Genomic DNA, 72,089 nt, shown 5'->3' on the forward strand with positions numbered 1-72,089 from the left:
TTGGTGGTCAATAAGACAAGCTGAGTTTATTAACTGTTGTTTTATCCATCATTACTTTGACTTATGGATTGTCAAATTAAATACAGCCTATATAAAGCATATGTAAATATTACTTGGATTATAAATTTAATCTAGGCCATATTACTAAAATTATAACTTTAATCTATGTCTATGTAAAACACTCCTATTCACTGTTATAATAGATTAAAAAAGAAAACAGTACTGAAGCAAATTATGTGGTTTGTTCATTCTGACACAAGGTCACAATAAGAGAAAGCTGATGCACAAGAACCTTACAATGCTCAGATTTAAAGGTCTTTCCCTCAATTCACACAGATTCAGAAAACCACTGTCAATGTATTTCGCTCATACCATATTTTTGGTGGTGTGGTGAAATGTTCTAAATAATACACGACTTACAGTAACATCATTACAATCGAGCTACATCATTCTTTAGCCTATTTATTATATTATAATAGCCTATATTATATTATATTATATTTTAGCCTATATAAGCCATATTACGTTTCATCTTTAGGTCATATTTACCACATTTGGCCACACCCCCAAAAATATGGTAGCCTACGAGAAAAAAAGCTGACAATGTAACATTCACGTAGCACAGTGACATGTATGGCCTCAGGTATATTAATAAAATATATTAACATATCCACCATAGTGGACAGTATGTGTTCACTTTTCTGTGGGATATACAAAATAAGTACACTATATACACTAAGTATTTTTATTATTCGACCACCAAATTGCGATTGTGGTGTTACATACAAATATAGATTTTCACTGGGTGTATGTTTACTTCTAGAAAATATTTTAATTAGAGGTGTGCAATAAATCTGACTCAGCAGCACGTCCCCAGTGTTAGGCTACGTCGTGGCAGAGGCCGTATCCAAGTCCGTAACTACAAACCTCATCATCATCATCATCATCATCATCATCCTCAACAACATGGCGCCAGCGTATAGCTGGACTGCATACAGACGCCACGGCACTTCTTCAACAAGTTAACGTTACTTCACTCACTAAACGCAGCGTCGCGAAGATTTTTGTAGCTTTTCTTTTTACTTTTCTTACTATCCAGTTCGTTTGTTCTCTTTGACAAGCGAAGATCAGCCCTTTTGATCATCGTGGTCTCAAAAACTCACCTGCTTAGCAAAAAGAACAGACAGTAGCCTACTGGACTCACTACTGTATTTCTAGAAGTGAAAGGAAAGTGAGCACTGACATTACGCAGACGGGAAAAGTACCCTTTCCCAGAAAAATAAGCCATGTAACTGTGCTCGAAAGGATTTTCTTCAGGGGACATGCATCTAAACATGAGCGAAAACAACTGTCCACTTGAAGAAAGGGATAGAGACAGACTTCCTCCTATACTAAACCATGTAAGTATTTTTCTGCATTTCATATAGGCTATTGCAGACTGGTTGTAATTTACAAATATACAATATCAAAAATATACGTTATCATGAATGCAGCATGTTTCATCTTTAAAATACAATAAATGTAACTTTTTTCCCTTTTTTAATGCATCACTGCTTTTGAATTGGACTAATTATTTAGACAGGGTCCTTCGAGAAATTAGGCTACTGCTGAGGCAACACTTTTTGTAGTGTAAAAAGTCAGCAAAACTAAATGTTGATGGAATATTTAGCTAAACATACTGCATATGTGCAGTGTATTTTCTCTTACTGAATTTGTATTTTCTTAGTGTTAGCACATATAATACATCATCAGACATAATGTTTCGTTTCTGCAAAACAACACTGATGCTTCTGGTTACCAATGAGTGACAATCTCAATTAACAAGTTTTTGTTTACTTCCACTATTCTTTAAATCTTTTTTAAAATGTATTTTGTATTTTTTTTTAAACTGATACTTCTTTTTATTCAAAAATATAAGAATAAGAGGGAGGGGCATATTATTAGTACTATTTCTTTTTCTTTTTATGTTACTCTGTCAGTTTTGTAAAGTATAGAACATATAGTTTATTGTAGTTTTTCAGTGCCAAATGTGCACAAATACAGGTGTATTGCAGCACAGTTTATTTTCTAGAAATATAGGAATATAACGTGGATCGTTTCATCAGCAGAGCTTGGATCGTGGACCGAAGCTCCCTTTCCCATCTTACGGAAGTTTCATCTCCACCCTGAATCACAAAAGAGAGTCAGGCCATAGTTTTTCTTCTCCGTTCCTGCTACCTGCAGTTAAACAAGGTCAGACTCCTTCCAGTGATGCCACTTTTTGGCTAATTCTTGTTAGATAACTTAATTATCAAATACATCCACAGTCTGTGCTTTAGGTCTAGGTTACTATGGCTTAAAAATAATATGCATGAGTGATTAAAAGGTAGTTCCCTTTTACAACACGGCAAAAAACTCATTGCATTTCAAAGCTGTCGATTCGGCTGCTCTGAATTAATAACCACTTCACTGTTTTAAGCAGATGTTTTCCTTTCTTTGTCTTGGAGATCAAAGATGTTGTCTATGTGATGCATTCATCTTCAAGTCTCTGACAAGGCACAAGTGTATTCACGTCTAACATGTCTTTAGCACAGATGAGCTGGGAACTCGCTATGAAGACACTACATGGGCTGGAGGCTTGACGCAGTGCTAAAGCTTGTTAAATATCTCACTTTACCTTGTAAATTCACTGTCCGAACCCATGAAAACATCAGTTGTTCCTGAGAATGAAAGGACTAGGGTGCCTTTAAAAGGAATAACAATATGTGCTGATGGTAATTGCATGTCACCGGGTAGTAATTGGGATGCTGAGAGTCATTGTTTTGATAGTTGTTTCTGATAAGATAATGACAAATAATTGTTAGCTAGAGAGTGATTACAAAAATCCCTTTAGAGGGCATGATGAACGGCCCACCTTGCTCATATTGCGAGCTGCCATCTAATTAATTTTGTATGTGTTTGTTTTCAGTGAGAGAGCTTCCCCCAATATTTCCAGATGTGAGACATAAGCATCGTATCTCTATAGATGTTCTCCCTCCAGAGGTGAAAGCTCGTTTTGTTTCAGAACCCATTATTCCCATTCGAACCAAAACCGCCAAAGAGTTTCAGTACGTATTTCTCCTTCCCTAAGTAACACGCAGTATTCACAGATCAGTTACTGTATGTTTAACCATGTCTTTATATGGCTGTAGGGACGATGTTGAAAGGGCAACTATCTCAGGGGATTGGAAGCAAGTCCATGATTTCTACTTGACCACATTCGACTCCTTTTTGGAACTCAATGGTGCCTTTAAGGTGTGTTGAAGCTCCCAATACAGTGTGTTGTTCTGGTTTCTAGTGTTGTTTTTTTGGTCACACTTTATACTAGGTGTCTTTAACTACAATGACCAAAATAACTATACAATGTAATTATTGTGTTTATGTTGCAATGCAAAACACATTTGCTGCTATACTGTGGGATACACGGGTAAGGTTATGGACAGGTTTCATGGTATGGTTAGGGTTAAGGTTAGAGTAAGATGTAAGGAAAGGGTCAACAGTGTAATTATAGATGTAATTGGGTCAAAGACGAGACGTCCCCATTTTGGTGTCCGCATCAAATTAAATTTACAAAAAGATTTTACATTAAAAAAAAAAACATAGTAAATGCAAGTAAAGAGTCTACTTACATGTTTCAAATAACTTTAGTGAAAATAAAATTACAAAATATGAGTAAAATAATGCTCCAAAGTGTAAAATTGTCATTCAGCGTAATGGTCCGGACTTTGATTTTACTATTACATTTTTAAATAAACATATAAAATACCATGTTAAAAAAAAATATTTGCTTCCTTGGCATGTTCACATAAGTGTTGGCTGTTTTATATTAAAAGGACTATGTATTATTTTTTTCCTTAAGTATTGAAATAATTAGGGGACTTTTTTCCCGAATATGCAGTTTGTCAGAGGTCATTCAGTGTAACAGGATCAGGAAGCAATTTTTAAATTAAATAAACAACCAATACTCATCAAGCAGTCAGTGACATCATCAAAGGGCACCCTGGAGATCTTGTGGTGCTGCAGCAAGTTAAGTTTATTGCTCTTAAATATGTGATAATTTCACCTTTTCATAGTTGTTACTTGAGTAACAAAAACACTTGTCATTCAGTGAAATGGCAAAAAAACACTTTTATTGTTAGAGTTTTTGAAAAATAAGTAGATGTTGTAAATAATTATGATTAACCTTTCTGGTCAAGTTCACTGTTTGATATAGGTGGCTAGTTGTTAGCCTGCAATATTAGCTTAAGTAGAAGTTTCATCATTCAGGGTAATATTTTGTCATTCTGTGTAATGCAAATTGTCTGTTACACCACAGTGTCATCCATTACACTGAATGACAGTGTCACTGTTTAGATAGCATTTTTACCGTTTTATTTATATTTCAGATAAATGAGGGATGTTTAACACTAAAAGAAAATATTAATCTTTATAAATATTCTTGTTTTAATGTCTTTTTGTCTTTTTTTTGTGTTACTCATTTATTTTAGATGCCCACAAACAAAGAGGGAGTTAGTAGGCACCGGCAGATAGTTAATTCAGACCCAGTAGCTAGGGCAGCGCTTTTAGCAAGGAGACGAGAAAGGTATTGAGGATTGCAATGTCAAAATAATAGGGCTGGGTTAAAAAGATAGATTCCTCGATTTTAATCGATTCTCATTTTGGAGAACCAGTACTGATTTGTAAATTGATCTTTCTGTCTATGGTGTTTTCAGTTGATTTTAATCAATATCAAATTGATTTGAAATCTAATCAAATCGTGAAATTTGTGTCAAAGCCTAGGCCTAAAGTGTGAAGGCAATAGTGTCTGAACCTGAGCCATTAACCCTGAGCAAGTCAAAACTCACTACAGCACACTGGGAGAAAGTTATCGACTAGGCAGGTCTCTCTCTCTCTCTCTCTCTGTGTGTGTGTGTGTGTGTGTGTGTGTGTGTGTGTGTGTGTGTGTGTGTGTGTGTGTGTGTGTGTGTGTGTGTGTGTGTGTGTGTGTCTGTCTGTCTGTCTGTTCTCGATGAAATGAGAGACATTGATTATATTACCACCAGTTTGTTTCACAATTGTTAAAGGGATAGTTCACCCAAAACTGAAATTACCACATGATTTACTCACCCTCATGCAATCCTAGGTGTATGTAACTTTCTTCTTTCAGACAAATACACTCGGAGTTATATTAAAAAATGTCCTGGCTCTCCCAAGCTTTATAATGGCAGTGAATGGCTGTTTATGTTTTAAAAGTACATCTGTCCATCATAAAAGTGCTCCAGATGGCTCTGCGGGGGTTAATAAAGGCCTTCTAAAGTGAAGTGATGCGTTCGTGTAAGAAAAATATCCATATCAACTTTATCGACTAAAATAACTAGCTTCCGACAGATGGCTGTACGCATCGATTTACGGCGGAAGAGTAACACTTGACCTGACGCACATCGTAATGACGAACGGGGCAGTGCAGAGGATAGAGCAAAACAAAACACTGGTCAAGAATAAGAGTCTAATACTAGAATTTTTAAAGAGAAATGTGGGAGGAGCTTGAGGTTGTTTCCCAGCCCTGTTTGTTTGAACCACGAGATCCGTCAAAGCTTACACTACTCCTACATCTACGTCATACATCGTCAAGGGTTACTCTTTTAATTTAAGTCGAAAGTAAGTAGGTCTGTCGGAAGCAGTCGATAAAGTTTTAAATATGGATATTTTTCTTACACGAACACACGGATATACTTCTTACACGAAGTAATATTTTTCTTACTTCGCTTCAGAAGGCCTTTATTAACCCCCGCAGAGTCATGTGAAGCACTTTAATCATGAATAGATGCACTTTTATGATGGATGAATGCTTTTTTATGGACTTCAAATCATAAACAGCCATTCACTGCCATTATAAAGCTTGGAAGAGCCAGGACATTTTTTAATATAACTCTGATTGTATTCGTCTGAAAGAAGAGTGTCATATACACCTAGGATGACTTGAGGAGAGTAAATCATGGGCTAATTTTCAGTTTTGGGTGAACTATCCCTTTAAGGTGTGTGTCCTTCAAGTTACAAGTTCTCAATGAAATGAGATATTGATTATACAGTATTACCACCAGTTCAGTTCATTTTTACATGAATATGATATTCATTGTGGAATCAAATGGTTATTCTTCTCAGCATCTGCTTCTGTGATTTGCTCAGGAATTTAATGATACAGAATAATATTCAAAATATTGCAATAATGGGAACAATGACAATATTTTCTCCATCTTTGTCAAAATGTCATTCAGAGTAACAAACCATGGTCATTCGGTGTAACAGATATATTTATGCAAAAATTAAACAATATACTTATTCTGAGCTGTACTTTTTAAAATATGTAAAAAAATATGTGCTCCTACTAAATTTTATTAGATTTTAATTGATTTTCAATTCCTTACAAAAACTTCTTGCTGACAAATGGGTAACACCTAATGGTTTAAAGGATATTGGCGAAGGATAAAGATTTAAAATGACATATAATTAGTGTTTTGGGTTCTGCACTGAGATCTTTAAATAGAGTCCTATAATATGTAAACAAATTATAGTTTTTCTAAATGTCTGAAGATTTTTTTGCATAAAAATATTGTTACACTGAATGACATTTTAGTGGGTGTCTTCTGTAAAATCACAGTAAAAATGTATGGTAGTATTTTTTTTTCCTCAGAAAAATATAAATTTAAACAGGACATATTCTAATGTATGTGAAAAAGACTGAACTTAAAGAAGTTTTACACTTTTATTTTTTTTATGCTTGAAACCCCCTTTTCGTCTTTGACCCAATTACAGAAATTAATTACAGCTGTTAGTTGTAATTACATGGTATTTTTTTTAAAGTACAATTTAAAAACATATATGTACACAATAAGTGCATTGTGTCCAATGATTAATTCAACTGTTAGTACATAGTAGTTAAAGACCTTTTTAACTAGGTTGCTGTTGATTGTATTCATATTGCTCGAAATATCCATTGAGCATAAGTTTACTTTGCCAAAGGGCCCAAATTAATCACAGCCCTCTATCAATTATCTGTTAATTTAGTATGTGTAAAATTTAACAACAATCATTTAATATATACAAATTTTAAACAAATTAGACTTTTGAATAAGTCATTTTATGAATGAAACATCCTTTTAATTATTGCAAAAGTTTTTAATAAGAACTTTTGGAAATCTGTGGAAAACATAACCGTGAAAGTCAGGAAAGGAGGAAAATGTCTCGGGTTATGACTATAACCCTTGTTCCCTGAGAAGGGAACGAGACACTGCGTCGAGAACTCGACACTTTGGGGACGCTCCCTTAGCGTGCGCCTCTGAAGTAAGAATGAAACTATTCCAATCCTGAATGGCGTTGCGTCCTGACGTAACATGTGATTGCATAACCGGAAGTATAAAGGTGACGCTGAAATACACACATACCAGCCTCGCGATGAAGCAAGACGCTCTAAGGCCTCGAGGGGCGTGGCAGAGCGACGCAGTGTCTCGTTCCCTTCTCAGGGAACAAGGGTTATAGACATAACCCGAGACGTTCCCTTTCGAGGGAACTCAACACTGCGTCGAGAACTCGACACTTTGGGGAACGAATGCCCACTAGGCCACGCACTGAAAAGGCCTGTCCCGGAGTGAAACTGATTCAGGCACTCAACTAGGACGAAAGTACGTGTGCGCCAGGTGTACTAGGGAGGTGTAGACTGTAAAACCTAATAAATGTGTGCGGGGTAGCCCAGCCGGCTGCCTCACAGATCTCCTGGAGGGGCACTCCCGAAAGGAGGGCCCTAGAGGAAGGCACGCCTCTAGTCGAATGAGCCCTAACAGCTAAAGGTGAAGGCAAGTCGCGCACCTTGTAAACTGAGGTAATAGCCTGAACAATCCAATTACTAATAGTTTGCTTGGATGCCGGGAGCCCCTTCTTAGGTGACCCAAATCACACCAATAATTAGTCCGACCTCCTCCAAGAAGAGGACCTCTCGAGGTACACGCTCAAAACTCTGACGGGGCAGAGCAAATTAAGCTTCTCTTCTTCTGCCGACACATGAGGTGGAGGATGGAATGCCTGAAGGACCGTGGACCGAGCCGTATTCGTAGAAACCTTAGGCACGTAGCCCGGACTCTGGTGCAAAAAGGCTTGGAGATCTCCCACCCTCTTAAGAGAGGTAATAGCTAAGAGAAATACCATTTTTAGCGTAAGATCCCTAGGCGAAGCCGACTGCAGAGGTTCAAAGGGGGCCAGGGATAACCCTTCGAGAACCACCGCCAGGTCCCAGGCAGGAACCCTGGACCTGGTTGTCGGTCTCATCCTCCAAGTACCACGGAGAAAACGTATGACCAACTGGTGCCTCCCCAGAGGCCCATCACTTAATGGTGCGTGGAAAGCCGCAATAGCAGCCACGTACACTTTAAGCGTGGAAGGGGAGAGACCCACAGAGAAACGATCTTGCAAAAACTCCAGAACTGAAGCCAACGGGCAGTTTACTGGATCTAACTCCTGTTCTCTACACCAAGTGACAAACACATTCCACTTGAGGCCATATAATCTCCTAGTAGACGGAGCCCTAGAGCTAAGTATGGTTTCAACCACCTCAGCTGATAGACCAGCATTTAGGTACTGAACCCCCTCAGAGGCCAGACCCACAGTTTCCACAGATCCGGGTGAGGGTGGAAGATTGTGCCCTCCGCCTGAGACAACAGATCCCTCCTTAGAGGAATCTGCCATGGTGGAGCTATCAAGAGTGATATCATGTCTGAAAAACACACTCGGGTCGGCCACATTGGGGCAACCAGAAGTAGAATGTGCCCTCCAGACGGACCCTCTCCAGGACTTCCGGAAGCAGAGTGATCGGGGGAAATGCGTACAGACGAAGCCTCGGCCAGGCCTGTACCATAGCATCCAACCCCAGTGGGGCTGGATGTGCGAGGGAGAACCAAAGTGGGCAGTGGGACGTCTCTCGAGACGCAAATAGATCCACTTCCATTGGTCCAGACCTCTCCCATATAAACTTCACCACATCTGGATGAAGTCTCCATTCCCCGGGCCTCAGCCCCTGCCTCGACAGGATGTCTGCTCCCTGATTCTGAACCCCCGGAATATACATTGCTCTGATAGACAGTATTTTCCCCTGGGACCAAAGAATAATCTGATGCGCCAGTCTGCACAGAGGGCGCGAACTGAGTCCCCCTTGTCGGTTCAGATAAGCTACCACTGATGTATTGTCTGATCGTACTAAGACGTGGTAACCTCTGATGTCTGGAAGGAAGCTCCTCAAAGCCCTGAACACAAAGCCATCATCTCTAGACAGTTTATGTGCCAAGAATGATGATGGTCCTGCCACAGACCCCTGGGAAAGTGGCCGTCCATGACCGCGCCCCAGCCAGTGAGGGAGGTGTCTGTCGAAACGGCTTTCCGGCGACATGACGCTCCCAATACTGGCCCTTGGGACAGGAACCAAGGTTTCTTCCATATTTGTAGAGAACGAAGGCATCTGCGCGTTACTCTGATCATACGAAATGGATTCCCCTTGGGAGAAAACCCCTTGGCTTTTAGCCACCACTGAAGGGGCCTCATATGTAGAAGGCCCAAAGGTAAAATGTTGGATGCCGCTGCAATGAGGCCCAGCATTCTTTGAAATTGCTTCACAGTGATGGCCTGACCTAGCTTTACTCCTGAAACCATATTTAGGATGGACTGGACACGTGCGGGAGACATGTGTGCCCGCATCGTAATCGAATTCCATACCACACCCAGAAACGTAGTTTCCTGAGCTGGTTCCAACACGCTCTTTTTCGCGTTGAGTCTCAACCCCAAACTCTGAATGTGGCCAAGGACGACATCTCGATGCCGAACTGCCATTTCCCGAGACTGAGCCAATATAAGCCAGTCGTCGATATAATTCAGTATACGAATGCCCTGGAGTCTGAGAGGAGCCAGAACTGCATCCATACACTTCGTGAACGTGTGGGGAGAGAGTGCTAGGCCGAACGGAAGAACCCGATATTAATATACTTCGCCCCCGAAAGCAAACCTTAGGTACCTCCTGTGACATGGAAGGACGGAGACATGAAAATAGCCGTCTTTTAGGTCTATTGTGACAAACCAGTCCTCGGACCTGATTTGGTTCACAATGATGGATATCGTCAACATCTTGAACCTGAACCTCCTCAGAGACTGATTCAAGTACCTCAAGTCCAAAATCGGCCTGAGCCTGCCATCCTTCCTTGGAAATATAAAGTATCGGCTGTAAAACCCTGATTCTCTGTCTGGTAGGGGAACACATTCTATGGCCCCTTTGACCAGTAGAGCCTGTAATTCTTGTTCCATAACCCGAGCCTGTTCTGGAACCACTGTAGTTGGTAACACCCCTGCAAACCTGGGAGGTTGGTGACCGAACTGCAGTCTGTACCCTTTTTCTATTATATTCAGGACCCATATAGAAATATTTGGCAGAAGGCGCCACCACTCCAAAAAATGTACTAAGGGAACCAGCCTCTCGAGGCTGGCCTCGGGTGTTTCTCGAGCACTGTTTTCGACCTTCTGAAGCAGCGAACTGGCTGGAAGCGGAAGAGAATAATTTTTCGACCATAGGTGGTGCTCTTTTGCAAGCTCTTGGGGCGAGCGCCACGGTGTGCGTTCACTGGAAATTGATGCAACCCGAAGCGTCAGTGACGGCGGGATAACATATTTTTCCGAAGGGCTCCGCTGGGAAAACAACCTCGGTTGCCTCACAGCGGGGGGGACAGCCCTTAGAGGTCCTATTACTCTGGCTAGGACCTCTTTCCTGAAGCCCTCTTAGCCTGAATGACGGCCCTCAAGTCGCCCTTCTGGCCAGCGGATTTAGAATGAGAGCGTTTTCTCTGTTGCCAAGCTCCCGTAGGAGGGGCTCGAGAGGAAACGCTCTCCTTTTGCTCCAGGCGATGAGAGGAACTGGCTGACGGCTGAGGCTGGCCACTTGGACCAGCCCTCCCAGATCTAGAACGGCGGGGGAGGTACTGCTGAAAAGCTGCCGACTGTTTTTTCGCCTCCTGAAACTTGTCGACGACATTAGATACTGCGTCGCCGAACAGGCCAGAAGGCGATATCGGAGCATCTAACAAAAAGGAACGATCTTTATCTTTCATGCCCGACAAATTTAACCACAAATGCCTCTCCGTAGCCACCAAAGCTGACATGGAGCGGCCAATAGCACGGGCCGTCTCCTTAAGCCTAGTTCACACTACATGATTTAAGCCCGATTTGCAAATCGTTGAGCTCGCCGACAGGTCAGGGTGTTATCGCGTGCAAATCGCGGGGGATTAGCGTGCGATGAACGCTCGCCAATCTGTTAGTATGAAAGAGCCAACAACGCATCAAAGACGCTCGCAGGCGCCTCGCGGACGCGTCGCCGAGCCTAGAAAAATATCTAGCATGCTAAATATCCAGAGCTGTCGCACGACTCAACCTCACTGATGTCATGAACAACAGCCAATCAGAGCAAGGCATGGGTTGAGGTCACCGGGTAAATACACGATTTTTGCCGTCAGCCAAACATAAACATGCACATCTCCGAAAGAAACATGCTGTACTCACCTCCAACTCTCTCTGTAGCACAGACAATCCCTGCTGTTCGCGTATGCGGATCCACTCGGCCATACTCTCTTATTTTTACTTTTTTGCGTTTTTTTCTCAGAGCAAATCATCGCGCAAACAGTTTGCAGCACTAGTTTCTGTCTGACGTCCATATTCGCGGCCGTGTTTGTGTTCTTCTTCGGCGCGCGTGCGGTTTCGCCTCATTTCCGGTACGCGTGATTTTTCGTGACAAAACGTGGTTTGTAGACAAGTTGGAATCGTTAGGTGACAGAGTTGTTGTCAACTCGTGTAGTGCGTTACCTCCTGTTGCGGATCAATCACGTTGTGTCGTGTGGTGTGAACAGCTCAACAACTTGAACACTCCTGATTTCACAGAGAGCAAGTCATGTAGTGTGAACCCCACAGTTCAGCCCGACGTTTTAAAATCATGTAGTGTGAACTAGGCATTAGTGGCACGGAGAGATAAATCTGCGGCTCTTCTTAGCTCAGCAATATCAGCAGGTGTTGGTCCCTCCCCCTCATCTAGATCTTTGAGAATATCGGCTTGGTACGCCTGCAGAATAGCCATCGAGTGCAGCTCGACCAGCCGCCATATACGCCCTGCCCACCAATGCAGATGTTTCCCTACATGGTTTGCTGGGCAGCGCCGGGGCTTTAAGCGAGGATGCCGCTTCGGGAGAAAGGTAGCTCGCTAAAGCTTCCTCCACACACGGCATCCTGCCATACCCCGCCTCTCTCGCACCCACAACATTACTATAATCACGTGATGTATTATGTGAGATGCGAGACGAGTTGGGCTTTTCCCAGGATCTAACTATCTCTTTATGGAGATCTGGGAAAAAAGGCTAGCCCCGCCGCTGAGGTTGTAAACGGTGGTGCAGGAATCTCTCGTCTAATTTACTCTGACGAGATTCCTCCTGCTTATCTTGTGGCCAGCTGATGTTGAGTCTGGCCACAGCACGCGTTACAACCTCCACCAGTTCCTCATAAGCGGGAACATGAGCTGGCGAGTGAGACTCATGTTCCGCGCTCCCGATGCTGAGCACATCCACTTCCTCGGAAGCAGACAGCTCAAGCACCGGGCACTCGTCACGGGCAGAAGAAGCTGCAGCGGGGCTTCTGCACCATGAGTGAGCGTTATAGAATCCGCAGATGACGAACGAGAAAGTGCCTCGGCAGTCTCGTTCTCATCTGCTAGATCCTTCTGCGATCCCCACGATCTAAGCCTCCGCGCCGCCTCAACAGACGCAGGACCTGAACCGCAAGGATCGCGAGCTTGGCCATCTTTAGAAAAAATAGCCAAGCGGGAGCGCAACACTCTTAGTGGGAGTGCTTCACAGTGTTCACAGGGCTCACAAGCAGCTCCCTCGAGAGCTGCCTGTGCGTGCTGCACTCCCAAACAATTTACACATAACGGATGCGTGTCTCTACCCGTAATAAATCTAGGACAGGGGTGCACACATCTCGTAAACTGTTCACTCGCCATACTTTCAAGGACAGACAACAGTAAATAGGACAGACAGTTTCAACCTAGAGCGCTTGCTGAAGAGGTGAATGTTTATATGAGGTGAATGTTTTACCAACCATTTTATATGGGAAGTATATATAAAATGTAAGTGGATAAAAAGTGTGCTTAATGTATTTATGTTGTAATGTTCTCCTTAGAAAGAAGCAAATGCTCTCTTCAACACTATTGAAGACTCAGGAATAAACATCAAATTTGTCAATATTGTTTATGATTCCTTGCTCCACACGGTACGTAAAGAAACTTTCCAATACAAAAACTGACTGAACTTCTCTTATAATTGAATTACACAGTAAGCCAGAGCACAGTGCTCTTTCTGTTGTTTTGAATTTGATTTGAATTAAATTGGTTTAATCTGGCTAATTTGCAGCCTGCGGACACACAGAAATCAGTCCTGAAGGGAATTATTAATAGCTTATTAAGAGAATGGAAAGGGTGAGTAGTGCATTGTGTTCTCTCACTGAAGCACTAAAAGAGGACATGAAGTCTTTGCAGAAAATTGTGATTAAAAAAGAATCACTGTCAGCTTTGTTTCTGTATTTTTAGGCCCCGCACAAAGGATGACCTTAGAGCATATTTTGTTCTTGTGCAGGTAATGCCATTGTTTTTACATACTTGTGTTTTCTTTTTGTTCAAAAAGAAATACATGATTTTTTTATGTTCTGTTCATCTCTTAAGAAAGCAGTGCTTTCTTTTACTAAAACGTCTTGGCTCGATGAGTTGATCTTCAGTTTTAGTGAAAGTACTTTGAAAGTTCTTTAAAGTTATCAGAATTTAAGTTAGAATAGAGTCAAGATACAGTACTGTTAAAAAAGTAGCTTCAAAACTAGCTACTAACATAAAGTAGCTTACTACATTGAGCTAACTACATTGGAGATATTTATTAGGACAAAATTCTAAATGTATAACAATAAGATAATATTGTTTCTTGTTATGATAAGAGCAGTATTTATACTCTAATATTTATTGTCATATTACAGTGGCAGAAAAATACAACTAATTATATTTCAGCACCAGAATTGATATAAATTTGAAAACATTGATATCAGCATGTAACTAGTGTTGTCAAATGTACCGACTTGGTACCGAAGTTGGTATTTTAACAATACTACATGTAATTAAATATTGTGCAACAAAAAAAGATGTGGGGATTACACTTTTAAGTGATTCATTTATTTAATCTGCGAATCTTAGTCGATTTATGTATGTATTTGTTTAATTATGTGAACCGAATGAACAAACTGATTTATCATAATGAATCATTCTCCTAACACTAACTAAAATACGAGAGAGAAAAGATAGTTTAGCAGAGTGTGTCTGATTACTGCCTCAACTTGCATAAAAAGCTTCTTGCAGAATAAAATGTGATTAACAAATATAGTGTTGAGTTTAGATCTTCATTAGAAAATAAGATGTTCATTAGAGCTACTGTCGCGCTACCGAAAATGTAGTTATGTTAGCGTCTTTTAGTTACTTTTTAGTCTTTTAGATACTGCTGGTCTCTTCTTACTAGTGACCAAACCCATGGCATTAATTCAAAATTGCCTTCATTACACGGAACTAGAGCCCGACCGATATATCGGCGAGCCGATATTATCGGCCGATTTTAGGCATTTTCTTAACTATCGGTATCGGCATTTATAATGGCCGATAAATGAATATTTTAAAAAATGCGGGTACGGTGATTCATGTAAGGGTGGCGCTGCCAATAAAGCACCTAAAAGCTGTCACAAGAACTGGCAAAAATAATGATTATGAATACAAAAAATATAGCAAGGAGACATTTTAATTGTTTATTAATAAACAAGTGTTTTCAGTCAGTGTCAGCCAAAGATGAAGTTGACGATGCTGACTCGCGATCTTCAGTGAGCACGCGCCAGAGAGAAATGCACATTTCATACGATTACATGAGTCTGTCTGTCTTTCGTTTTGAATTGTTCTGTTTAAAAGTAGACATTTCAATATAGATATATTTCAATTCTCAGGTCTATACGCTGAGTTTCGGTTCATGAGACGAGCTCCAGTTCACCCGCAGGCGCCTCCGTGTCGAGATTATCTATCGTCTGCTAAATTTACTTCTTATAAATTAAATCCAGGCAAATGGCTGATGAAACATTGATTAAAATTAAGATACAATTAATACAAAACGAAATTCACTTTGAAACGAAAGGTTTTGTGCTTTCTGTTTGATGTCTATGTGAAAGTTTCAAAGCATTAGTGCCGCTTTCAGAGCGCTCACGTCCATAGTGCTGAACTGTCGCGTCTGTAACATTGTTTTTTCCTCATAAATGCAAACACGAAAAATAAAATAAAATAAAATAAAATGAATATTTTATGTAGCCTGTGGAGACTGAGAGCCAACCCTTCTTCATCCGGTGGGTAGTAGCCTACTTGTGATTTGCGCAGTGTAATTCACAGAATTGATTTCTCTGCTACAAGCCTCTGTCACGTATTGTGTGAGCTTGTGACTATTGCAAGCGCGCAGCTGAGAAGTCCTGATTATATTGTCTGCTATATTTAGGCCTTCTACTTATTTATTAAGGCAATTGGTTGATGAAACATTGATTAAAATGCGTCGCGCGAGCGATCTCCGACAGTAAACTGATTCTGCTTTGTCTAGGGTAAACAGCTGTTGCGACGCGAGCAGTAACGGCCGCGTCCGGTGTAGACACAGCGTTAAAGCTCATTCTGCCTGATAACGCTACGTTACAACATCAAGCAATATTCCAAAAATGTATATAATTATAACACTTTATATAGGGCCATTTTGCATTAAGAGTAGCCTAGTTTCACGTTTAGTACATTTTGCTTACTAATTATTTAAAATAGTATAAAAGTACTGTACATATGTAATTAAAAACGTTTTCATTATGATATTATTCATTTTACTTTAGTAAAAAGATCTGAGTTCTTCCTCCACTGGTAGAGATTAGAGGAATTAAGAGTAAAAATAGAAGATAATAAGGTTTTGTCAGTGACACTTTTTATATATTTATTGATACAAGTTATGACTAAATTAAAAGACAAAGTCGTCGTTAGTGAAGATTATGCAACAGTATTTAGAACATAATATAATATAATATAACATGCAATGCAAACTAGTTTGGTTACAGCTCAGCTGTATAATTCTAATTCTATCATTCCCCCTGCCTCCATTACATATCTGTGTCACACAAGTGTTTGATTACCACATTTGAGTGATCATTGCAAAACGTGTTTATAAAATATATTTATTCTGTTTATAGCTACTGTGTAAAGTACCCATCAAAAGTTTGTACACACCAATAGGAAAGTGTCCAAACTTTTGACTGGTATACTGTACTATAATACACATAAATAATATTGCTACTGTATTATAATATGCACATAAATAATATCGGCCGATATATCGGTATCGGGCTTTTTTTACTCCCTAATATCGGTATCGGCATCGGCCCCCAAAAATCCATATCGGTCGGGCTCTACACGGAACCCACAGACATGTGATACTTTTCCGTAATACCTGTAATTTCCATTTGCAAAACCAAAGCAGTTATCTGAGTGCGATCCTATAGATGTGCACTTATACAGCAAAATTGCTCTAATCTGTCTTGAGTTGCCCTGTGTGTTGTCAGCCATGTGAAACACCCCAGGCTGGGTAAGAGACGAACTGGAGTTGCAGGAAACTCTTGATCTCCTCTCTCACCACATGGCCCATTGACTCCAGCCATAGCTCTGCTCTAGTGCAGACAGATCGTGAGCTAAGTGTTTACTTCACACATGACCAGCGCAGACTGGCCTGGGACTGTCCAAATAAGGACACAGCAACTGGATTTGAGCCTGGGAAGCCGTGGGCAGAGAGAGAGACGATGGCTTGGTTAGCAAGGATTCGGTTTGTTCTGGGGTTCAGCTTTATGAAACATTTGTTTCTCTCCATTTGATAAGGATCAGTGGTGGTGGGAGTTTAGACATTTTCATAAACAGAAGCATGTACAGATGTTGTCCTTCGCATATTGCATTCATCTCCAGACTGTTGATGGGCTCCCTGACCTACATTTCCATGGAGGACTCGGTGAAATTGAAAAGCCGAGGCAATTATTGGGCTGATCTGTCTGCCACCAATGTCAGGCAGCCTCTGTATATTGCGTTCACTGTGCCGAAGGAAGGGATGAGATCATACTGGAGAGGAAAAGAGCTGGTTTCCGCTGCAATGCCACTTCTTATTAAAAGCCAGACTTCTTTCTCTGCTCCTAAACGAAAAGTTATATTTCCTTTTTGAAGTTTGCTGAAATGCTTCTCTCTGTCGCAGAACCCTCAGTACACCAGCCCCGCCACATATGTCATCTTTGCACACTTACTGAGGCAAATAGCAGCCCTGGCTGAAGCGGACCACCATTTCCTGATGCACTGGTTTAAAAAGTGAGTCTGATGCAGCCAGTCTGTACAAGAGAGCAATTAACAATGGAAAAGTCTAGATCTTTTTGTTTTAAATAATTTTATTTATTTTAAATACAATTTGTGCAGTTTGTTAAATGTGAGACGTCATTATAATACACTGCTATTCAAAAGTTTGTGGTCAGTACGATTTTTTTAAAAGAAATTAATGCTTGACTTAATTTCTTTTAAATAAATGAGCTATTTGCCCTTTTTTATCTTTAGTAGCTGTGAATTTAATTGTGAAATATATAAATTCAACAAATTAAGTTGAATTGTGCACTATATAACAGTCAAGGCAGCTGGTGTCAAGTCATTACACAAACTGACAGTAAAAAAAGAAGTGTGTATGGATTATATCTTTCTGTTTACGGTGTTTCATCGTATAGGCTGCCTCAGAAGCGTTTCAAACAGCTGGTGGAGCGCTTGCAGCTCTTCATCACCACCCGCCTATTTCCTGCCAAGCCAGAAGACCAGCCATCCATGGCCAAATGCTCTTGGTGGATTCCCTCAGCCACTAAAGTCCTCTCCCTTCTTAGTGAGTACCATTGTGCTAGCCACTAGAGAGGGCTTGGCAAAAGTCAAGATGCTTTCCCGTAATAATTTACCTGTAATAATTCCGAACAATAAAAAAAAAAAAAATCTAACATTGATCTTGTTTTAACAGATGCGGCAAACAGCATTTCCTGTCTCCCTATCGTCCCTTTCACTGATTTCTACAACCTAACCCTGGACCATATAGACTTTATGGAGGATTATCACACGTGGCAGGCTCACGGAAATTCAAACAGGTGTGATAGCAAAAATATATTTTCAAAATAAAATATTTATTGAAACCAAGTCTTATTGTTTATGCAATTTTGCCTTTTTTTGTAAAAGGATGTTTTACCAAACAATGAAGCAAAAGTAAGATTCATGTGTGAAACATAATTAAAACAAACTACAATTAGGTCAGGTTTTTAAATAAATCAATTTTATTCAGTATGAATGCATTACATTTATTAAAAGTGACCGTAAAGACAAATATAATGTACATTTTTTAAAATAAATTTTATATAAATCAGTCTTTCATCCTGATTTTTTATTTATCATGATTTCTATAGAAATATTAGTACTGTTTCCAGCATTGGTAATAAAAATGAGACAAAATGTTTCTTCAGCACCAAATTAGCATTTTAAATTGGCTTTTGAAGGATGATGTGACACTGAAGACCGGAGTAATGGCTGCTTAAAATTTAGCTTTTTCAACAGGAGTAGATTACTAGAGTTGGGGTACTTGAGGACACAATATTATTCAAAAATGAAACGAAACTACTTGTGTTGTTTCTGCGTTTAGCATTAGCCAATCACAGACATGTATATTAAGCGCATGAACTAACTGGCAAATCAGAGGCATTTTAGAGTCAACATGCGGAGAATTCACTTAAAGGGATAGTTCACCAAAAAATGAAAATTCTGTCAGTATTTACTCACCCTCATGTTGTTCCAACCCCGTAAGACCTTCGTTCATCTTCGGAACACGAATTAAGATATTTTTGATGAAATCTGAGAGCTGGATCACTCCTCCATAGGCTTCTTCAGGGATTGAAACTTGCCAGCCCCGAAAAGTTATTAAAAACATCGTTTAAATAGTCCAAGTGACTACAGTGGCTCAATCTTAAGCTTATCAAACGACGAGAAAGTCCTTTCCGGAAAGGGAATTTCCAGAGTCCGTTCCAGTGAGAGGAGTTCCCCAGTCCGTTCCCGAGAGAGAAGTTCCCGAGTTAGTTCCAGTGAGAGGAGTTCCCCAGTCCATTCCTGAGAGAGAGGTTCCCGAGTCTGTTCCAGTGAGAGGAGTTCCCCAGTCCGTTCCAGTGAGAGGAGTTCCTCAGTCCGTTTCAGTGAGAGAAATTCTCCAGTCCGTTCCAGTGAATGAAATTCCAGAGCTAAGTCCAGAGCAGTGCAGCACTGACCATAATGGCTCTGGCATTTTGTGTCTGGGCCACACACTCATCCACTCCAGCCCCTGACCAGGGTCCAGTGATGGCTCCAGCCCCTGACCAGAGTCCTGTGAAGGCTCCAGCCCATATGTTTGCTCCTGAGCTGCTGGCGCCTCCTTGGCTCCCTGCTCTGTCGACACAACCTTGGAAGCTTCCTAGCCTGCTAGCACCACCCTATTCACCTGTCTGTCACCTGTCACAGCTCCAGGATGCCCGCCTTCCCACCCTGGCTGGATTCTATCAGAGTACTGTCAGGATTACCATTCACTAGTCACCATGCACGTTTCCTTTACCTACTACATTTCCCATAATCCTCTCTTGTCATCACCCGCACACCCTTGTTAATTACCACACCTGTCTGCCATCATGTTCATCAACTCTCCATAAAAGCCAGCACTACACACACAGGGGTGTCTGGTCTCCTCCTTGCTAACTTGGACTGCTTGTATTGCTAATCGCTACTTACCCTCATCAACTTACCTGTATCGTCTACCTGTGATCCATTCATCTGTGTTCCTGCTTCCCTTTGCTTAAAAAAAAGAAATAACTATTTTTAATGGGATTTTAAAAATACACTTACTTCAAAATAAATTCTGTGAATCTAAAGTCTTTATTTTAGTAAAATCATGCAATTTTGTCTCATAAGTAGTTCTTGAAACACATCTTTAGATGCACCTGAACACATCATCAGTGATGTAACCTGGGGTCCTAGGGTGTTTCGGGTCTTTCAACATCAGACACCCTCGCCCAGGCGACCCAGCGACGGCTGATCAGACCGCGACTTGTGTTCAGGTAGCACTCGCTTTCCCCCATGGTGCTCCTCTACGGATCCAGAGCCATCTCGAGGCTCTCTCGGCTGCGTCGGTGGTGTTCTTGATGGCCCTGCTCCTTGTTGTTCCTGCAATGCCCAGCGCAGTAAAGGCTCTGTGGAGGGAGCGCCCCACAAAGCCTCTGCAGCCAACCTCGATAGGCATGCATTTCGCCTTCCAGCCCTGTGCTCGGCAGTCTGTGACCAGATGTTCATATTTGGTCATCTTTCTTTCATGGGCTTCTCCCAAGCGGTCCTCCCATGGCACGGTCAGCTCCATGATGATTATATTCTTGGTACTCTCTGAGACTAGAGTGATATCTGGCCTCATAGTTGTGCTGACGATGTGCTGGGGGAATTTCAGCTGCTTCTCCAAATCCACCGAGAGTTTCCAGTCCTTGGCTGATGCCAGAATTCCTGCTGGTGCCTTCCTCCCCGCCTGTGGCTGTTCTCCTGCCCTAACAAATACGATTGAGCGAGTGGTGTTGCTGCTTCGGCCGCCTTTGCTGATCTCTTTGCTGATGGTGTCTGCAATAGCTTTCAGCACCTGGTTGTGACGCCAAGTGTAACGACCCTGGCCGAGCGCTGTTGGGCAGGAGCTCAAAATGTGCTCCAGCGTTCCACGAGCTGGGCACAATTGGCAAGTTGGTGTGTCTGCTTTCTCCCACGTACAAAGGTTTGCTGGGCTAGGCAGGACATCGTACACTGCCCGAATCAGGAAGGTTATGCGGTGCGGCTCGCTTTGCCAGAGCTCCGTCCAGGTGACCTTGCGGTCCATGGCCTGCTCCCACCTGGTCCAGGCCCCCTGTTGCCCCATTCCAGCAGGCTCTGCTCGTCCTTCCTTCCTCCACAGTAGCTCTGAACTCTTTATAAATTCAGCTGCGCTTCTCCTTCCCCTTCAACTAAAAGTAAATTAACCTTGTTGTAAGGTGGCTAAGATAAATTTACTGAAAAACAAAATACCAATATATATTTTTTTTATTTCGCAGTATACACTTGTGATCAACCAGTATCACTCGATTAATCAACCTCGTCAATGTATTGGTCTATCACTAGTATACACTTTAAACTCCTCCCCCAGAGTTATTTCTGATCTATATTTTCTCAGGTTCACCTTCTGTCAGTTTCCTTTCATCCTGTCCACAGTGGTGAAGAAGGCCATTATCCAGAGAGACTCTGAGCAGCAGATGATCAGCATGGCCAGGGTGAGAATTCACATGCCTAAAGAGCTCCCACTAAAGTCTTAAGATGAAAAAGCTAGTCCCTGTTTAAGAGAATATGTCTTCTAGTCTGAGAGTATTTTTTGATAACAATCCTAGTTTGGGTGGGGCAGCATAATCACCATTCCTATGACTCCCTCCCAAACATATGTGTCCAGACTGTAGGATAAGCAAGACATGTGGCTAGAGAATAATATCATCATATACCGCAAATAGACATGCATCATCCATATAAGAAATATCACTCAGAAACAAGACATCTAGAGGCATGGAATAAAACCTTGATGAAGCCATGTTCTGCAAACTTGTTTCTTTCAGGAGATTGTTTACTGATAAATGCTCTCTGTCTAATGCAGCAAACCCTGGTGGACAAGGTCTCTCGCAGGCAGAGGGTGGATATGAGTCTGCTGTTTCTCAACATTAGGGTTAGGCGTTTGCAGCTGGTCAGTGACTCACTGGATGAGGTAATAATGCTCGGTCCAGATCTGTAAACGACAACGTAGAATTGCGTCTGTTCCTGAAGATGTTACCATGAGTTCCTTTGAACCACTGAATACTATATAGCTCTATAGGAGGAAAGACTTTTGTATGGGCTGATAAAGTAGCACAAATCTACATTTTGTTTTCCTAGGCTGAAAGGACTTTCAGCCAAAATTATTTACATTATATTCTGGAAAGTTCTGAGTCTGGCTAAGACTTAATTTGAAAAAATGGCCCCTCCATAAATGTTTTCCCATTTTTAATAGCTTTCGAGAAAGCGAGCAGACCTGAAGAAAAAACTGAAAGTGACGTTTGTTGGCGAAGCAGGGTTGGACATGGGTGGACTCACAAAAGAGTGGTTTCTTCTCCTGATTCGACAGATTTTTCACCCAGACTACGGTAAGATGGTCAGGACAAATAGTGTTTTCCCATAAAAACATTTAAGCATGTTTCTACAAATACAGTTCCTTGAGAGACAAAATGGCAAAAAATATTAAATGGTTACTCTTATCATTTTAACAAATATGTCTCCTCACTAACAAACTTTGGAAAGGTATATGTTGAAGAAAAAATCCCAATAGTTGAGAATGTATACCCCAAAATTAAGTGCTTTTCTAATGGTATGGCAATTATTATTATTTTAACTCTATTAATATTTTGAAGTCAGTCGTCACTTCATTTGCCTATTTTATATTGATAATGTGTGTAAATAATCACACAATCATGCTCATTCTGCTTGTTAATGTTTATTGTTCTATTCGGCGTTTGTGTGTTATGTTACAGGCATGTTCACATATGTGAAGGAGTCCCAGTGCCATTGGTTCAGAAGCTGGAAATGTGACAACTACTCTGAGTTTCGATTGGTTGGAGCCGTATCCTTTCATTTTCCTGCAGTTTATACAGTATTAGGTGGTCACGTGTGGGTGTGACAAACTTAAAATAGTGCATAAATATAGTCAGCTCCCACTTGGCACAAACTTCTGAGGTCCATTCTCGTCCTTCTGTTTTCTGGTGGGAAATGTATTTACTGCCACCAATCTGTGCTATGATGATGTGAAAATGGAGCATATGCTATTTTTATGCCATGTGATTTCTAAATGTTAATTACACAGGGTTATAATGCGATATGACACTAATGAAAGATGTACAGATATAGTTATAGTTATGAAATGAAATTAAATGAAATGGTTTTGTAAATGATGTGGTGCGGGGGCGGGCACGTGTCAGTGTAGAGACCCAATCCACACGGTGCTCTTGGGAATGTGTAAGGAGAGACACGGTGGTAGCCAAAGCCTGCCATGTCCTGCTTTTACCCCTCTAATTGTCCTCTGGCTCGGGCTGCATCTGGCTGCCGGTCCAGCACACGACCTAGCCTGAGCCTAAGTTCTCTCTCCTGCATCACAGAACTCCTGTGTCACATCAGTGAAAAATTATGAAATAAAGATTCTATTGTTTTGTCCCATTAGGAACAGCCAGAGCTCGGTTTGTGTTTTCTCATCGCTGCAGTCCTCATGGAAACTGTCCCGCCTGTCTGCTCTCTCCCCTCTTTCTCTCCTGAGCTGTGGAATTTTTTCCATCGCCCTCACTACACATATGGAGAGCACGTAGGGTTGAGTTGTCAACTACAGCTGAAAGCACTTACTCACAGGGCTTTTAACTTTTTCCTCTAAATGTAATATACACCTGTTGGGTGTTCTTCCATGCATCTTACTGTGACACTTTAGGGGATGTTGCGATATTAGGAAATATGAAAGAACTTGTGCACTACTAGTTGGGACACTCAAACAGATTACAATTCCATTTGCTGCCACTAGTTGCACAGAAATTATAAGTTGTGTCCCAAATGATGTACTAAACATTATGCAATTATACTATGTACTGAACCATTTAGTGTATGGTTTTTATAATATTATTATGTTATCCAACATTGGATAGTCAGTCTGATAGTCCCTCCCCCTCAGCTACATAAGGAAAGCGGTGACAGTTGAGTGCATGAAGTGTCCAACCACACTTTTTTCAGCTAATTAAAATGCATTATCTGGGAATTTGTATATTACTTTTTCGAAAATTGAAAAGGAAAAAAGTCTGACATGTGAGATTGAGTTATGGTATATTAAACATGCATGGATGAATTTTTCACAATAATATCAAAAATGTGCATTTAGAAAAAAAGAATTTGGTAAATTTTTATTTTATTTTATGGCGGTCAAATTTAAAGGAAGATGAGGTTTTTTTTCTTTTTCTTGTTTTGACATATTGAAACAGCAAGTTGGGGTGAGACATATCAAAGGGCTCAAACTCTTTTTTTTTTTTTTTTAAGCCAGTAGGCTTTAGTTTCCATTACAGCCATAAATCATTATTTACTACTTGCTAGTTAAATACATGTGGGTTTAGGGGAGGGGCGTTCTTATTCAAATGAGCACTAGTACTTTAGCATATAGAAAAGCTCTGACCTTCAAGGTCCACTTTCCTGCAGAGTTAAGTTCCAACCCTAATCAAACACACCTAATCAACCGGCCTTTGATATCCCACAATCCTGTGCATATACACTACCGTTCAAAAGTTTGGGATTGGTAAGAATTGTATTTTGCTCAAAGTCTCTTATGCTCATCAAGGCTGCATTTATTTGATAAAAAACAAACAAAACAAAAAAAGCAATATTGTGAAATATGTTTTAAGATAACTTTTTTAAATATTAAATATGTAATTAATTCTTGTGATGGCAAAGCTGAATTTTCAGCAGCGATTACTTCAGTCTTCAGAGACACATGATCCTTCAAAAATTAATATATCAATATATGGATTAAATCAATTAGCTGATTTGGTGCTGAAAAAATTTTCTAATTATTATCATCTATGTTGAAAACAATTGTGCTGCTTATATTTTTGTCAAAACCACGATCTTTTTTCATAATTCTTTATAAAATATAAGTTTGAATGAACAGAAATAGAAATCTTTTGTAACCTTATAAATGTATTCACTGTCACTTTTAATCAATTTAATGTAATCTTTTTGCAAAAAAAAGAATTATTTTCTTTAAAAAAGTATTACTGACCCCAAACTTTTGAATGGTTGTGTAGTTTTGTAGGCTAATTTAAAGATGTGCATTTTTGTATGAATTTTCTTTAAACATTTATTTCATTTCTGCTCTTAAAAAAGCTTTGCAGCCGTTAAATATTTGCTTGATTATGACGAAAGCTCACTTGATTTTGATTTAGATCATTAGATATGACAATTATGGAAAGTAAACTGTTAAAGGTGCCTTCAGCAGACAGTGGTGACTTTGGTTTTGGATGCAGCCATTGTGTAACAGAAGGCTATAGGTGTGTGTCAGGTCTGTGAATCACTCCAGCTGTGTGCACTTAACCCCATCTGTCAGCTTATGGGCTTGGCTGTGTATAACAGCATCACACTGGACATCCGCTTCCCCCCCTGTGTCTACAAGAAGCTGCTGACCCCGCCCATTGTGCCATGTGACCTTGACACCCCCGTTGGCATGGCGACCCTCACCCTGGAGGACCTCCAGCAGATTATGCCTGTATGTACACAAGCTGTGACGCACCTCATGGTATAATATTCAATCCAGTCCAATTCTGATGAACACGGAGTTTGTAAGTCACTGGATGGGTGAACCACCAGCTGTCATTGTGCAGTGTAACACATGATTATTCCAATATAAAGTAATGATATTCTGCAGCCCATATAGCTTATATGTACTATTTAGGATGTGTTTCTCATTATATGGTGACATTGAACTCCCTCAGCCATGTATAAACCGTGTAGCTGGCTGACAGAATATGGAAGCAGAAATAGATTTTGCATTATGGTTTGCACTTCCAGGGTGTCATCCAGCCATAACAGGCTCACACACTCCTGGTGTCTAATCTCCTGGATGCGACTAATAAGCCTCAGATGATGCATTGTTTGATAATCGCACTCTGTTGGCTTTCAGCTTTGCTGATTTAGTTATGCCTGTCTTGTGATCCTCACGACACCCTTTGAAGTATGTTTTTCTTCTTCTTTTGAACTCCTTAATCCTTCACATGCTAGTTTCTCATGTTTTGTTTCTAATATAACAAAATATCAAGTACAAAATTTCCAATTACAGTTACTTATTATTACTGTTATTTATGAAACAAACAAGGTAGCAAACAAAATTGTCTGAATGTATACAAGTCTGATTTTACTTACGAAAGTTTGGGGTCAGTAAGTTTTTTCAGTAAGGTCAGTAATGCTGTTCTTTTGAAGAATACTGAATACTGAAAAGAAATGTATCATGGTTTTGACAAAAATATTAAGCAGCACAACTGTTTTTAACTTTTATATTAATAAGAAGTGTTTCTTGAGTATTAATTCAAACGCGTAAGAAATCCAAATCAGCATATTAGAATGATATATGAAGAATCATTTCGCACTAAAGCCTGGAGTGATGAACAATATTTTTTGTTATCACAGGGATCAATTACATTTTAAAATGTATTAGTTATTTGACTATGCTACTGTTTTTGCTGTATTTTTGATCAGATAAATGCAGCCTTGGTGAGCATAAGATACTTTTCTATTTAAAAAAACATTAAATATTCTTAGCAACTCCAAACTTTTGAACGGTAGCGTAGTTCACTTATTTTCCCAAAGAATTGGACTAACTTGCAAAGCCACCGCTGAAGAAAACACACGTTTGTGCAATTGGACTTTTGACTCAAAACCTTCAATGAGATACAAACATTGTAGCAAGGAACTTCACTGTTTGACAACTAGCCCTGCTCTCCCCTATAGCATTAGTTGTTTTTTTGAAATGGTATATTATTAAACTTAGTAAGTTTTAAATACCTTTAATTAGAAACACATGGGGTAATCATGACTGAATGGTTCCAGTGTACTACAAAGCTAATTTATGTTTTCTTTGAGACATAATGATATGCCTGTTCAGATTCAGTCGTTGCTCTCCTGTGTCCAGCAGAGGGCGCCCAATATTAGCTATTTCTTTTGAAGCACTACTCTTTGTCATAATACAGACTAGTATACCATATAGTATGCTGAAATATAATGTACAAGAGGTTGATTGTATTTTGAAAAACTAGTTAAGCTCCGCTTTCATATTGATTTCCCTTCACTCTCCTGTTACTGCAAAGTCAGATTTAATTGAGCCAGATGCTCTGTTTTAACTGTCTCTGGCTTCTTCCAAACTTACATAACTGCCTGCGGGCGTTGTTTGCTTCCTTGTTTCAAACTTTTTCCAAAGGTAATGTGGACGTGGAACCTCTAAAGCAACTTTCTTAAAATGAAAAAAAAGGCAAGATTTCCGCAATTTGCCTCAAACAGCACAAACATCTCATCTGCTTTTACCATTATTATTTTATTAGCCACACAGACTTCGAGCTAAAATGAAGTGCAGCCCTTTAACATAAGATTTAATGCTCACACGGTCTCACAGATACTTCACATAATGTCACATATGTTGAGAAATTATCATCTTATCATCGACTTTATTGTATTTTCAATGCAGTTTTTATGATTTGTATTGAAAAGTGTTCCTTCCTCTGCAAAGGAGAAATACACATATGAAAAGTTGCAAATTCAGAATATTTGTCTAATGTGTGTACATTTCAGGATCTTGCTCATGGGCTTGGGGAACTCCTTAGCTATGAAGGAAACATTGAAGAGGACTTTTACACCACATTTCAGGTGAGTCTTTAGGTGTGTCTCTAAACTTGACCTGTACAATCAGGATGTTTGCTCTCAAACCTTTCTCTCATTCTATGGTATCTAATAGATAAGCATGTTTGTCTAATTGAAATAGACCATAAATTCTACAGATAATGTAAAAAGAGGCAATTTCTGTACAATTTCCTCTAGGTTTTTCAGGAAGAGCTTGGAGTGGTCAAGTCATATAATCTGAAACCAGGAGGGGACAAGATCCCTGTTACCAACCTAAACAGAAAAGGTGAGAGAGTCTTCTTTCTCTATTTATATGCATGACTGTTTTTTCGCTTTTCAACATGAATTGCCTCATTGTCTTATTCCCGCTACTGACGGATTGATCTGTTTGTCCCTACACAGAATACGTCCAGCTCTACATTGATTTCCTGCTGAATAAGTCCATCTACCGTCAGTTTGCTGCTTTCTATCATGGTTTTCACAGCGTTTGTGCCTCAAATGCCCTGATGGTAAGTTTGCTGTCAAAATCATCATTGCATGGTAAATGAATAAGGAATTCTGAGGGGAATACTCTGGAAGCAAGTGAGTAGAAGTTAAAAACAGCTTGACATTTCACTTCAACTAATCATTTTTTAGCAAAGTAAGCTCTGCAATATTCTACTAGTGGCTCTCAGACAGAGAGAGTTTCAGGGGCAGGAGAGAGAGCTGTGTGTGTGTGTGTGTGTGTGTGTGTGTGTGTGTGTGTGTGTGTGTGTGTGTGTGTGTGTGTGTGTGTCTGTGTGTGTGTCTGTGTGAAGGCTACATCTGTGTATGGGCCATCCCTTCCCCCTCTGTTGGAAGGGTGCCCTGTAACTGGGCCTGCTTTGTTTGTTCAATCTCCATACCTTATTCAGGCTCTTCTGCTACTGGCTGGGAGAGACCTCAGAATTCAAGGTCACAATAGAATGAATACATAGAGACCCCCAGAAAAATGCAAGTCTCTTGCTCTGCGTGGCATGTCAATTGGAATCTGAACAAAGGCGCAGTTTCTTGCAGAATTTACACAGCTCATGAGTATGTCACTTAACATGCTCTCCTCCATTTGTTTAAAAACAGCCAATCCTGACTAAATGAACTGGCTACTCCAAAGTAGTCTGTAAGAAAAGACATTTAATAAAATATTAACATATTACAAAAAAATTATAATAAAATATAACAATTAATTATATTATTATTAATAATAAATATGTATTATTTATTATTATTATTATTTACTAATTATTAATATGTTACATATAAATTAATTTTGAACAAAACACAATAATAATGGAAATAATTATTGATTAAAAAATGAGCTATGCTTGAAGAACGATGTTTTGAATCAGCCGAAGTTGAAGTTGTTTTGTTGTTGGATGTTGGCACTAACATTCCCTGCAGTTTTCTGAGTTAATAGTTCTTAATTAAAATTCTTGTGTCTTAATGCATGTTAAAGGAGTGTGATTCAAACTGTGCCCTGAAATAGTTTGCATAAGAAACTACATCTACCAATACACATTTTCTTTCTTGCAAAACTTTCTTTTATAAAAACAACACTTCATTGAACCTAAAAATACTGATGATGTGTTCAGTGTTCAGGATGAAGTGTATTTGTTGGATATTTTTCTCTATGCACCAGGGCAAATAGTAAATAAATCTTGGTGATGATTCAGCCTCAATTTAGGCTTCCCAACATGGTGCTACCCCAGACTGCTCTCTTAATCAAGAGATGAACAGAAAAAAAGAAAAGCAGAGGGATAGTTATTTCTCAGACCATTTTAAGGAATGTTCAGCCTGTGAATCATTTGTTTCTCTCAGGGTTCACCGAACTGCACAATCACTTTCCTTTTTCCCTTTTTTTTTTCCTCTCTGTATGTTGTAGGATCAGCTGTACATGTGTCTAGTTGGTTGTAATGCTGCCCGAATCATAAATCATGCACTGTTCCTTCGTTGGCTAGAGGAGAACTGGCCCTCCGACTGAGTCTGGTTTCTCCCAAGGTTTTTTTCTCCATTCTGTCACCTGATGGAGTTTTGGTTCCTTGCCACTGTTGCCTTGTCTTTTGGCTTGCTTAGTTGGGGACATTTATTATTCAATAATATTATTGATCTGCCTTACTTAAGGTGGACGTTGACTCAATTTTCTTTTAGAAACAAACTCTGTTATATTATTTTCATGTTATCACTGTGAAGCTGCTTTGATACAATCTGTATTGTAAAAAGCGCTATATAAATAAAGGTGACTTGACTTGACTTGACTTAAAGCTCCAGTAGGTAGCTTTTGTAAACAAATATTTGTTGAAACTGTCATTATGTCCTGAGAGTAGAATATGAGACAGATAATCTGTGAAAAAAATCAAGCTCCTCCCTGTGCTCCTATTGCCATTTGCAGAAATACACCGCTCCCGGTCAGAAACAACCAATCAGAGCCAGGAGGAATGTCTTAGCAGTGTCAATCACGCTCGTGTACGCGCTGATCACCCCTCTCTTGCACAGCGCGAGCGCGTACCGTCGTTCGTGACTCTCCTGTTCAAACTCGTTCATCCAAATGAACGAATCTTTCATTCAACGAACGAAATGACTCGAAAAAAGATTTGTTCATTTTGAACTAGTCTTTTTAGGAGTCATTTCGTTCATTCAACGAACGAAATGACTCGAAAAAAGATTCGTTCATTTGGATGAACGAGTTCGAACAGGATCACGAACGTGCATCACAGAACAAAGCAAGGCGAGCATTTGTGCTTATAAAACTTCAAGTTTTTTATTTATTTTTGAAATGACCGATCATTTCGCTAGATAAGACCCTTATGCATCGTCTGGTATCGTTTAAAGCCCTTTGAAGCTGCACTGAAACTGTCATTTGGTCCTTCAAACGCTTGTGTCCTATTGAAGTCCATTATATGGAGAAAAAGCCTTGAATGTTTTCATCAAAAACCTTAATTTCATTTCGACTGAAGAGAGAAAGACATGGACATCTTGAATGACATGGGGGTGAGTAAATTATCAGCAAAAGTTTTTTTTTAAAGTGAACTAATCCTTTAACGTTATCTTAGTAGCTATTTATAACTTATAGAAAGAGTGCAACCTTATAAAGTTACATGTATTGCAAAATACATAATGATTTGAGGACCAAGTTTGTAGTCAAAGTATGGGCAGGCCATAGTCAATGTAAAGCATATTGTTGATGTTTCGTCCCTATTAGTGAATGTTCCACAACTGTTTATAATCCACCGTCATCGGTGGCCCTGTTTACTAGCCTTGCGCGTTCACGGCAGGCTCCGCTGTGGGGGAGGAGCTGTGCAGAGAGGGCTGTAGTGCAGCAGAGAGCAAGGGGGTTGGACCTGTAAGTTGTGCTTCTTAAAATGTTCAGGCTAAGTCAACATTTTCTCAAAACTCCCTACTGCAGCTTTAACAGTGTTATGGTGGTAAAATAGTGTAACAATAAGAAGAAATAAACATGATTTCAGACCTCCTCTGGCCTGATTCCACTAGCCATGATAAACTTATAGACCCTCCCTGTCTTTAGTGATTACACAACAGTTGACTGTGTCCCTGGCTGCTTATGTAAGAGGCTCTGGAACGGTAATATCTGACTCGCTGGTCCTGGTGTGGTGTGAGGCGGGGAGGGGTGAGGTGGAGGGCTAGGGGAGGGGAAGCACGTGGCAGATTGGTTTGGACCATTGCTATCTCGTTTGTGGCTAAAATACCTATTTATCTTTCGATCTCTCTGTCTTTCACACTGTCTTTCTGTTTCTCAACACACTGCACAACACAGTCTATGTACGTGCAGGGTGTGGCATTAGAAATGGTTTCATGTTAATACCAACACAGAGTAATTTTACTTTACTTTTTATTTTTTATTTTTGGTGTATGAAATATGTGATGCAAACACAAATGCAAAACATTGTTTAAAATGCAGATTTGACTGTTTCTTTAATACATGTTTTTTTTTTCTCTACGGCTGTCAATCAACCCTTTATTTTAATTGAAAATTTTAATTAAAGCCATATTTTGTATTAAATGTTAATAAATTAACATTTATTTTGTTGAACATTTTAATTTGTTTTATTTTGTCACGTCTTGCTGTTTTTCAGCATCTAGCATGACTTTTTTAAGATGCTGTGCCAATTTAAAAGTATAACTATAAAGAATGCAAAAACTTGTATGCATAAATTGGTACGTTAGTACTTGTAGGATCATTTATTAACCCTTTTCAATGAGGTTCATTTTTTTAACATTAATTAATATATCGGGTATCATAAATTAACCCTTCGGAGTCTTGGGCTATTTTGGCCGTTTTTGAGTACTTTTATTTTTTTTAAATTTTGCGACATAAACAAATGTTTACCATACCAATGTTTGGTATTATTTTTTTCAGCACAACATCACCTATATGACCAGACAATTAGTTTTTCACTTTGATGTACTGTATCAACATACTGGACCCAAAATCACACAAAAACACAAAATCCGAATAGAAAAATTATAGCTTTTCTACTACAAAAAACACAAACATGCTCAATGAAGCATTTTAAAAGGTTTAAAATGTAAACACAAGTTGTAAATGTCAACATATACAGGCACAATTCAGATATAATCAAGCTATATACAAAAAAAAATATGATTTACAAAAAAAACGGGTGTAGCCATAGGCTTTTTTTCTTTCTTTTTAGCTCAGCCACTTTGTAAAAAATGTTGTGCACACAATTATTCAGAGAGCTATATTTAAGCCCTTGCATACCCAGAGTATGAGGGTTACCAAATAGTTTAAATACAAAATAAAAAATTTAAAATTGAGATAAAAATTTAACTATATAATCACAAATAGGCGGTGTGGCAATAGGCGTTTTTTCTTTACTTTTTTGCTGAGAAACTCTACAAAACACTTCATGTACAATTACACAGATAGCTAGATTACAGGGCTTTCATTCCTTGAGTCAGAGGGGTTCCTCATTAGTGCAAATATACCATACAAAAGGTAAAATTAACACAAAATCAAACTATACATACAACTATTTACAAAAAATATCAGGTGTTTTTTATTCAATTTTATTTTTTATCTGTGCCACTCCTTAAAACAGTTTATCTAAATCTACTCCTAAAATACCTAAACCACTCCTAAACTACGTAAACTATCTACACTACTCCTAAACTACTCTCAAAATCTACTCAAACTCTTCCAAAAACTAGCAATAATATCTCTCTATACATGATATATATAACGTCTCTCTTTGTCAACTCCCGTAAATCCTCTGCCTTTTTAATTTTGCGTCTTTGCTCAGTTGGCTCCTCCTCCATTCCCTAAAACGTGCAGCCTGAAGAGCAGAGTCAGCAGATTCACACATTTTTCTCCGTTTTGTTTTATGACAAAAACTGACAAAGTTATTAGAATAAATGCAACGCCTGTCGCATCACATCTGGCGTTCTTTTACGAACGCGTCAGTATTTTTTTATATAAAGTTTAAATGATCATATCTCCGTTTTTACTTGGTTTATCAACACAAAACAAAAAGTAAAATAGAATTTCAAGCCAGCACTTTCGACAGAAGTGGACGGCAGCGCTCAACGTGACTTTGTTTTTATGCTTCAACGTCTTAAACTGGTCATGTAACTTGATCACGCCGGCGTGATCGGCGACCCCGAATAGCTAAGAATGAACAATACTGTTAAAGTATTTATTTAAACCTGGATTGACATTAATGAATCAACTTGGCTGTATAAGTAATTTCAACTTAAATTTTATTAAGCTGACTTTGAAAAATGGAAAATAGTTAAAACAAATATTTTGATGAGTTAAAGTAATGTATAAAATCTTTAAATTTATCAAAAGTGACAAAGACATTTACAAAAGATTCTATTTTAAATAATTTTAAATACTGTTCTTTTGAACTTTCTATTCATTAAAGTATCCTGAAAAAATGGAAACGCTTCATTTTACAGTATGTTAACTTATGTGTACTTACAGTGTACTTACCTAAGAAAGTACTGGGTAATAACGCTTAATTTTACAGTGCGTTAACTTGCGTGTACTTACAGTGTACTTACCTAAGAAAGTACTGGGTAATAATAAGGTAAGTACGTGGGTTAAGGTTAGGTTTAGGGGTAGGTTCAGGGTTAGTACTTAGTTATTACCCAGTTATTGTAATTACTATAATAAGTACATATATTGTACATGGGGCACAGGACTGTAAAATTAAGCGTTACCAAAAAAAGATCACAGTTGTGCGGCTTAATGTTTTTGTGGAAACTATTTGATACAACATTGATACTAATAAGAAATGTTTCTTGAGCACAAAATCAGCATATTATAATGATTTCTGAAGGATTATGTACAGTAACACTAAAGACTGGAATAATAGCTTCTGAAAATCAGCTTTACCATCACATGAATAAATTACATTTTAAGATATATTAAAATAGAAAAGTTTTAAGTTTTTTATTTTAATTTTTCAAAAATATAAAAAAAACCTACAGACCCCAAACTTTTGAATGGCAGTGTACATTTATACTATGCTATTGCCTACTATGCATTTATACTATGCTATTGCTAAATAACGGTAATTAATGTTACTTATTGCTAATGTTCATGTATAGAACTTTATTATCAAGTGTGTTACCCATACATTTTTGATGCAATGTTTATGTGCTGGTGATTGTGTGTAATTAAATGCATCATTGTTGTACGTTATTTAAATTAACAATTTTTCTCCACAAATATGCACCTAATTATAACTATAGAAGTAATATAAAGTGATATAAGGACTCATTAAATCTGTCATTTATGTAGCTCTTGAGGCCAGAAGAGGTTGAGATCCTAGTTTGTGGAAGTCCTAATCTGGACATGGGCTCTCTGCAGCGAGTGGTGCAGTATGAGGGCTACAGCAAGACTGACCCCACCATCCGGTACATGTCTTGTTTACAATTTGTTATAGTCATGCTTTGAAAAGCATGTCTATTAGTAGAAAAGTGACTGTTCTCTCTGGTGTTGCAGGGCCTTCTGGGATGTGGTTCTGGCCTTTCCTTTGGAGCTGCAGAAGAAACTGCTCCACTTTACCACAGGAAGTGATCGCGTTCCTGTGGGGGGAATGGCCGACCTCAACTTCAAGATCTCCAAGATTGATGTCTCGACTGACTGGTAATCATCACAATGGCTGATTGCAGTAAAACTACTGCATGCAGGTTCATTCTCTACAGTTTATTTATTCATCTTCTTTGCAGGCTTCCAGTGTCGCATACATGCTTCAACCAGATTTGTCTACCTCCATACAAGAGCAAGAAAGAATTACGGCAAAAGTTAACTATTGCCATTTCAAATGCAGAGGGCTTCGGATTGGAGTAGATAACAGTTGTAGATCTGATAATCCAATTTATGACTGTATTCAGCCTGCATTCACTGAAAGATAATGGCCAATGATATTGATATTGATGATTATTAACAGCCAAAAGGGTTGTGCATCAACTGAATTTAGATTTTTGAATGGTAGTGTAGATGTATTTGTAATTGTAGCATTGTTGGTTCATTAACTTTTTTTGAAAGATTTTGAAATTATAGGTTTATAGACTTAATTTCTCAGAATGCATTGCCTGTGTTAAATATCAGTCAATTCCACTTCCTGTCATGCCAATTCCAATTTCAAATCGACTACCTGCGATTGTGGTCAATTCAGTTAACATTCACACTCATGAAACAATTCATAGGAGGATAACGCACAGCAGTGATAATGTAAGCTCTAGATGTAAAGTTTCAGCAATATGATATATTGTAGATTGTGTACAGTGTAGTATTATTTGTTGTGAACCAGGGCTCTATGATGAACCCAGTTAAGCTGTTCGTATTTAGTCGTTATGTAATTTGCACTCCTCATTGCTGACTGCTTGAGTGAAGGACCAAACATTTTATGTGGTATTAGAATATGTGGATTTTATGGATAATACAGTGTATATTTGTTCAAGAAGCTCAATTGTGCTGCATTATGAAATGAAAATTCAAATGTTTTAGGATTTTATCTTCAACATGGGCCAGGTCTAATGCCCCATGCTCCTGTTGAAAGTAGGTCAGTAAGGGGCTTGGTCTCAGCTAAAATAGCTTGGCAAACAGGCTGTCAAACTTACCCAGCATTCTTAAAGAGACAGCGCTTTGTCTCCAGGGTTACAGAAGCCCACAGTTAATAAAAGCTTCAGTGTGAAACATTCCTTAACTCAAGCATTTTCTCCGTTTCTGATGGGCTTTTAAAATGTAGCTGTTAATAAACTTTAAACTTTTTAAGTTAAGGTTTGTGTCTGAGCTCATATGTTGCGGTATTGTTGAGTGTAGTTTAGTAATTGTCGACAACCCTTTCTCAACCTCTCTTGGGCATGAAAGGAAGTTAGGTAATGTGATTTTTGTTTGTGTCTGAATGTTTCATGTTTGTTGACTAGCCATAACATGGATGAACTTTTTTTGGGGGGGTTATTCTTTAAATAGAGTGGTTGACAACAGTATTGGTCATAAAAACAAAAACATTATTTATTTTACAATTAATTCTCTGCTTTGTGCCATCAGTTTCATGATTCATTTAGGACACAATCGAAGGTCTAGTGATACTACAGTATGCTAGTAAATTGCCTCTAACTAGTGGGGTGTACATCAGTCACCCTACTTATCCTGGTTTGGCTTGTGTAATTGGATACTTGTAAGTGGTGTATTTTTGCATATTTGTGGCTCATCATGTGATGTGATTTTCTTTGGACTTGTGAAGTGACTTTATATGTATTTATATCGTCTGTCAGTCTTAATCACTCCAGTGTTCACGCTATGGTTTTATCTTCTCCAATGACTGAGTACAAATGTATTTACCATGTATTTATTTCAACTTTGCTCATTCATTTTTAATGAATAAAGTTATACAGCAAAGATTTTTTTTTGTTCTGTGATGAAAGAGAGATCCCTTAACCTGTATTTTAGTTAGCTTGGACTTATTGCCACCTCCTGTCTAGAATGTGAGCCTATGCCTTTCTTAAAAGTCATAAGAAGAATCTGAAGGTCAAATGAAGAACTACAGAGAGCACAACAAGAGCCGCACATTATACTGTTATAATTTCTGCTGTTATTAGTGATGTTTTTATGCAAAGTCATTTTATTCAAACATTTGTTTGTACAAAAGTAGAACAGAGGTAATGAATGACTATCTTCACTATGCAGAATATGGTTATTTGGTGGAAATCACTATATATGCAATCAAAAGTTTGGTGTCAGTAATATTTGTTAATGTTTTTGAAAGTCCTTTATGCTCACCAGAGCTGCATTTATTAGATCAAAATACAGTAAAAACAGAAACTTTTTGAATATTATTACAATTTAAAATAATAGTTTTAATATATTTAATAACGTTAATTCTTGCCATGGCAAAGAGTTTTCTGTAGCAATTACTTCTGCCTACAGTGTCACATGATCCTTCAGAAATCATTCTAAAATGCTGATGTGACGCTCAAGAAACAATTATTATTTTCAATGTTGAAAATGTCTCGGGTTACGAATGTAACCCCTGTTCCATGAGGAGGGAACGAGACACTGTGTCGTTGAAAACGACTCTTTGGGGACGCTCCCTTAGCGTGCACCACTGAAGTATGAATGAAACTATTTCAATCCTGATTGGTGTTGCGTCATGAGGTAACATGTGACGGCATAACTGGATGCATAATAGTGACGCCGGCACACACACACATTAGCCTAGCGATGAAACAACCTGCTCCTAGGCATCGAGGGGTGTGGCAAGATGATGCAGTGTATGATGCAGCTCCGTCCTCAGGGAACAGGGGTTTCAGTTGTAACCCGAGACGTTCCCTATCGTAGGGAACTCAACACTGCGTCGTTGAAAGCGACTCTTTGGGGAACGAATGCCCACTAGGCCACCCACCGAAAAAGGCCTCCCCTAGAGTGAAACGGATCTCAGGTACTCAGCTAGGACAAGAGCACATGTGCACCAGGTGTACTAGGGAGGTACAGACTATAAAACCTGATAAATGTGTGCGGGGTAGCCCAACCGGCTGCCTCACAGATCTCCTGGAGGGGCACTCCCAAGGACGCCATGCCTCTAGTAGAATGAGCCCTAACGCCCAAAGGTGAAGGCAAATTGCACACCTTGTAGGCCAAGGCAATTGCCTGAACAATTCAATTACTAATGGTTTGTTTGGATGCAGGGAGCCCCTTCTTAGGTGACCCATAAACACACTAAACGTTGGTCCGACCTCCTCCCAAAAAGAGGACCTCTCGAGGTAAATGCTCAAAGCTCTGACAGGGCAGAGCAAATGGAGCCTCTCACTGCGTCAAAAGGGGTGTATACGGGAGAATTCAGACAATGAATACGCCCGCTAAATGTGCTGTTTGGCAGGGATCTTTGGAACTTTGTTACGCGTACCTGTAAATGCCCGCAAAGGCCCGAAAACAGGAACTTGTCTGACCACATACTGTTAGTTGATGGCTTGCTTTGTAAATGCTAATTTGTTTTGGGACTGGCAGCTCAAGATTGCCCCTATTCCCCTGCCCCCCTCATTAGTATTCATGAAAGGTGGGCTGATAAGTGCTTTACATTGTGTCAATCTACAACAAAGACTGTAGACCCTGAAAAGCAGTTTGTATCTAGGTGTCCTCTGCTCTTCAAGATGGCTTGCAAAAGATCGCTGGATTTTTACGGAGAGCAGAGTCGAGATGTTACTCCTTTACGTCGGGACAATGTGGCTATTCAAACTCCGAGTCCGAACGAAAACAGACTGGTGTATATGGTAAATGCAAGTTTGAAGAGGATATTTGAAAAGCTGGAGACGATGGACAAGAGGTTGGATAAGATGGAGGCTGACATCATTGAGCTCAAAGAGGCAAAAGAGGAGCCTGCTTCAAAGAAATTAAAGAGAGCTGGGAATAATTCTGTTGCGGTAAGTTATTTTCTGACCGTCACAAACATTTGACGGTGTCCGCTTAACTTCGTGTGCTTTATTTATTAATGTATTTGAATTGAGCCCTCATACTATGTTGGATGTTTACAGAAAGCTGTACGGAGATTGCACAATGGGGAAAACAACATACACAAATATGACCCACAGACAAGGTATATCTTTAAAACTATTGTTTCATAACAGTCATTTCTTCTAAATTATATTTTTAATCAACCTTCTTTAATTAATGCTCCACAGTCTATCCTCCCCCCACAACCTCGAGGTCACAACCTATCTTTATAATGGCGTCTCCATGGCTGTACTGGACGTAGATCCTGCTGTTTTTAAAGGTAAGTCACAAGAGAATGTCCCAAGGCTACAACTATTTATCTGTATAGATTAGTTAGTTATAAATAAACACATTCTCCCCCCTCACTATCTTCCTCTCTCTAGCATCCTGCAAGACGTATTTTGAAACTGTTAGAAGGGGTTACAGGATGGCCCAAGATGAGAACAAAGACAAGATGGAGGACAGCAGGATCATTGTGCGCATGAGACAAAGAAAAAGAAGAGTAAGTGTAAATAAATATAAATCTCAGTAAAAGACTCAGCCTGGGAGAGGCTCCCATCCCAACCAATTTGATATTTTCAGTGGTTTAATAACTTTTTTCCCTCCTATTTTGCAGCTGCTGAGCAGCAGGACTGGCGTTCTCCAGACAAGAGGAAGAGGCAGCTATCTGGAAGACTACAACAGTTGACCACATGTCTGACGAGGAGGATGCTATCTTGGATGGAAAGTCAGTGTGGGTTGTTCGGCCTTCAACCCACAGTACAGTTTTGTCTGCGCTGTGTGGGGTGCTACAAAAAAGACTGGAAGCAGACCAGAAGTACTTGGGAACTCATCATGCACGAGTTGGTGCAGATCGAGTCGCGGTGGAGACCACAGAAGCTGGCCTGTGAATGATTTTAGTATTACGCATCTAAATATTATTCTATAGTATAATTTGAATATTCTGTTGTTTTTTTATATATAGTATTATTTATATTATAAAGTATTATTTATAGATTGTATTATATATAATTCTATATAGTTTTCTATATATATACTGCATTTATATATTCTATACAATTCCATATTGTTATCTATTTATAAATTGTATTATTTATATATTGTACTATTTATATATTCTAAAGTATTTGTATATTATATTGTTTTCTATATATTATACACAGACCTTATATATTATATGGGGTTATATATTGTATGACTAATAGTAAAGTGTATTCTGTGCTAATGTATTTTTATTTATAGAATTTTGAATGTGTGTATATATATATGTCATGTGCCCAGTGTCATTTACAAATAATAAAAATAACAAACTCAACTTTGTCTATCTGATTGTCTTGACATTATAACCATGAACACCAATGATAATACATATTAATGAGTAATAATAAACCCAAATGAGGCCATAAACTGGACCAATATTGTGGGGGTTTAGAGGAGGGACAAAGCATTGAGCAGCCAATCCTATGTAAGACCTCTGACCAATTGAAGGAGGCCACTGCCTTTTGTCCCAAAGGTGTGAAATGCTAATATTCCCTTGCATTGACCCAGACCGGGGGATTATTCACCATGGTAACTGATGGCCCTTAGTGGCTCCCTGCTGTGCCCCAAACTTGGTACATATCCAAGAGTATTCGGGATTGTGTGACGGGACAGCAAACTCCCGTACACACACGTTTATTTGTGGAGTACTCAGGAGTTTTACATGCCCGATTACAGCTCTTTTCACGCAGTGTCTCTTCTTCTGCCAACACATGAGGTGGAGGATGAAATGCCTGCAGGACCATAGACCGTGCCATGTTGAAAGGCACCTTAGGCACATAGACATGCCTAGGGTGCAAGATAGCCTTAACTCCCCCAGGGGCAAACTCCAAGCAGGCTGGCGTTACTACCAGGGCTTGGAGATCTCCCACCCTCTTTAAAGAGGTAATAGCTAAGAGAAAAGGCATCTTGAACGTCAGGTCCTTGAGAGAAGCCGACTGAAGGGGTACGAAGGGGGCCAGGGATAACCCTTCGGGAACCACCGCCAGGTCCCAGGCAGGAAACCTGGACCTGGTTGTCGGTCTCATCTTCCATGTACCACGTAGAAAACGAATGACCAGCTTCGTGCCTCCCCACAAGCTCATCACTCAGTGGTGCATGAAAAGCCGCAATAGCAGCCATGTACACTTTAAGTGTGGAAGGGGAGAGACCCGCGGAGAAACGATTTTGAAGAAACTCCAGAACTGAAGCCACCGGGCAATTGACTGGATCTAACTCATGTTCTCTACACCAAGTGGAAAACACATTCCACTTAAGGCCATATAATCTCCTAGTGGACGGAGCACTAGAGCTAAGTATGGTCTCAACCACCCCACCTGATAGTCCTAGCATCTAGGTACTGAGCCCCCTCAGGGGCCAGACCCACAATTTCCACAGCTCCGGGCGAGGGTGAAATATTGTGTCTTCCGCCTGAGACAACAGATCCCTCCTCAGAGGAATCCGCCATGGCGAACCTATCAAGAGTGATATTATGTCTGAAAACCATACTCGGGCCGGCCACGCTACCAGAGGTAGACTGATGCCCTCCTGACGGACCCTCTCCAGGACTCCTGGAAGCAGAGCGATCGGGGGAAAAGTATAAAGGCGTAGCCTCGGCCAGGCCTGTACCATGGCATCCAGCCCCAGCGGGATGTCTGCTCCCTGATTCTGAACCCCCGGAACGTACATTGCGCTGATAGACAATAGTTTCCCTTGGATAGAAGGGAATAAGGAACAGAAGGCCCAATGGATAGAAGGCCCAAAGGAATTACGTTGGATGCCGCTGCCATGAAGCCCAGCAGTCTTTGAAATTGCTTTACAGTGATGGCCTGGCCTAGCTTTATCCCGTACACCATGGCCAGGATGGACTCGATACGTGCGGGAGACATTTGTGCCCGCATCGTAACTGAATTCCATACCACGCCCAGAAATGTAGTTTTCTGAGCTGGTTCCAACACGCTTTTCTTTGTGTTGAGTCTAAACCCCAGGTTCTGAATGCTGCCAAGGACGACATCTCGATGCCGAACTGCCATTTCTCGAGACTGGGCCAGTACTAAAGGCGTCTACTAGGCGTCTTTTAGATCTGTCGTGACAAACCAGTCCTCGGGTCTGATTTGATTCACGATAATGGGAATTGTAAGCATCTTCTTTGAAACTATAAAGTACCGGCTGTAAAACCCGGACTCCCTGCATCCGTCACTTTTGTGCATCCGGTTATGCCATCACATGTTACATCATGACACAACACCAATCAGGATTGGATTAGTTTCACTCATACTTTAGAGGCACACGCTAAGGGAGCGTCCCCAAAGAGTCGTTTTCAACGACGCAGTGTTGAGTTCCCTACTTAATTACTAGCTACTAATTACATCTTCGACAGTGTAATTGGATTACTGTACTAATTACTCTCTCTCAAAAAGTATTGCATTGCTTATTAATAAATACTGCCAGTTGAACAATACAAGGATGTAAATTAAACTGCTCTTTAAATTATTTCAAATAAATAATATAAAATTGAATAAATTATTCTTGAAGTGACCAATGTATTTAAAGGGAGAAGGTTACATTAAAAACATACATTTTAGACATTACATTTAGATGTTAAATCCACTATTGTTTTATATAGAATTGTTCTATACAGTATTTAAAGGGTTAATTCACCTTTAAAAAGACCTTCGTTTATCTTCGGAACACAAATTAAGATATTTTTAATGAAATCCGAGAGGTTTCTGAACCAGCCAAAGGCAGCAAATGTCAAGGCCCAGAAAGGTAGTAAAGAATAAAAAAAACAAGTCCATTTGACTACAGTGGTTCAACCTTAATGTTATGAAGCGACGAGAATAATTTTTGTGCGCAAAAAAAACAAACAAACAAACCTCTTGGATTTCATCAAAAATATCTTAATTTGTGTTCTGAAGATGAATGAAGGTTTTACGGGTTTGAAATGACAAGGGGGTGAGTAATTAATGACAGAAATTAATTTTTGAGTGAACTAACCCTTTAATGCAGTTACATCAGAAGCAACTGTAATCAAATTAGAAAAAATTAAGAGTAATCCCTTACTTTACTTTTTCAAGGGAAAAGTAATTCAATTACAGTAATTCAATACTTAATACATTACACACAACACTGGTTATAAATGCCTTTAATGTCACTTTTAATATATTTTAGCTGAAAAAAAAAAAAATCTTACCTCAAATTTGAATGCAAGTAGTCAACCAGGTAGTCCCTTCCCCAAAGTCATGCTATTGGTTCAGCCAATAGTGCTAATTGTTAATGCAATGGTTTAGTTTACTCAGGTGTTGTTAAACAAGAATAACTTCATCACTAGAAATGACTTTCTTGGTACCTATAGCAGTCAAAATGAGCCTCCCAGCTCACAATTTGTCAGCGTTTTTATTCTGGTTGCACTCTTCTGAATATTAGTAGATGCAGACAGGTAATTTGGGTTTTGTTTGTCTACTGTATCATAAATACTTATTTGGTATACTGTATAGTTGGGAAGCACACATTTTCAGATATAGATTATGTACACATATTGGTTTAAAGCATGACCAAGCAGACTAATATTTGAGAAGAAAACAAAAATATCAATAAATTGAGATGGCAAAAAAATATAGAGATTATAATAAATTTTGCTGTTTTTTCCCCCCACACATGTCTAGTCTAATATTTTTGCTCTCTAAGGCCCCATCCACACTACTGCTTTTTAGTTTAGAAACGGAGAATTAAAAAATACGATCTCCGTCCACACTAGCGTTTTAGCTGTGTATTAGAATTGATCTCCGTCCACATTAAAACGACTGAAAACGCGGATCACGTGACCATTCACCTACACTGGGCATGCGCGTGCTTGTGTAAACAGGAATCAGATTGACTATTCCTCAGATTTCGCTGAGGGTGATAAGTGCCAATCTGGACACTCGAAAGTTTTCGCACCGTTCCTCAGGAACTACAACTTCATTGATAAAATTATCCCTCCATGCGCTGGTTCTTCCCGGCTTAACCCAAAAAACGACGCTCCATGTACGGTCTATACCGCCGCTGCACACGGGAATTGTCACAGATTGCTCGAATAATAGCTTGCCTCCGGTGCATGTAGGCAGTTATAGCATTGTAAAATGCAGAATTTACTTGCACTAGCGTAACTGGTAGTCCAGGCTGTTGTTGTATGTTTTCTTCCGTTGTATGACACCCAATCAGAGAGCCAAGTGTGTGCCTCTGCGTCATCGTTTCTAAAGTCCTCCGTTTTGACCCGTCTTCACTAAAACGCCCTCCGGAGATTCAAACGCAAAACGGGGTTGGCAGCGTTTTGAAACTTCTTCGTTTTAGGTCTTCGTTTTTGCCGTTTTAGTCTGGACGGTAGGTGCAAACGTAGCAAAAGGTCTCCGTTCCTAAACTAAAACGTAGTAGTGTGGATGGGGCCTAACTCCTGGTGAGATCAGTTCATAATCTGCAGCTGCTGCAGTCTAATGGTGCTCCGGCCCATGCTTTGGGACACACTGCTACTGAAGACAATGAGCCGTTTCTATAAAAATTCCAGCACTAAAAGTGAGAAGTGCTAGGTTCAACCAAGGCTATTTTGACACTGAAACAAAATTCTCCTGAAATCTCAGAGATATCTGATCGCAATTGTACTAAGGTCACGATTGTATCAGGTTGTCACTTTAGGAAACTAGGTAGATAATTATATAACTTATCAACATATGAGACATTTACAAACGATTGCCAGATATCTCTTGAGGGCCTGGCTGCTATCCAGCAGGATGGATGAGCTGACAGTCAAGGGGGAAATGGGTCCCCATAGTCGTGGTCAGGGCCGGCTTAAGCACTGGGCAAACTGGGCAATTGCTCAGGGCGCCAGACACTAGAGGGCGCCGCACAATGACGAGCACGATCATTGAATAATTGATGGATGGCTTTGTTGCCATTCTTTGAATGGACTGAATTCATTCCGATTGATGAAACTGGATGTAGTGTTTACATGAACGCTAAACAATTTGATTTGATGTGCAATGCTACAAGCTTCAAATCGGAATTTATTTTTTTGACATGCTCACACCAAAGAACATTGGTTCCCTTACGAAGGGAACTCAACGATGCGTCCATCGACGCCATGGGAACGCCCCCAGCGTGACTGCGTCTGAAGCATCTATGTCAACTAGTCCAATGGAAAGAATGAGCGTCACGGGCGGGTGACGTCATGACCAGGATATGATAAAAGCACATCCGGTGCAAACCGGCATTAGCTTCTGTTGCCTCAGCAAGCGATCTGGTCTGTCTGATATATATATTTATGGAAACTAAACAATTGCACAAACTCTGTGTTCTCCCTGCTCGCGCTATTTAACGAGTAGGGACACACACGAGCTTTGTGTGATGGGTTTGGGAGTAGAGCATGCGGTATCAGCCTCCGAGGGGGCTGATTGCCAACATTGTGAGAAGCTTTCGCTTCGCATGCTCCGCTCCCGCCTGTCACTTTTCGAGGAAAGTGGCCGGGCTCGCAATTCTCAGGGTGACAGGTCCCGCGTCTGCCGAGGCAGCGCGGAGAATGCATTCCTGTGGATCGCGAATAGGATCTCTTTACGGGGTTGGAGACGGGTCCGCGGATCTTATCTCCTCCCTTTCCACGAGGGATCCAGTGCTCTCTCGCCGGTCTCGGAAGCCCGCGCTGCGGTCTCTTCCGCCCGGGGAGAGAGAGAAATCAATGCTTCAGTGCTCTACCTCCGAGGAGGTAGATGTGCTGGGCATTGAAAGTGACACAATCATGGGGGAAGTGAATTTGCCATCTCTTTCCCCAGCGTATGAGAAATATATATAACCTATATATATATATATATATATATATATGATAGTTTATATATTATATATAAAATAAAGTGAATATATATAAAATATATATATAAAAATAATAAGCTGGTGGAAGTGTTTACTAAGGCTGTAGATAAATTAAATATTTATGGCCAGCAGAAATAAGGGGGCACTCGTCCTAAAAATAAAATAGATTAAACGAGTTTCCTTCCCTCTGTTTTTCCACCTCCATCACGGGGCCTTCCATTTTTCCCGATCTGCACAGCGAGCTGTCTAGATCATGGAAAAAGCCTTACTCCTCTTGTCTTTTAGCCCCCACATTCATGTATATTCAGATATTTGGGGGTTAAGAGGGTATGGCTATGGGGCAATACCCCGGGTAGAACAGACGCTTGCGAGCTATCTGTCTCCCGGTTCAGTATTGTACCTGAAGGCGTCGGCTTCTCTCACTAAACCATTAAAGAAAACTATTTTTTAATCTAGTGGGAAAAGCATATATGGCAGTGGGTCTAGCATGGGCCTGCTTGCACACCATAGCAGTGCTACAAGCATATCAGGCTGACCTGCTGCGGTATTTGGACAGAAGTGAGGGAGTTTGGCCCGATGGGGTTTGAGAACTCCGTCGGGCCACAGATTTATCTCTCAGGGATGGCAGCCCTTGTGGTCACTGAGAGACACCTCTGGCTCAATTTGATGGGAATCATAGAGAAAGATACAAGATAATCTCTCCCTCGCTATGTCCAACCCCCTGGGGCTGCTGGGCGTGAGCAGCTCCAGCCGTCTAGTTTCTCATACACAACACAGCAGCCAAAGCCTTCAAAGCAGAAGCCGGATCCGAGGACCGTTCTTCACGCTGAGAAGGCTGCGGCTCAAAAGAAAAAAAGGTCCTGATGTTCACGCATCAGGCCTGTGAGGACAGCCCCGACCGAAGTGGAGCGGTGTACACCTCATTTTACGGTGCCCGTTCCATTTCGGGGTCCTCACGAGACCGTTCTGCCAACCCTGCCACCCTCGGTGCTTCAGGGCGCAGCGGTCTCCAGCGAGTCGCTGATGCTATGCTGCGGCACAGCATCGGTTTCGCGCCCTCTGAGGGGGGCCTTAGAGCGGCCAGTTCAGGTAGTTCCTGCCATTATGTTTCAGGCTCCGGAATTGGCTGTCTCGATAACACCAGAGACCAGCCTCGAGAGGCTGGTTCCCTTAGTAAATTTTCTGGCAGCGTGGAAGCTTCTGCCGAATATTTCTCATTGGGTCCTGCAGATTGTAGAGAAAGGATACAGAATCCAGTTTGGTTCTCGTCCTCCTCGTTACAACGGGGTGCTGCCCACAGTGGTGCATCCCGAGCAGGCTCTGGTAATGGAGCAAGAGGTAAAGGCCCTGTTAGCAAAGGAAGCTATAGAGCAGGTGTACTCACCCGACATTGCGTCGGGTCTTTACAGTCGTTATCTCATTGTTCCAAAAAAGGATGGAGAGCTGCGTCACATACTAGATCTTCGTCTGTTGGAGTGTTTGGTGCTGGAACTCAATTCCAAAATGCTGACACTCAAACAGATCGTGACTCAAATCAGATCCGAGGACTGGTTTGTCACGATAGATCTAAAAGACGCATACTTCCATATCTCCATCCTCCCTCAGCACAGGAGGTTCCTGAGGTTTTCTTTGGGGCAAAGAACACCAGTATCAGGCACTTCCTTTCGGTCTAGCTCTATCACCCCGCACATTCACGAAGCGTGTAGACGCAGCTCTGGCCCCGCCAGGCTGCAGTGCATATGCATTATGAATTGCATAGATGACTGGCTGATTCTAGCGGAATCAGAACAGTTAGCGGTTCGGCACCGAGGTGTCGTTCTCGCTCCTATGCAGATGTTGGGGTTGAGGCTCAATGCCAAGAAGAGTGTGCTTTCTCCAGTACAGAGAACCACTTTCCTTGGTGTGGTATGGGATTCAGTGACGATGCGGGCCACTCTGTCGCCCGTTCGTGTAGCTGCTATCCTAACAGCCACAAAAGAGCTGAGGCTAGGCCAGTCACGCACTGTAAAACAGTTAGAGAGACTGTTGGGTCTTGTGACAGCAGCGTTCAACGTGATAACTTTTGGCCTGCTGTACATGAGACCTTTACAGTGGTGGCTCAGGACCAGAGGGTTCTCCCCGAGGGGAAACCCACTTCGTATGATCAAGATCACGCGGCGGTGTCTCCGCACCTTGGTTATATGGAGGAAACACTGGTTCTTAACCCAGGGTCCGGTGTTGGGAGCTCTTTGCCATCGAGTTGTGATCTCGACAGATGCTTCCCTCACCGGCTGGGGAGCGGTATTGGAAGGCCGCTCAGCTCAGGGCTTGTGGAGGAGTCATCATCTCTCTTGGCACATGAATTGCCTAGAGATGATGGTCGTCTTCAATGCGTTGAGACATCTCCTCCCAGACCTGAGGGGCCATCATGTGTTGTTCTGGTGACTGTTAGGCCTCAGGGCAGCAGCGTCCAATGTGATACCCTTTGACCTGCTGTACGTGAGACCTTTACAGAGGTGGCTCAGGACCAGAGGGTTCTCCCTGAGGGGAAACCCACTCCTTACGATCAAGATCACGCGGCAGTATCCCCGCGCCTTGGTTATATGGAGGAAACTCTGGTTCTTGACCCACAGACAACACGTTGGTGGCCTCTTATTTTGGTCCCTCAAGAAATTACGCTGTCTGAGGGCAGTGTATATTCCGGGGGGGGCCAGAATATTGGAGCAGACACCCTGTCGAGGCAGGGGCTGAGGCCAGGGGACTCCACCCCGAGGCGGTGGAGCAAATATGGGAGTTTTACGGCCAGGCAGAAGTGGATTTGTTCTCGTCTCAGCATACGACGCACTGTCCACTCTTGTTATCCCTCACTCAACCAGTCCCCTCGGGGCTGGATGCTATGGTGCAGACGTGGCCGAGGCTACGTCTGTACGCATTTCCCTCCGTTGCTCTGCTCCCAGGAGTTCTGGAGTGAATCCGCCAGGATGGAATAAGCCTATTTAGTAGCACCACCCTGGCCGAGCTGAATTTGGTTTGCGGACCTAATTTTTCTCCTCGACGGACCTCCCTTGGAGGTCCCGATCAGGAGAGACCTTCTGTCTCAGGCAGGGGATGCAATATTGCACCCCCGGCAGGGGATTTGGGAACTGTGGGTTTGGCCTCTGAGGGGGCCCAACTCATAGAGAGTGGTCTCTCAACCGAGGTTGTTTAGACCATTCTAAGCTCCAGAGCTCCCGCTACGAGGAAACTATATTCACTATTTCGAGAGTTTTTCACTTCTTGGTGTTACCAGCGTCAGTGGGATCCGGTTAACTGTTCAGTAAACACAGTATTCGAGTTTCTGCAAGAACGCTTTGTATCAGGTCTATGTCCTTCCACGCTTAAGGTATAATATGTGTGGCGGCCATTGCGGCTTTCCACGCCCTGGTGGGTAGTACATTTTTGGGTCGAGACCCCCTGATCACTCGTTTCCTTCGTGGCACTTTGAGGCTGAGGCATGCAACTTGCACTAAGGTGCTGGCTTGGGACCTTGCAATAGTTCTAGTAGGCCTATCTGGGGCTCCCTTCGAGCCCTTAGATTTGGTCTCAGAGAAGTTCCTTTCTTTTAAGACTATTTTCTGCTAGCTATTTCGTCCCTATAAGAGTCAGACCTTCAGGCCCTTTCGGTCCCCACCTGCCTTGAGTGCACCGGGATGGCCAAGGCAATCTTACCCGAAACATGGATATGTTCCAAAGGTGCCTACCATTATTCCGAGGCCTATTGTGCTGCAGGTTTCTGTCCTCCCCCATTTTTCGGACCAGGAAAAGCTGAACCTCTTGTGCCAGTGCGAGCACTGGACACTTATGTTCATCGGACTTCTCTGTCGAGAAAATCCAACCTATTGAGCATATAGATAGTCGAGACTATTCTTCTTGCTTGTGAGTCTTCTGGCCAACCATTTGGTGGTCAGGGCTCATTCCACTAGGAGTATGGCTTCTAAGCGTATTATCTGGAGTTCTCTCCAAGACGTTTGTGATGCGGCGGGCTGGTCCTCACCGCTCACACTCATGAGGTTTTACAGCTTGGACCTGGATGCTGCCCCAGGATCCCAGGTGCTTGGTGCAGTGTGACAACAGGCTGACACTCAGGCATTTGAAAGTCTGGCGCTTTGGGTATTCTCGTTCCCATGGCGTCGATGGACGCATCGTTGAGTTCCCTTCGTAAGGGAACGTCTCAGGTTACTATTGTAACCATAGTTCCCTGAGAACAGGGAACGAGACGATGCGTCACCCTGCCATACTTCCTGCATCCCTGTGATCGGCTTGCTTCGGCAATTTTCGAAGCTAATGCCGGTTTGCACCGGATGTGCTTTTATCATATCCTGGTCATGACGTCACCCGCCCGTGACGCTCATTCTTTCCATTGGACTAGTTGACATAGATGCTTCAGACGCAGTCACGCTGGGGGCGTTCCCATGGCGTCGATGGACGCATCGTCTCGTTCCCTGTTCTCAGGGAACTATGGTTACAATAGTAACCTGAGACGTTCTTTTTTTGTTTTAAACAGCAGGCTTAATATTTATCCATTTCTGGTCATAATTTGGAAACAATGAGCATATGAACCGTTGTGCCGGGCTGCTTATATTTATCATGCAGTAAAAATGCCCCTCTCCACGCCCAAAATCCATAGCCACTGGAACATATTTTATCAGAGAGGTGCTGGGGGCATAATATTGCGGGGTAGTGCTGGTAGAGTATTTTAAACAAAATCCTAATATTAAAAAGCCCAAACAAAAAAAATGAACATACAAATGAATGAGGACAGAGTTATGTGAGAATGCTCAGAACTCATGATAATTTTTTAAAACAGCACAAAAATCTGCATCTTACCTTATGATACACGCTCAGGAGTTATAGTGCCGGTTCACACAGAATGCATAATCTTTCAAAGCGAAAACACAAGACGAAAAACGCGGGCGGTGGAACGGGGGTAAAACGCAAGGTCTCGAGGCGCGTTTTAGTTTAAATTATTTTAACTTAAGTGCTGCGTTTTGAGAACGCTGTGTCATACGCGAGTGCAACAGTTAAAAATGGCTGGTAAACACGGCTTGTTTTTCACACTGAAAAACAATGGAAAAGTAGCAGAGTGGAATGGAAAAACACGTCATGTGAGAACAGCTCCTAATGCCAAAGAATGCTTTAATCAAGACATATATATTTAATTTTTTCACCGACGTCAGAACATGCATTAAATGAGTGTCAAATGAGCTGGTCCTCAACCAGTGTCACATCACTCACACCATGCGAGATCGGCTTTTGCCTTTTCTTTTGGTATATTAATTTCTTTTAGAGTCATAAAAACATATTCGACAACATATAAAAACGAAATAATATTTAGAGGAATTTTATAAAGGTTGAGGGTATTGTTGCGGCAAATTGTCCGCTGTCACGCCTCTCGTCACACGGAAATGAACGGCAGGTGAAGCTGGTTTCAATCAGCGTGGCACGCGCCTTGGGTTTAAAATAGTGGGCGCAGGGGAAACCTTGGGTCAAAGACTTTGATTTTAAACTGCACGGGATTTCTTTGCATCTGAAGAGACTGCCGGTAAGAGGAAATTCGTCTATGTGTTGCACAATCTATGCACTAACACCTGCGTGTGGTGGCTTCATGTAAATGTGCATGTGATGGACTTGGGTTACCGAGTTGTTTATAATTGTTATCCTTATTTGTTATTAAGTTAGTGTTTAAATGCTGAGTCTAAACGTACAGTAGTGGTAACGGTCATTTTAAAAAGTTCTATTAAGAAATTCATATAGTCAATCTGTTTAAATTAATTCTGTCTAAAATTCACTGTCTTAAAATGTGTAATTCATTTGTTAAAATATTTATTTGGGTAAACCTAGTTCAATTCTCTTTTACTGATAATGCACATCTGGTGATAAAAGCTATTTCTTTTGAAGCTTATTTGCTATGGAGTAAAATAGTAAGAGGAAATGGTATTGTGCTAATGCTTACCAGATTAAACCAGTATAAACAGTGTGTGTACAGTGTGAAATTTTGGTGATTTAAATGTATGTGCATTGCTGTTTACTTGAGATTTGTTGTAAATATTTACACTGGTTTGTTCTGTGGTTTTAAAGGTTTTTCACCTACTGAAATTCTGCAATAAATTGAGAGAAGGCAAATTACGTCTCATTCTTGTGAGTGGAATCCAGTGTTCAATTCAAAAGTAAGAAGCCCCTTTCAAGTGAGGGACCTGTGCAGCCCAAAACAATTGACAGTGAAAAACCGAGTCGAGGTTCCAGACCAAACGCTCCAGGCCCCAACGCTCCAAACGCACCAGGCCCCAACTCTCCAAACGCACCAGGCCCCAACGCTCCCAACGCACCAGGCCCCAACGGAATCATGGCAGAATCAAGGACTCTGCAGCAATTGAAAACTGAGAGAACAACCGCTAAAAGACTGTTTTCTCGACTGGCTAACTCGATTGTCAGATCATGTAAGAGTATGTCGGCGCAAGAACTCAGTGAGGCTTTAAGTAAGTTTACACTGGAATCAGAAAAGGTAATTGAAGTAAACTAGGAGTTGGAAGCTGCCTACGTTGAGGCGTGGGATGGAGAGTCCACTGTAGTGGAGGAGCAAAGGGCAGACATCAGAAGGACAACACAAGAGTGTGAACAGAAGCTGGAGGAGGTGGAGGGTATTATACACAAAGCCCTTTGGGGAAGGTTTGGCGATCCTCAACTTTCTCTGGCGTTAGAAGTGGCTGAAGAGGAATGTAAGCGCCTTTCAGCTGTCCAGCCTGATGTAAAGCTAGACGTGTACGACATTATGCTCAGACACCTGGAAGAACGAGTTAAAGCTGCGAAGGAAGCTAGTTGCCAGTGGAGCCGGTAGGCCCCTCCCGAGGAGCAGAAGGATTTTCAGTGTCGAATGAGGGAGCTAGAGAGATCTGTGTGCCTAGATTGATCTCGGGGAGGGCCGTCCTAATGCAGGCAAACATTGAACAAGAGGGGCAACCTGTCACCACCCACTATCCCCAAGTGGCTAGCCTCAAATTGAGGCCGGCGGCGCTCCCAAAATTTGATGGAAACAAGCGGAACTTCCACCGCTGGAGAAAGGATTGGGAGGCGCTCCAGAAGCAAGGAGAGCCTACTGGTTCCAAAGAGGTTAGGAAGTGTCAGCTGCTGGACAGTCTTGAGGAGAAAGTGGTGGCAGATCGTCGCCTTTCAAACTATTGGACAGCAGATAAGATCTTCCAGATTCTAGAAAACCGCTTTGGAAATAAGACCAGAATAGCTCTGAAGATCACCGATGAGTTACAATCGTTACTTCCAGTAAAGAGCCACCAGCCCAGAAAGATTGTGGATTTAATACAGATGGTCGAGAAGGCTCTACACAACTTGAGCGAGCTGGGAGATACGGGAGCTCTAAAAAATCCCCTTGTCACGAAGTCACTGGAGAGTAAGCTGCCAGAGGTCTTGAAAAAGGAGTGGCTGGTTTACGCAGCTGAGAAAAAGGAAGAGGCTGGACCTAAAGTTAGGTTCGACAAGCTCCTCACATTTTTGAGAAGCCAAGAAAAGATTTATGAGCAACTGGAGCAATTAAGGGATGATGAGCCCAACAGGAGGGAATTAAAGATACCACCAAAACATGGCCGGATGAGGGCCACTAAGTCCATGGGTCCCCAAATGATCGGGTGTCGTCTGTGGAGAGAGCGGCCATAGAAGGAAGTTGTACTACTACAAGAAGTTTAAAGCCTTAACCCTCTGGGGTCGGCGGTATCGCCGGCGATACCAGCTCACTTTTTTCCTTATCAGTGCAAAAGAGACTCAAATTACTCTGTTGATTTTGATCTTACATATAAGTGCTGTACATCATTACATCCTGTTAAGTGTCTATTTTTTTTGTGGGTACTCACAATAAAAACAAAGTGTTGTGCTTTTCGTCAAATAAAGAAAAATAAACATGATGCGCGTTTTACCTTCTCTCGTCAGTGAGATCCATTCTGAAACGCGTCCGAAAATTAACTGTAACTCTGTCAATACTTGTCACAGAGATACGAGAGATTTCTCTTTATGAAGCTGAAATTCTCTTCTTTTAAATGAAGTAATTTATATTAAAAAACAAATATTCTCAGTTTATGTAATCTGTATGAAAAGAGAGAGATGTCAGTATTTTTCTTTCCAGCTCATTATACCTGTTTAGGCGACGTTTCTAAGGACTGAGAGGCAATTGGCTAAGGGACCGGAATGGAAGGTGGCCTACGGAGCGCAAGTCCATGAAATGGTTCAAAGGAAAGCCGCAATCAAGCTACCAAGAGAGGTGTTGGAGAGCTGGCCTGGGCCAGTGTGGTATATCAGCCATTTGATCGCACCAAATCCTCACTCTGTCTCTACTCCAGTCCGCCTTGTTTGGAATAGCAGCCAATAGTTCAGGGGCCAGAGTTTAAATGACCCTCTCATCAAGGGTCCAGACGTCCTCAATAACATCCGGGCGGTCCTCCTGCGCTTCAGAGAGGGAGTCTTCGCTGCGCTCGGTTATATTAAGAAGATGTATAATTCAGACTGGCTCGAAGACTGGGAGGTGCATCTTCATCGCTTTCTCTGGAGAGACTTTGAGGGTGAAAACATTGATGAATATGCAATCACAAGAGTTAATATCAGTGATAAACCAGCTGGTTGCATCGCTCAGGTTGCTATGCGGGAGACTGCTAATCTGCGTAAGTTCAGCCACCTCAAGGAAGAGCGTAGAATACTGGAGGAAGACACGTATGTGGACGATGTTCTCACCTCCCATAATGATCAGGGTCAACTTAACCCTCTGAGATAGTCTTGCTTTTTTTTTATCAGTGCAAAAGACACTCAAAATACTCTGTTGATTTTGATCTTACATATTAAGTGTTGTACATCATTAGATCCTGATAAGTGTCTATTTTTTGTGGATACTCACAATAAAAACAAAGTGTTGTGCTTTTCGCCAAATAAAGAAAAACAAACATGATGCACATTCTGCCTTCTCTCTGTCAGTTAAGTCCATTCTGAAACGCGTCCGAAAATTAACTGTAATTCCACGAATACTTGTCATACAGGCACAAGTGTTTTTCCATAATGAAGCTTGAACTATATAAAATAACAAATATTCTCAGTTTATGTAATCTGTATGAAAAGAGAGAGATGTCAGTCTTTTTCTTTCCAGCTCATTATACCTGATTACGCGTTAATGTGCCACGCCCACGGAGAGCATGCGGTATTCAAACGGAAATGATCGGGACTGGATGATCCTACGGCCTACGGAGCGCAAGTCCATGAAATGGTTCGAAGGAAAGCCGCAATCAAGCTGACAAGCCATTCAAACATGCCAACGCCCACCATCTGGATTATAAAACACATCGTGTTTAGTAAGTATCTTACTACAGCTGTGTACACAGCGTATCCCTACGCTGTGAAGAATAATACTATCTAATAACCCTGGAAAATGTACCAGAAGTGCTGGTAGTTTCATTTCGAGGAGCAACGGATCCAACTGATGTAGTAAGTCATTTATTCTTAAGTGCTTTGTTCTAATCGCGATATTGAATAGTGTCTGACTGTAAACTGCAAAAAGACTGTTTAAATATGAATTGCGTGTCTGTGTGTAGGCTAAATGATGAATGAACGGCACTGACATGCTTGTTTGTTTACTACAGTTATACAGCATGTGTCTGTGCCGTTCATTCACTCTCGCAAATTAGTAAACGTTATGTTTACATGAACACATCCAAACTATATTGCTATAGCCTACTAAGATAAGTAAAAATAGACTGAAATATGTTGAAATAAAATGTCTGTATAAGCAACAAACTGCAAATTCACATGTATATGCTAATATATCATACACAATATGTTACAGACTAAATATGAATGTTTAGACAAGATTTTGTGATTAGTTTTGGATAGATTATACAGTTTTGACTGTAAAAAAAGACTACTGTCACATTAGATAGGTACGCTTTTGTTCACCAATTTATGCTCATAGTCAAATATACTATAGTATGTTTTGTCAAAAATAAAGTACGTATATTGAATTATCAACTAAGATGTTATTATAGTGTTTGTTCCAATATTCAAACTAATGAATCCTTACCTTTTTTAATACGTATGATAAAATGTATACTTTTTACAAAGAAATACACTTGAAATATTGTTAAAATTGTAATTGTTCTTGTAATTGTAACCTATTTGTAATTGGTTACAATTTCTAATTGTAAAATGTGTATATATATATAGATAATTTATTTTGTGCTTGCATTCTTTGGGATCCTGTGAACCACCTGTGTGAAAGGCTATTTAATATGCAGCTCATTATGTATGTGGCACATTATCCGGCCTTTGTCTTCTCAGGTGTGAACACGCCTCCACGCATATTGCCTTTCCAAACAAAAGGTGTCTTATAAAATTTAGATCAATGTATTGTTTTGTGCAAATGATTAGGCAGGATGATTTTCAGATCATTTTGAAGCAAAAATTCTAGGCAACAACACTCATTAGTCAAAAGTCTTGTGGACACATATTTAGTATGTGTTTTGTGGCCTTGTTTTGGACACTTTAAGTTTTAGTTTTTTCAATAACCACGCATAAACATTATTCTCTAAAAAATACAAACATGTACATACATGTTGCTCACATATTACGGTAGCCCCGTTTGTGCTATATAGAGTGAATTTACACCTTTGCCATTAACATGTTTATAAATAACTGAAAAAAGAACAAATGTCAGAGCATGTCAGAACACATCAAGGACCCCAAAAACCCCTTAGACCCCAAGAGGGTTAAGCAAATGACGTCCAACGTTGAGCGGATCCTTGAGGCCGGCGGGTTTCATATGAAGCCGTGGGTCTAATCTTGGCAAAGTGGGAGGATAGATCCTAAGGGCCAAGAAAAGAGAGAGCCCACGACGTTGATCCTCCCGAATCAACTTACCGAGGAAGATAATGAAGCACTTGGCCATGGCTATACCCCTGAGGATGACAAGCTCCACTTGATGGTGGCGGTGAACTTTTCTAAGAAGAAAAGGAAAATGAGGCTGGGCAAAGATCTGTCGAGGGAGGAAGTAAGAGAGCAGACACCCAACCCACTTACTCGTAGAGAGCTATTAAGTCAAGTCTCCGGAATATACGATCCCCTCGTTCTCGTGACTCCCGTTAAACAGAGGGGAGCTATTCTTGTGAGGAGGGCGTTTCAGGAAGCGAGAGTAAAATACAGTCCAACTAAAGATACCTGGGACGCAGCTTTGTCTGAGGAGTTTTGGCAAGATGCTATTTGCCTCTTGCAAGATTATCCTGAGCTGAGCAAGTTAAGGTTTACCAGGCCCCTAACACCTCCTGACCCACATGGTGAACTTTGTGGCATCACGTTCTCTGATGGCAGTGAGCACTCTTATGGAACTGTGTTATACCTGCGTTGGAGTTGCAGACAAGATATTACCATACGGCTAGTTGAATCCAAGGCCAAGCTGACACCACTGGACCAGAGGGGAGATGCTGTGAAAGCAGAGGTTTGTGGAGCGGTCTATGCGGCCCGGCTGAAAAAGTACTTCCAGAGGCACACCCGGATTCGTGTGGAGAAGTGGCATCACCTGGTCGACAGTCAGACGGTCCTGGGGGCAGTCCAACGGGAGAGTTATGGCTATCAGACGTGTTTTGCCAATAGAATTGGAGAGATTCAAGGCAGTACAAATGTCCAGGACTGGTGGTGGATCCCCGGGCCACTTAATATAGCAGACATTATCTCAAGAGGGGCTGGCCCCAAGGATTTGAATGGTGACTCTGAGTGGCAGACGGGCCCCAAGTTTTTGAGTCTCCCAGAGGGCGAGTGGCCTGTGAGGTCCGCTAAAGATGCTTCTGTTGCAGCCAGAGAAAACATAGTAAGAATTCAGAAGAAGGCATTTGTAGCTACACTTACCCGGGCCAGCGCAAAGCAGGAGCCGAAGCAGTACCAGAGTCAAACTCCAACAGAACTGCATAGACCACCCGCAGGCACTGCGGTTACTATACTTGTCAATGTCGAGCGGTTTAGCAACCTAAGACAGCTTACAAAGGTAATAGCACTGGTCTGGAGAGTGGCAAAGAAGTTTCTTTGGGTCAAGGCCGACGGAAGACCAAAGTGGGAGGCAGTCCAGTCGACTGGCATCATCACAGTGATAGAGAGAGAGGATGCCTTCCGAGATCCTCGCCTTGCGGCTCAAGAGGGGGTAACGTTTCCAATCACCACATGAACCGACTTGTTGTGTATAGACATAGAGCTATTGGGCTGCTGGTGTGTGGGGGTAGAGTTCCGTACTTCAAAAAAGATCACGTGGCTGTGCCATTGATGCCTTTGGATACCTGGCTTGGGACTTTGGTGGCGCACAAGAGTCATCAGGAGGGGCATGAAGGGGTCGCTGGAACCCTGTTGAGGATGCGGCATAAAGTTTGGATCGTGCGACGGAGAAGACTCGCTCAGAAAGTTGTCAACCAGTGTATCATCTGCAAGAAAGCAAGGGCTTGAGTATGTGGGCAAGTGATGGGTGACCTACCTGTGGAAAGATCAAGGCCTGCTGCACCATTCCAGTTCACTGCCGTTGATCTGTTTGGGCCGTACCTGGTGAGAGACGATATTAAAAGGAGGGTGTCCATGAAGGTCTGGGGAGTACTCTTCTGCTGTATGGCAAGCAGGGCCATACATGTGGAGCTGGCCAACAGTATGTCTACGGAAAGCTTCTTGATGGCCTACCAGAGATTTGCAGCTATCAGGGAGCATCCCCTTAAAGTTCGGTCAGATCCTGGAACCAACTTTGTTGGAGCCCAAGAGATAGCAAGCCTGGAAGAGTATGCTGTAAAGAGTGGTACATGCTGGGCTTGGAAGGTGCTCCCTGCCGATTCGCCACACCGAAACGGAGCTGCTGAAGCTGCAGTGCAGATTGTGAAGAGGGCTCTTCAAAGTCTAGGAAAGTTGGTTGGTCTTACCTTCAGTGAGTTCCTCGCGGCGCTTCAGTTGGCAGCAAATTTGGCAAATGAGCGCCCAATCGACGCAAGGATTCAGAGTCGAGAGGACCGCATCCAGTATGTGACGCCAAACGCACTTCTTCTTGGGCGTGCATCTCAAGATGGAGACTTTAAGACCTTTAGTTTTGCCAATTACCGCTACAAGCGTCTTCACGAAATCCAGGCCCAAGTCAACAGCTTCTGGAGAGCCTGGTGCCAGCTTGCCGGACCAAATCTCTTTATCAGAAGCAAGTGGCATACTGCAGAGAGGAACATGGCTGTGGGGGACATCATTTGGCTTTGCGTTTGTCAGAACGCACTGCGGGGCCAGTTCAGGCTCGGTAGAGTTGTCGCTGTTGCTCCAGTCTACAAGGGAGTCGTAAGGGATGTCGACGTCCTAGTCACTGTGGGCCACTGTGTTCCAGTCCATTGTCCAAAGTCTGTGGCCCTGAGTAGAGTTCTCAACGGGTCGGGTCGGCCCGACAAACCCGACGGGACCCGCGGTTTCGGGCCGGGTTCGGGTCGAAAATATAAGCAAATGACTTGGGTCGGGTCGGACCTCTGGCTTAATTTTTTCCACTCAGTGAAAAAAAAAAAAACATTTAATCATTTCTGCTGTTCACCGTGCACGCCTTTTAGCCTGGAGAAAACCATGGAGTTTGTAAAAAGTAAACATGCTGCAGGTGAATTCACAGTCTCTACTAAAGGAGTGGGAAAATCAGAGGTTTGGAAAGTGTTGGAGTGGTGCTGGATTCTGGTGGAAATTAGACAGGTTATGTGCAATGCTCAAAATGCAAGGAGCTGATGAAGTATGACAGCAAAAAAACGGGGTCGTCCAGCCTGAGCCGCCAAACATTAAACTGTGGGCTTGATTCGACCACCCACCACCACGCAGCAGCAGCAATCAATGATGAAGTTCCTTGCCAAAAATGTCCCCCTTAAAACAAACAGGCAGTAACAGAAAAATGTTTTTACATGTGCGCCAAGGACATTTGGCCGTTTTATTTTGTTCAAGGAGACGGCTTCTTAGAACTTGCACAGGAACTCATAAATGTTGGTGCAACACATGGCAGAGTGGCTACAAGCTCTGTCCTCCCATCTCCCAACACAGTAGCAACACACTGTCAGAATTTGGCAGAGGAAAAAAGAGAAGAGCTTGCGAAGCAGGTGAAAGAGATCCTGAACAAAGGAGGAAAAGTGGGAATGTCTACAGATATGTGGACAGACAACTTCAGAAAGATTCACTATCTGTCAATAACGTGCCATTATGTTACAGAAGATTTTGAATTAATCGGAAAGAATCTGACCACAGCAATCTTTCCCGTGGATGAGAAAAAAATGGGCGATAACATCAAGAGGGAGCTGGTCAAGCTTTTGGTCACCAAGTTTGGGTTCGACCCACTGTCTTTAAAAGACATTGTTTGGGTTACAGACCAGGGAGCAAATGTAGTTAATGCTCTCAGGTCATACATGAGACATGACTGCATGGACCACGTCCTCAACACTGTCCTTCGCCATGGACTTGATAATGACGCACTGATGCAGGTGGCCCCTGACTTCGCTGAAACAGTGACAGCATCAAAGGCGCTTGTCAGGTAAAGTAGTAGGCTACAGTAGAAATGTTTTAATCTTATAATATTATTAGTATCCTACTATTAATCTATAAGTCGCATCAGTCAAATACTGCGTCATGGAGAGAGAGAAAAAAAGTCACACAGGACTAAAAAAAGTGTGATTTATAGTCCGGAAAATACGGAGTCTTTAGTTTGTGTCTGATTATCACTACTAGGCTACTCATTTGTGTAACAGCAGCACGCTCTCTTATTGTCTCTACAGATATGTAAAGCAGTCTGGGAATGACAGCGCAGCTCTCAAAGACCATTCTGCAGATGGTAGATACACGCTTCAGCACTGTGTATTTGACCCTTAAATCCATCAGTGACATTTACGCGGAGCTGCAGGACAAACTGGAAGCGCGTGGAGAGAGTGACAGGATTGAAAAAATATCCCCCGACACTTTGGGCATGCTGGTATCATTTTTGAAGCCCTTTTATGATGCTCAGCGGGAACTGGAGGGTGACAAATATCCCACATTGCATCTTGCGCTGCTATGGGTAGAGCGACTCCGACACCACTGCCAGCAAAATGCCAATGATACTACCCAGCTGGCGGCAGTGCGTCAACGCCATGCGCACTGGTTGCAGGAAAAAATGGCCAAGTCTGTCACTGATCTCCACAAAGCTGGAACATTCCTGTGGCCGAAATTTAACCATTTGCGGATGCTGCCCGCTGACCAAAGGGTAAATGTGCAACAATATGTCAAGTCCCGCCTGTTAGCTGCGCAGCAACCGGTACCCGAGGGCCCAGATGAAGCGAGCCAGGAGACGAGTGCTTCGTCATCGGTAGCAGCACCGGCACCCGCCGCAAAGAAAACACAGCGCTTTGATGAATGGGAAAATGTATTCGGGGTCAGGGGGGAGACCGAATCAGAAGAGGATGAGGTTGACAGTTACGTCCGCCAAAGGCCAACAATGACCGACGATCAGGACCTGCTGGGCTGGTGGAAAGACCAACAGCAGCGTGTATCCCAAACTGGCTCAGTTGGCACGGCAGGTGCTCTGTGTGCCGGCCAGCAGCAGCAGCAGCGAGAGGGTATTCAGTGTGGCTGGCCGTACCATTGAACAGAGGAGAACACGCCTCAGTCCATCCACTGTGGACGCACTACTGTTCCTCCACGATGCCTTATAATCATATGATTATGCTAATAGGCTAGGCCTATTTTGTTTAAAAACTCTTAAAAAATTGTGTGGTGAGAAAAGTAGCCCGCCCGCTGGCTGGGTACATGTTTGAGTTCTTTTTATTTATTATTGTGTGAAGATTTTTATTTAAGACATGTTTATATAGCCTATTTATATATTTAAAGTTTATTGTTTCAGTTGTTTGTATTGTTAAAAGGCGTGAACATTAAAGGTTGATTTGGATTCCCGTCTGCTGGTCATGATAATACGTGTATGAGAAAAACAGAAAAAAAGATGGCGGCGGCGGGCCGCGGGCCGGGTTCGGGCAGATAATTCATGTCGATGTGTCGGGTTACATCGGGTCGGGCTTTAAAAGCCACGGGCCGGTTCGGGTCGGGTTGTAATTTTCAGGCCCGTTGAGAACTCTAGCCCTGAGCTTCACATCCCGTGACAAGAAAGGGAACCCCAATAACACTGTGCTGCGGTGGGATATCAGGCGCCTCATTGTTCTCCTTCCTGTTGAGGAGCAGACTCCCTGATCAGGTTTGCCTTGAAGTTCGGCGACCTTTCCTTGGTTACTCGGAATGCTCGAGTGGGAGGTGTTACGGTAAATTGTCCGCTGTCACGCCTCTCGTCACACGGAAATGAACGGCAGGTGAAGCTGGTTTCAATCAGCGTGGCACGCGCCTTGGGTTTAAAATAGTGCTTGCGCTGCTCATTTCATTGTGTACTGTGAGCAGCGTGGGCGCAGTGGAAACGTTGGGTCAAAGACTTTGATTTTAAACTGCACAGGATTGCTTTGCACCTGAAGAGATTGCCAGTAAGAGGAAATTCATCTATGTGTTGCACAATCTATGCACTATCACCTGCGTGTGGTGGCTTCATGTAAATGTGCATGTGATGGACTTGGGTTACCGAGTTGTTTATAATTGTTATCGTTATTTGTGATTAAGTTAGTGTTTAAATGCTGAGTCCAAACGTGCAGTAGTGGTAACGGTAATTTTAAAAAGGTCTATTAAGAAATTCATATAGTCAATCTGTTTAAATTAATTCTGTCTAAAATTCACTGTCTTAAAATGTGTAATTCATTGTTAAAATATTTATTATGGTAAACCTAGGTCAATTCTCTTTTACTGATAATGCAAATCTGGTGATAAAAGCTATTTCTTTTGAAGCGTATTTGCTATGGTGTAAAATAGTAAGAGGAAATGGTATTGTGCTAATGCTTACCAGATTAAACCAGTATAAACAGTGTGTGTACGGTGTGAAATTTTGGTGATTAAATTTATTTGCATTGCTGTTTACTTGAGATTTGTTGTAAATATTTACACTGGTTTGTTGTGTGGTTTTAAAGGTTTTTCACCTACTAAAATTCTGCAATAAATTGAGAGAAGGCAAATTACGTCTCATTCTTGTGAGTGGAATCCAGTGTTCAATTCAGAAGTAAGAAGCCCCTTTCAAGTGAGGGACCTGTGCAGCTCAAAACACTTGACAGGTATTCTTAAAAAAACATGTTGAAAAACAAAAAGTTATTTTAAGTCATGTGATCAGTCGTCAGGGGGTGCTGCAGCACCCTCAGCACCCCTAGTTCCCGTGGCCATGCAACCAGTCGTCTATGAATGAGAATCCGAAAGGACAAGGACTGGTGGGACATTGTCCTGCTCCACTTTACAGACGCTGAGTGAAAGGAGAATTTTAGAATGCCGGTACACTCAATTATATGACTCTTTATTCAACAGGAAGAACAGCTCGTTCCTTACATCATACATCATTAATCCATTAGAAATCAGATTGACGGCTCAATCGGACTGAAAAGCCTTCATGTAAACACGTTAATCAATGAAATTTCGATTGGATTGAAAGGGGTGGTTTGCCCATATGCAATGACGAAGAAATAGTGTAATGTTATATAATAAAATGAGTGTCCCGTCATTCCAAAATTCTCCATTCACTCAGCGTCTGTGAAGTGGAGCTGGACAACGTTTGTAATAATGGTGGGTAACTTAATTAGGCAGCTCCCTCATGTTTTAGTGAAGTTGCGGCTGCTCCCCAGATGCTGAGTCCCTAAGCAGGCGGCCCCTTCTCAAGTCTTTTTATGTACTAAAGTAAGCCTCCCCTGATAGCGGGTTCCTTAAGCAGGCAGCTCCCTTAGGTCTTGAAGTGGTAGCTGCCTTCTGCAGAGTTTGGGCTTTAAACAACCAGCCCATCCATGAGCCACTGCAATGCTTTCAGGTTGAAGCTTCCTTTCCTATCTATTAAAAAGGAAGTTCCTTCATGGGTATTTAATGGAGTATCCTCATCCCTAAAGGGGTTAATTTTAAGTAGGAAACTCCTTAATACCAACAATTGGTAGCCTCCTCCCCCTTGTGTTGGGTTTAGTGAGTAGGAGGCTCCCTTGGGTATTGCCAAGGTGTAGGCCTCACCACATTTGTGTAAGCTTCAGGAAGGCCACCTTGAGGCTGGTAGAATGAGTGCACCTTTAACATAATGGGTTCTAAGCAAGATCCTTGTCACAGCTTTCGAGCACTCGCAATCTCCAAGGTAAGAGGAGCTCATGTATGGGCAAGTACCCCCCTTATGATAGTCATGGGCAGCCGCCTCCCTCAAGTTTTTAGCGAGGGCTCCCTTTTTCTAGTATTCTAATGTTCAAGGTTGTAGCTGCTTCTCCTTATCTGAGTCTTATAAGTAGGCAGCTTCCTTGTTGCAATGAAGTCGTAGCTCCAGAGCTCGGGTCCCCTTAAGCAGGAGGCTCCTTTATTTATCCAGAAGGGACTGTCACCCTTTCTGGGGGGTTGCATAGGCAGTTTCCCTAGGATATAAACTTTAGCGTACTCACAGGGTCATAGCTGCCTCGCCTTTTTGGGTTACTAAGTAGGTGGGTCCCTTGTATAAGCAGCGAAATACCTAAGCAGGCAGTTTCCTCCTGTGCACCAAAGTTCGTTAATGTGGTCGAGCTTGGGCCTCCCCCTTGGAGTCTGTAAGTAGGTGATCCCCAGATGATGCGACCATGAGAATGACCCTGGACTACAGGGGCTATTTTGTAGGGGTACCCTATCCCATTATTGGAATACCTTTCTTTCCTGGACCTCCCCACTCTGTTCCGGCTCAGACAGACCTTGGAGAATATAGCACAGCTTTTTAATGTAGCCGTTTCTAGTTTCCTCTAGTGGGCATGGTTACCCTTCCACAAGAGTTAATCGTCCCTGGTCCTAGCCTGGTCTAATCTGGGGATCACAGTCTTGGGTTAGCATTGGACTCCTCTCGATAAGAGGGCCTTTCTGCTGAGTCATTGGCTCCCCAGAAAACCCATATCTGGTCCTGGTGAGAAGCAGCTTTTTGCCTGAGCGTTGCTTTCCTTCTCACTGGTTGAACACTCTTAATTCAGGAGTGCTGGCTGTGCAAGATAACATTTCATTAGCAAATGCTCCCCTGTGGCATTTAGGGGTTGAACCCTCGTTATAAGGTTCATGCCTACCCCTATAGCGGGTTTCTAAGTAGGCTAGCTTCCTATGTTTGCAGAGTGCAAACATAGGCAAGACGGCTCGCGCGCCTATTGGCTGCCCTACGGCAACAGCAGCAGCCTATCGAGGGAGGCCCTGCGCTACCCAATGGGGGTCGCTTCGCGCCCATTTTGTCACATCCCGCCAGAATAGGCGTGGCCTTGGCCTATAAATACGCTCGACAGGCTGATACAAACTGATTTTCATCTCTTCAGCGAAGCACTACTGCATCGCTGGATCCGGAGTGAGAAGCCGCGGCGTTGACAGAAAGCCTTCTGCGGGACGAGCCTTCGAGCCTGAAGCTGCTTGCCTTCAACTCGCCGCCTTCAGCCGCCGTACCTGCTACGCTTTCCGGCATCTATATCCTTTATTGCTAGTGTGTGTTTTCGCCGCTGCGACTCACACTCTCGCTGTTTATCTCTCTCTCCTAAAAGAGCTGCGTCTTTTTAAAGATGCAAAGGTCCTGCGGCTCGTGCCGAGCCACACTCAGCGACGGGGACCGTCACGTCATCTGCGTTTCCTGCCTGGGTGAGGATCATGCTGCTCTCGCTCTCGTCGACGGCGGATGCCCTCATTGTGAGCTATTGCCTATGGTGACTCTGAGGACTCGCCTCGCATCATTCTCAGAGCCTGCACTTCAGCCCGCTGTTGCACCGCACCGTAAAAAGCGCCGTGCTCAGCGCGGTCCCGAGCCTTCTCCTGCCCGCCAAAGCTCGCCGGTTCGCCCGCCGGCAGGTCCCGCCACGGGCATGGACCTCTGGTCTTTTTCGCCTCAAGGTCGACATGGAATGCGTTTCGGCTCTGGAACCTTGGAAAATGGCCGACTGGTATCAGTCAGGCGTGAGTCTGGGGACTCCCTCGAGTGTGAAGGTGTTTGTCCACGGACGCCTCCACCTCGGGATGGGGAGCGCTGCTCGAGGGCAGACCGTTCTTTGGCCAGTGGTCAGAACGGGAAAGGCTTCTACACATAAACTGTCTAGAGATGCTGGCAGTCGACAACGCGCTACAGCGCTTTTGTCCTCAGATAAAAGGCCACCATGTTTTGGTCCGGTCGGACAAAATGCAGGGGTGGCATACATAAATCACCATGGCGGCATCAGGTCCCGAAACCTTTACAGGCTGACGGAACGCCTCCTGGTCTGGGCTCTGCACAACCTGCTTTCACTGAGGGCAGCGCATTTGCCTGGTCACCTAAATCTGGGACCAGACACACTGTCCAGAAACAATGTCCCAGCAGGGGAATGGTCGCTGCACCCGCAGACGATCCAACTGCTGTGGGAGACATTCGGCAGACCGCAGGTGGACCTGTTCGCGTCCCAAGAAAACGCTCACTGTCCGAACTTTTTCTCCAAGAGCAGGGATGCGCTGGCCCACGTATGGCCCCGCTGCCCCCTCTATGCTTTTCCCCCGTCTCGCTCCTGCCTCAAGTGCTGGAGCGGATCAGGGAAAACAGATGCCCAGTGCTGCTCGTGGCTCCGCTTTGGACGAACCAGACTTGGTTCCCAGTCCTGATGCGGCTGACCAGCACTGCCCCGTGGCCTATACCGGTGAGGAGAGACCTCCTCTCTCAGGCAAAGGGCTCGATTTGGCATCCTCGCCCGGATCTGTGGTCCCTACATGCATGGGCCATCAACGTGTACCCGCTAATCTCCTGGAGGGAGTGTTAAACACGATCACGCAGGCTAGATCCCCGTCTACTAGACGGCTCTATTCCTCGAAATTGTCAGTGTTCTCTGCCTGGTGTCAAGCTCAGGGCTTTTCACCCGTAGACTGTGGGGTTACGGAAGTGCTCTCCTTCCTTCAGGAGCTGCTGGATAACGGTAGAACCCCATCCACGCTCAAAGTATACATGGCGGCCATAGCGGCGTTTGCAAAACCGACGCCTGGCCAGTCACTGGGGAAAAACGACCTGGTCGTGCGATTCCTCAGGGGAGCTCGGAGGCTGAATCCTCCCAGACCCCCTCAGTCCCTGTGTTGGACCTTTCTGCGGTTTTGGAAGCCATGAAAGGTGCTCCATTTGAGCAAATCCATTTGTCGGACATGAAACATCTGTCTTTCAAAACGGTGTTTCTTATGGCTCTCGCTTCAGTGAAGCGCATAGGGGACTTACAAGCGCTCTCAGTAAGCGCTTCATGTATGGAGTTTGGGCCTAATGACTCAAAATTCATACTCAAACCAAGGCACTGGTACGTGCCCAAATCCCTCAACACACCATTCAGGGCCCGGGTTATTTCCCTGTACGCCCTCCCGGTTCATGATGAGGAGGAGGATGCGAGTCTCCTTTGCCCTGTCAGGGCACTGAGAGCTTATGTATCCCGCTCGTCTGTCTTTAGACAGACCGAGCAGCTCTTTGTTTTGTTCGGCGGATGCTCCAAGGGACTGGTCGCATCAAAACAGAGCCTATCCAGATGGATAGTCGATGCCATAGCACTGGCTTACATTTCTAAGGGCCTGCAGTGTCCTTTGGGTGTCAGAGCGCACTCCACGAGAGGAGTTGCCTCGTCGTGGGCGTGGTCTAGTGGGATTTCCTTGCAGGATATCTGTATGGCGGCAGGCTGGGCCTCGCCGTCTACATTTATAAGGTTTTATAACCTAGAGGTTCCCGCCTTACAGGCCAAGCTGCTGTCGGTCTAGAATTCAGTACTATCTGCCCCGCTGCGCCGGCGCAGAATGCTGAGTTTTGCTTGTGCATCGTTCACTGATCTATAGAGCAGCTCCATGGGTGTTGAATAACCCGTACTTATACCCAGTTCAGGCTGAACACGTTCACCCTGTCTGTGTGAAACACTGTTAACATAACTAGCTCCTGTGGGATGCTATTTCATGGGGAATGATGCTTGTAGCCTCTCTTCTCCGACTCTCTGTGAGTCTACGGTGATAATGCACTATATGAGCCCCGGGCCACTGCCCTTGGGACTTTGGGATCCCAAAGTCGGATCCCAGTACGCACGGCGTGTTGCATTGTGTTCCCCATAGCGTAAGATATTACGCAGTACGAGAGATACTCTCGTAAGAGAACATACTCGGTTACTAACGTAACCTCGATTCTCTCTAGAGAGGGAACGAGTACTGCGTATCTTGCCGTGCATACAATAGCGCTGGTTCGCTTCAGCGATGAAAACCAGTTTGTATCAGCCTGTCGAGCATATTTATAGGCCAAGGCCACGCCTATTCTGGCGGGACGTGACGAAATGGGCGCGAAGCGCTCCCATTGGGTATCACGTCGCGCAGGGCCTCCCTCGAAAGGGTGCTGCTGTTGCCGCAGGGCAGCCAATAGGCGCGTAAGCCGTCTTGCCTATGTCTGCACGCTGCCGCACAGCGTTTTACATTAATTCAAAATTAAGGATAATTTTTGGCTTCAATATCTTGTGGAAAAGAGGTTTTCCCCATAGCGTAAGATATTACGCAGTACTCGTTCACTCTCTAGAGAGAACCGAGGTTACGTTAGTAACCAAGTAAGTTTTCCTGTGTGAGTATTCCCTTGAAGATAATGTCTAGCATAGAGGCTAGCATTACCAGATCTTTGAGCTTCGTCTGTCTAAATTAAGAAGGGATGGAGCTTGGGTGGTGGCCATAGGTAATAATAGGGATTTTCACACTTGAAATAGTTAACCATGAGTTACTCTGAGTCATGGGTAAACTGAATCCTGGGTTATCTTGCTTAACGTTTCACACTGCTAATAATTTACCCTGTGTTAACAATTAATCCTGGGTATTCATAAACTGACATTTCACGTTGTTCATTCCCAAACCTTTACCTTTACCATGACCTTAGCATGGTGGTGTTGGGCATTTGTTCCCCTAAGTGTCCTCTAGAGCAGTGGTTCCCAAACCTGTCCTGGCGACCCACCAACACTGCACGTTTTCTCTGTCTCCCTAATCAAACACACCTGATTCAACTCATCAGCTCATAATCACATGGGTTAATGAGCTGATGAGTTGAATCAGGTGTGTTTGATTAGGGAGACAGAGAAAACGTGCAGTGTTGGTGGGTCGCCAGGACAGGTTTGGGAACCACTGCTCTAGAGGATGCAGTGCGATTTCCCATTCAAAAGAGAACATATCAGGTTATGATTCAGGTCGCACCAGTAGTGATGTCACAGATTCTCATCCTCCAATGACCTTGTCGCGTTTTTACACATGCTTCAGGCACTTCAGGCTGAAGGCGCTCCCCAAAGTGTCCTCTAGAGGACGCAGTGTCTTGTTCCCTTCTCAGGGAACCATGGTTACATGCATAAGTTGAGACATTTTCTGTGTGCTTTGGCTGTGTGTCTTGATATTTAAAAAGGTACACTGACAGGTATCAATCAATGATAACCTTTGTAAAGGTACCATGCACACAATAGTGGGATCAATTAATCTGTTCTATCTAGGTTTACTATAAATAGAAGACATAGAAGAAGATATTTTGAAGAATGTTTTCAGCAGAAGAAAGAAATTTATACAGTTTGGAACAACTTGAGGGTGAGTAAACATATAGGTATGGCTACTATGGATACATGGATACTTCCCCAGCCACTCCTCCCAACCTGCAGAGACATTTTTGTTTTTTAGCGGCGTTTTGGGGTTCCGGTACACCAGCCATGTCAACGAAAAGAATTAATGAAAATTAGCTTATCAAATATCTAAATTCGCGACTACGGTATCTTTGTTGAACTTCAAAAAAAGAAACAAAAAAGATGCTGCAGCCAATGAGCAGCCGGCGGGGGCTGGCTGCAGGACGACTCAACCTCCACGGACAGTTTTTAATGTTTTATCAGACAATAACTACTCAAGATTTTGCTTTAGTATAATTTTCGAGACAATTAGGGCCGGATTCGGTATTGAAGGAATACAACTTTGTCAAATGTTTAATTTAGTTTCATATATAAACTGAGAAAGTTCTGTAACTTGAATTTAGCATTCAGCTGTGGAGCACGAAACTCCTGTCTTATTCTGTGTCTCTATATACAGCTGTCAGACGGGTTTTCTTTCTATTGTAAGTTAAATTAAACATGTTAATGAAACTCTTGGAGACTCTCGCGAGCTTTTGTCTTAGCAAGAGAGAGTCCTGTCACTCCTGTTCTGGAGTCTCAGGGTTTGAATAAGTTTTTCCCTCTCTCTTTTAATACAGGTTCCTAAACTGGTATTCGAGTTTCCACCATCACAATGTAATCCCTTCCTCTTATAATGTATATATATTACAATGTTTGACTCAAGAAGTCAGACTTGATTGAGATGACTACAGCGACGAAATAAAGAACTTATACCTCAACAATCTCCTGGTCAGCAACTCTATCTTTTCTACACTTGAGAAGAAAAAGTTCACAACAGATGGTGCCTTGACCCGGATGGAGCTGAAACACCTGAATCCAGAACTGAATCTCAACAAAAGATTTCAACAAAGACTGAATTCCAGACTGAATCTTGAAACTTCAAGCTCAAAAAAGAATCTCAACAAAGAATGAACTTCTGACTGAATTCCAGACTGAATTTTGAAACTTCAAGCTCAACAAAGATTTCAACAAAGAATTATCTTTCCGACTGAGTTCCAGACAGAATCTTTACGTACAACTAAAGATTTGGTGAGTTTCACTCTATTCAAAGAACAACTGCAGACCAGTACAAATGTGTTTTCCTCTGCGCCGCCAGAGAAAAGAGTTAACAGACAGCTGTAGAGTTTGCTAACTAAAGTTACCCTTTAAAAGTTTGCTTTTAGAGATGAAAGATATCCTCTGTTTTTGTCAGGCAGGGAAGTTTTAACATTAGCCAACGTGTTAATATATTGGTTTGGTTACCCTCTGGTCACAGAGAAGGTTAGCATTACGTGCTAATAATATTTTGGTTTTATCCTCTGAATAGTCAGGGAAGTTGTTTGTATCCTCTGATTCAATCAGGGAAGATTAGCGTAAAGTGCTAGTAATTTGTGTTACCCTTTGCTCTGTCAAAGAAGGTTAACAATAGTTGATCTGTGTTAACAAGTGTACCCTCTGTTGATCAGAGAAGTTTTAGTGTTTTTGATTGTGTGATAAAGAAACATCACAAAATGGTTAGAAGAAATGCTCGGCTGGTTCCAACAACGGAAAAATGTGGTCTTGCGACCCCTTTGTGGTCAGATAGTGAATTTAAAACACTGTTACGAGAACAAATGAACCTAATAGTCACAGAAAAAGTTAGACAAGAACTAACACAGAAATATGAGATTCATCCAGACAAGATTTGGTCGGTAGATGAGTGTAAAAAGGTGCTTGTAGCAAGTATCCGCAAAAAAAATGTGAAAGGGATATTATGCTGCCATAGAGAATTTGGTTTAGCAGTAGCTACACAACAGTCTCAGCATAACTCAGAACTAGAAAAAGAGAACAAAGAGCTACGTGCTAGAATTTCTTCTTTGACTAAGAAATTTAACCGCAACAAACCTATAGAAAAAAATTATGTAGAAGAAGTTAGTCAGCCTGATAACATTTACCCTGACTTACGAGCGTTTTCTGAAACAGATGCGGCTCTCCGCTCAGTAATTGATGTGCCTGTAAATTCAGTAAATGTGTGTGGTGCTAGAAAGAGATCGCAGGGAATTGAGGGAACTGAAAGTGTTCCTCCCAACTCTTCTGCTGTCCAAATCCAAACTGTTGCAAAAGCACTTGGACCTAAAGACATAGAGCGACTGTCCCAGAGCCTACCTTCAGCACGTAAACAGTTTTCTGAATTTAGAAGAACATTATTCAGCAAAATGCGTCTATATGACATGTCGTTAACAGAGGTCACACAGTTAATGTCACAAATTTTAACTGAAACTGAATTCAACAGTTTTGAATCTGCCGTGACTTCTGAACTACAACATACCAGTAGAAGTGATGAGAGAAGGTGTTTTGAAAATCCTAAAGAATATCTTAGGGCCCAAAATAGATTGGTCTAGAATTACTAGCTGTGTACAAAAGAAAGATGAAAATGTGTGCGAATATACTGAGAGGTTTTGTAAGTCAGCCGTAACGTACAGTGGAATAGTGGATGTCTCTGAAAGTGTGCTTGATGACAAAGGACCACTGAATCGTATCTGGTCAGATGGTCTTGTTGCTAAATACAGAAGAGCTTTGCCATTCCTAGATATAGCCTGGTCTAACAGAACTCTCAGAAGTAACTTAGACTGTTTGGCAGCATGGGAAAGAGATGCTGATGTTAAAGCCAAAGTGAGAGTAGCAGCAGCAGCTACATTTAGCACAACGCCACCAGTAAACAGGTGGTCTAAAAAAGAAGGCAAATGCCACTACTGTGGAAAATTGGGACATTGGGAGAAAGAGTGTAGGAAGAAGTTGCAAGATACAAAAAGAAATGCTATGCATAATTCTGCTCCTTCTCAGCCTGCATACAACCCTGAAATAGTTCCGCAAGTGTCCACTGAAA

General features: G+C 42.1%; 1 protein-coding gene across 2 annotated transcripts; it reads left to right on the top strand.

Moving 5' to 3' along the window:
• Positions 1-807: 807 nt before the first annotated feature.
• On the top strand, positions 808-36,569 carry hectd2 (HECT domain containing 2). Of its 2 annotated transcripts, none has more exons than XM_077201201.1 (21): positions 808-1,400; positions 2,106-2,232; positions 2,948-3,086; positions 3,171-3,273; positions 13,246-13,335; positions 13,476-13,540; positions 13,652-13,697; positions 17,394-17,503; positions 17,908-18,056; positions 18,186-18,309; positions 21,414-21,510; positions 21,882-21,989; positions 22,272-22,404; positions 22,789-22,877; positions 25,386-25,544; positions 27,617-27,691; positions 27,863-27,950; positions 28,067-28,173; positions 34,464-34,579; positions 34,668-34,811; positions 34,895-36,569. In XM_077201201.1, exons 1-21 carry the CDS (start codon positions 1,323-1,325, stop codon positions 35,013-35,015), a joined length of 2,268 nt encoding a protein of 755 aa, XP_077057316.1. In that variant the 5' UTR covers positions 808-1,322; the 3' UTR covers positions 35,016-36,569. The 2 variants fall into 2 exon arrangements, with proteins under 2 accessions (XP_077057316.1, XP_077057317.1); XM_077201202.1 differs by having other exon boundaries at positions 887-1,400; positions 2,109-2,232.
• The last annotated feature ends 35,520 nt before the right edge of the window (positions 36,570-72,089 follow it).

This window comes from Siphateles boraxobius, unplaced genomic scaffold (assembly GCF_051911475.1).
Source record: "Siphateles boraxobius isolate OS27281-9 unplaced genomic scaffold, OSU_SipBor_1 46, whole genome shotgun sequence".
NCBI lineage: Eukaryota > Metazoa > Chordata > Actinopteri > Cypriniformes > Leuciscidae > Siphateles > Siphateles boraxobius.

Excerpts from the sequence above, each read along its gene's own strand:
- hectd2 (XM_077201201.1), top strand. The coding sequence starts at position 1,323 with ATGCATCTAAACATGAGCGAAAACAACTGTCCACTTGAAGAAAGGGAT. Across the intron at positions 22,405-22,788 it reads GATTTTTCACCCAGACTACG|GCATGTTCACATATGTGAAG; the intron begins GTAAGATGGTCA and ends GTTATGTTACAG. Across the intron at positions 34,580-34,667 it reads AAGACTGACCCCACCATCCG|GGCCTTCTGGGATGTGGTTC; the intron begins GTACATGTCTTG and ends CTGGTGTTGCAG.